This window comes from Salvia splendens, chromosome 5, assembly GCF_004379255.2.
Source record: "Salvia splendens isolate huo1 chromosome 5, SspV2, whole genome shotgun sequence".
NCBI lineage: Eukaryota > Viridiplantae > Streptophyta > Magnoliopsida > Lamiales > Lamiaceae > Salvia > Salvia splendens.
Window position 1 is genome coordinate 34,926,124 of NC_056036.1, and position 70,949 is coordinate 34,997,072.

Below are 70,949 nucleotides of genomic sequence, written 5' to 3' on the forward strand. Positions count from 1 at the left end.
TCAACTATTCGGTGTATGTTTGACCCAGGAGGATTCCTCGACACTCATCGTTGCTTCATGGTGCCCACCTTGAGGACATGGTGGATTTCAACCGTGGGGGAGTTGATACGATGATTATTATTATTATTATTATTTAGTTAGTTAATTAATTATGGATTTGCATATCTTTTCCATATCTTTTGTCTTGCTCATTAAGTTAGTATCCACTATTATAAATAGTGGACATTGTTATTCATATTATTCATTCAAAAAATATCAATTATCCTTCTATTTTATTTACTCTTACTATCTTTCCTTTCAAACGTGCATAACGCACAAAACCCTAATTTTATCGCCGGATTGATCGACGGGCAAAAGCTCCCGCAACGTTCGACGCAAAATCTACGAGTTAAGGAACTTCATCCTTAACAACATCCCTAGCAAAACTTGGTTGAATAACCATTTTTAAATAATATACTGTCTCGACTTTATTACTATCATTTAAGTTAGATATTTTTATTGAATGATCAAATGAGAAAACTATTGCAAGATAATTTATGTGTTAGATTCAAAATAATTATCTTGTACTTAATTCCAAGAACAAATATATTGGCAGTGGAATTAGAGTATACTAATGATGATTAAATAGTTGCAAGATTTATGTGGCAAAGATAAGAATAGAAGCAAACTGAGTTAATGCAATACTAATATAGTAGTGGTAGATATAATACAAATAATGCCGTCTCCGCATTTAATGATATTAAAACAGCACCTATAATATTTATTGCCTCACCTTTATACATTTCATACGAGCAAGTACCATATTATAAGTTCTATAAATGATCACACGTTAAGTAAATGGTTGATTTTTGTCTCATTCGTTATGGACATGTGGTATCACTCTAATACTATGTCTCAACAATTAAGTAATTACTCATTTTATACCGTTTATATAAATTGCTGGATAAATCAACATAAAAAATGAAAAGATTAAATAAAAGGTGTGCTTATTGAAAAATGAATACATATATTAATGGTGGTAAGGAATAAATAAAAATAATAATACGAATGCACTGTTGAAATGCGTGATATCATGTAGGCCCCCTGACTACCTCCATTTGTTGCGTTTGATTGGTAAAGGCGTGCGTTTAATGCACAACATTCCCTACTTTATTTTTCACCACAGTAGAGGATCCACCTCCAAGCAAGCTTCATCTCTCAATTCCTAATTCTTATAAACCTTCCATATTCAAGAGCCAGCAAGGAGACGACTTGTTTCATAGTAGGAGAAAATTGATTTGAGAGAGATTAGAGCTAATTCTTATAAACCTTCCGTATTGCTGGAATTGGGAAAGTTTTGGGGAAATCAATTGTAATTTTGCTCAAAACGAGATCGTTTTCTTAATACTGGCGTTAGTTATATTTAAAGGAGTGCCACATCAATGAAATTTTGTTGGGTTGGGTCGGGTCGGGTCGGGTTTGAAATTTCGCGTGACCTATAAAATTCATGATTTTAAAGACTATATAAAAAAAGAACTAGATTTTGCCCAAAGTTAGTACCGACCAAGGCCGATATAATATGTTAGTACAATGTTATTATGAAAAATATATATAGCCGACCTATTTCTGAGTGACTCCCTTTTTAAGTTAAGATATTCTCTATGTTCCTTATTAACTTTGAGTTATTTTTTTTCAATATGGATAATAAGAAATAGGAGTAGTTATTTAGTTATGTTAAATGAAAGGAGAATAAAGTTAAAGAGATGAATAATGAATAAAGTAAGAAATATAGTAATAAATTGGGGAAAGAGAAATAATTACTTTTTGCTAAAAACATGAATGACTTAATTATCATGGAATTTTTTTAAAATGAAAAAAAATGACTCAACTATCAAGAAATGGAGAAAGTACTTGGTATTTTATAGTACACGCTTTCAACTGTTTCTACCTTCATCCTATTCGTGTTATATACAGGATTTGCAGTGATTTCTATATAGAATAATATTTAACTTTTATTGGCATTAAAAATACATAGTCTTGCTCTAATTTGAATACGATTTTAAGACTTCCTCCATCTCCTAAAAATAGAAATTTTGGGATGAAACACGTTTTAATAAGTGAACTAGGAATAAAAAAGTAACCGAAGTATTGTTATTGAGAAATAAGGTCAGAAAAAGCTTATAAAAATAAAAATGAATTAATTCTATAGTACATGTCAAAATAGAATAAGAAGACTATTGTTTGGAAACAAATAGTAACTTATTGTTATTGTAGTTTAAACATAATTTAGAATTTATAGAAGCACAGATTAAAGCAGACCGAAGGTGGAATTTGCTTACTATCCATTCTTATATCCACTTTTAGAGCATCCACAGTGGGGCGGACGATAGCCCGCCCGCAACTGTAGCCATGCGGACGATGCCCGATGCATCGTCCGCGGACGATGGCGTCGAAACACGCATCGTCCGCGGCATCGTCCTTCCCACTGCGGGTCACGCGGATGATACCGAGGACGATGCAACGTGTTTTCCTCTTTTTTTCGAAATTTTTATCTATTTAAACCCTTATTTCTCTTTCATTTCCCACACCAATAATTCTCTCTCATCTCTCACTTTCCCCACACACCAATATTTCACTCCCAATCTTTCTCACTGAAAAAAATGAGACCCGACGACGACTGGAGTACCTCGGAGGGCATTACTCGGGCCTTGACTCGGGCCTTATTCGATTGCGTTCATGAGCCTGCGGCGGAATGCTTGGCCGAAATGGAGCGCGAAGCGGCGGAGCAGGCCCAGGTGGTGCGGATCCCACGTCCGATTCGATGTCGGACGTTTGTCCGCCGCGAGCACGACGTAGCTCACCAACGTCTGTTCGCAGACTATTTTGACGAGCAACCACGGTGGGGCCCGGCGGTTTTTCACCGCCGTTTTAGAATGCGGCGAGATCTTTTTCTCAACATTGTCCAAACGTTGTAGGCACGTGATGAATACTTCCAGTATTGGGAAGATGGCATCGGTAGACCCGGACTTACGTCGTTGCAGAAGTGCACGGTTGCGCTCCGGCAGTTGGCCTATGGCACCACGGCGGACATGTTCGACAAGTACCTTCACGTCGGGGAGACAACTGGCTGCGAGTGCCTGAAGAATTTTTGTAGGGGAGTTGTGGAGGCTTATAGCAACACCTATTTGCGAAAGCCGACTGCTGAGGATTGTCATGCCCTGATAAAGATGCACGAGACGGCGCACGACTTTCCTGGAATGCTAGGGAGCATCAATTGTATGCACTGGGAGTGGAAGAATTGCCCGACGACGTGGAGAGGCCAATTTACCAGTGGATACAAGGGCAGCCATCCGACGATGATCCTCGAAGCCGTCGCTGACCATCGGCTCTGGATCTGGCATGCTTACTTTGGTATAGCGGGGTCGAACAACGACATCAACGTCCTCAACTCATCCAACCTCTTCGCCGAGCAATGCAATGGCAACGGCCCGGCCATCGACTTCACTGCCAACGGACGTCAATATCATATGGGGTACTACTTGGCCGATGGCATACACCCGAGGTGGCCTGTTTTTTTTAAGACGATCAGCTGCCCAATGGGTGAGAAGAGAGTTTTATTCGCACAAAAGCAGGAGACTGCGAGGAAGGATGTGGAGCGGGCATTTGGTGTGCTCCAAGCGCGGTGGGCAATAGTGAAGGGTCCGACGCGGTTGTGGTACAAGGATGTCATCGCTGATATCATGTATGCATGCATTATCTTGCATAACATGATAGTCGAACACGAAGGTGGAAGAGTCACCGATTGAGGCGATGATGAAGGTGGATCTAGCTCCAGCACGGCGGCCCCGCCCCACTTTCGAGGATTACCGATGGGCTTCAATGAGTATCTATCTAGACATGCCTTAATGAGCAACCAACAAGACCATGCTCAGCTCATGAACGACATGATTGAAGAAGTTTGAGACCGTAACCGCCGTTGAAAATTTATAGTTTTTTTTATTTCGTAGTGTAATGTTTGAATTTTAATTAAATGAAGTTTTTTTTTTCAATTTTTTTAGTGTTTTAAATATTTAAATAAATAAAATGCTTAGGGCGAACTATAGGGCGGCCTATATGACATCCCGTTGCAGGTGGAATCGCAGGAGGATGAAATGCTGATGTGGCAGAGCATAGGGCGGACTATAGGGCGCCTCATTGTGGATGCCCTTACGGAGTATATACAGTACTGTATATTTTGACTTCTCTAAATTTTAAAAAATTGTCCCACACCTTCAATAGGAAATAGCTAACATGCTTATGTTCTTTGACCTTTTAAACTAAAATCCAAGTAATCTGCCCTTCTCTCCCCACTGCATCTTGTTTATTTTCATCTTTTGATTAATTTTATCATGCCACCAATATTTTGACTTTTCTAAATGTTAAAAAATTGTCCCATTTTCAATAGGAAATAGCTAACATGCTTATGTTCTTTGACCTTTTAAACTAAAATCCAAGTAATCTGTCCTTCTCTCCCCACTGCATGTTGTTTATTTTCATCTTTGATTAATTTTATCATGCCACCAAATAAGTGGCATGGCACATGGAATTTTGTCTCCTAACTCCAATATATAGGAGTTCATGTTCTTGAGATACAATCTTTAAGTCTCAATGGTAGATTGCTTCATGATAGATTATGTATTTCATATTCTTGTTAATTTCATTTTGTTACCGGCCTTTGTCACTTTTATTAAAAAAAAGAAAAAGAATATTACTAGTATGTCATAATACTCCTTATCATTACTAATATTTGAGCTAATCACGCCATGAATTGATGAATACGAGTGGGAATGCTCAAGTATCCACTTGCACACAAAATTAGTGTCATTAATATATGGAATTTTGTAGTACTCCTATGTGCTTACATGTACCCAAATATGAGAGCCTAATTAAGACCATCTGGTAAAGTGACAGGTGGATTACCATTGAACATATCAATGCAACATAGGATGCTCCATCTCCAACCAACCAACCAACCAACATAGGATGCTCTCTCTCATAAGATTTGATAGAATGTACTATAATTACTCTTGAGAGATTTTTGAGAAGCAAGAACAGATCCATGAAAAAGGTTAAGGTAATTTGATTGTAGAAGGAGGGGGCTATACAATTTGAAGAAAAAGTCCCCAGTTTTTTGCTTGCTTGCTGCAGGTTAGCACAAATGTTTGGGATATGGCCTTCTCTCAGTCAGTCATATCTAAATAGAGCTTTATCTACACTTACACTACTACTAGACACCATTACTAACACATGTACATTCCAACAAATCGCAACGTTGTTAGGGTTGTGGTCAGCTCTCCGAAACATGATCACTTGCAAACTTTCTTCAGTCTCTTTGCCGCCTGCACAAATCCTGCAATCACTTGAAGCTCGTCCAGTTGCTACACCCAACACACATATTTTCATCAGTAATCGCAACATTTGTTTCGTCTTCAACAAGACCTTGTGCAAGTAATAACAAACCTGTGAAACAAAATGCCTCTGGACAACATCAATTAGTTGATCCTTGGAAGGGTTAGGATTTGTATCCACCTGAAACCGGACAGATTAGGTTAATGCTCTGTATATAACTGAATTGTAAAGCAAAGAGTATCTTTCTTAGCCGTGGAAGCCACTCACAAGGTTAAAATGCAGCGCATATCTCCAGAGCGCGGCCATCTCAAGTTTGCTGAGGTCGACCTGAGGTATTTAGCAATGATCAATTGTAGTAGATGATTTGCGAGGATGAGATAAAGGCATCAAAAGTTGCTTCAGCCTTTTATTCTAGAATAATGGAAAAGGGAAAGCCTTTCTCACCGAGGACCCTTTTGCTGTAGAAATAGAATCCTTCAGCTGTGATTCAGAGGAGAGAGAGCGACGGAGAGTCTTGTTAGATGAACGGTGAATGCAATGCCTCGACCTATGGGACTTATGAGCATCGTCAAATGCTACAAAATTGCAATACAGCATATAATTAGATCACTTTAATGGATGAATACAAGGTTATACAAAAATGGGGGACAGTATTATTAGAAAAAGTGGTAAACAAAATGTAAGGAATCCTATGTAAATTGACAGCAGGCGTGACTTTCACAATCACTTTTGCACATCTTCAAACATAAAGCAATATTATTGCTTGAACAGGAAATATTTTTATCATAGAACAAGATCAGTTTTCAGCTTCAAAGTTTTTCATTTGATTTTGCAGAAAGAGGACCTCATATAGTCACAGGAGCCAAAATAAAAAAAAAATTCAAAAACCTACCTACAAGGCTTACCAATATCCGAGCTATTCCAATGCTCGTGTTCACTTTCAGGGTAGTCATCTTCTTCGTTCCCAGTAGGAGGTTCAAGAACACTTAAAGCATTTCTTTGCAGCTTCACCTCAATTCCATTAGTGAGAACCTGCACATCCATCAAAAAACTAATTCCACTAAATAATCATCCAATTTCAATGTATCTTTCTCAAGCATCTCCAATCTTTTTTTGAAAAAATTACAAATTTCATGATATAGATCATTCAATTATACAATGATCAACAATCCTAACTTTACTCCAAGAACAGTTTCTGTTGAGTAATTGAGTTGGGAACTCTTAAAAATCTACAGCTCAGATAATACAGAAATACTCATCAATACTTGCAAAACCAACAATGCTGTGTCTAATCAGTCACGGGAAGCACTGAACATCTTAAGTTAATTTGCAATATTCGTTAATTTCATTTAAAATGCCAAAAAAATGAAATCAATGTCAGAATTGCCATGATAAGCTAGTTTGCAATAACAAAACATAGCGAAAGTGATCTTAAGGAAGAAGCATCAAAAAGGGAAACTAAACAAAAAATTTAATCAATTGGTAAAAATAGAAGTCAAATAGCGCCCACATTATGAAAACAACAGTAATTATATCAGATCTAGCACAAAAATCCCACATGCAAATAAATGAATCCATTATCACCAAAGCTCAAACAATACTCGGATGATAAATTTCAATGTCACTTCTGTATAAGTTAAATTCTTTAATTACACAAGTTTAAGCTTAAAAAGGAAATAAAAGCATTAAAATCTTGGCAAAAATGTAATTTTTTAGTCCCAAAATCAAAGCAGAATGATTCCAACTAAAACAAAAAACACATTGCTCCAATAAGCAAATTGAAAATTACAAAACTGACAGAAAAAACGAAAGAAGAAAAGGCGAATTTTGTACTGAAATCATACCAGCCAATGCCATCCACCGAGGCCAACAGCTTTTTTGACGACGCCCTGAAGCCCCACCAGCACCGACTTTGTGCGGTTGTTTCCGGTGACAACAACCTTGGTGTGGCGGGGCAAAACAGATAGCTCCTCCTCGGAGCTGTCGCCGCAGCTGTGGAGATGCGATGAGTGCGATGAGAATCCGACATTGCTCACCACTGCTGCAGCTTCCAGCATTTTTCAATTTCCCACGCAAAAATTGAAGAAAAAATGGAAATCAGTTCCCGAGCTTTAGGTATTGAAATGAGGAAGACAATTCATTGGCTAGCGTAGCTTGTAACTGCCTCTGGATGAAGAGTGCTGGCAATTCAGCAAGAATTTGGGTGTTTTTTGGAGAGAGAAAACACAGTGCGACTGTAGAATTGAAGAAAGATGGGAGAGAGAGTGTGTGTTTGTGTTTGTGTTTTCTTGCTGCTTTTTGTTTAACTTTAATTATTCTGTGAGGAGCTGTGAATCCCGATGGTCTGTAATGGTCCAATCATAGTTCACCACGTACCCACACTGGCTAGCCAATCATGCACTCGAGTTGACTGTTTGACTTCGTGGGGTAGCTACTTGACCAAATTGCCCTTTCATATAAACTTTGCTTTTATTTGTTGTGTTTGTATGCTTTTATTTTTATTTTATGACATACTACTAATATTTGAGATAACACAAATACTGAATCTTGGAAGGTTCGATGTTGGTTGTATATTCTTAATTTATAATTAAAGTATGAATGTGCACAGTTACAACAAGAAGAGTTTGTATTAATATGAAATTGCTAAAGCTAACTTTTACCTGTACGGAAATAGTAAACTATATGAACATTATCCTATTATTCCATTTTATATCCATTGATCAGATTATACCAGGTAGATAAATATGGAGTAGTATAATATAGTTGTTCTTATGTTTATTTGTTGGAATATAATTATTTTACAAGTTACAAAATCTAAAAGCCTCCCTTCTTCCACTCAAAAATCAAAACATGTAAAATAAGAAAAATATATGTGAATTTACTTAATAATAGAGTGATTAATGTTCGAGGCTAATGATCTCAAGTTTGATAGTAATGCGGCATTGAAATTTTTGTCAATTTTGCATATAAAAAAAAAGAGAATAAGTGATTGACAAACCATTGCAGTTTGGTTCAATATCAGATTTAAATTGCTAAGTAGTTATAAATAACATGAAATGTGATTAAGATATATCATCATTATTATTATTATTATTATTATTGTTATCCAGCACATGCCTACTCAACTAACAATGAGAAAAACAGCAATTATTTTTGTATGTTTATGCGACGGTACTGTCACCATTATTCTATTATCACTCCTAAAAATTATTTACTATCCTTGATATTGACATAAGTGTACAAAGGACAATATATTAATTCACAATTCATCTACTATTAAATTATTTTTTGGGAATGAATTCACTGTGTGTGAATTACTTACCGCACCTAACAAGAATTGATCCATATCTTTCTCTTTTGGACAGTTACATGTCCCCAACTAACAATAATTCAAAAATATTCAAGGAATGAAAAAAAAAAGCAAAAATATCAGAAATTATTGACCCAAACTTTGGTCTAAAAAACGACATGTCACGCCAATGCAATAGTCGAGGCAGATGAGATATTCTAGTAATGAGAAAAAGATGAATCATAACATATCGATTTTTCGAGATTAGAAAATATATTTTGTGACAGTTTGCCACAATATTTATATGGCAGTACTTAAATTATTAGTACGGAGTACATTTTAAACATTATATTTACACGTTTCGCACTATCCATTTAAACTTGAAAATCCACTTAATATCACTAGAAGAGTGTGATCATATTTTTATTCACATATATTTTCGTCAAATCAATTCATTCAGTTCAAAAGTGCTTCTAGGATGGATTTTTTTTGCAATAAACTCGAAATCCATTTAATATCGTTAATACCATGATTAAATCTCTATTTATCTCATTATATATTAAGTTTAGCAAACATACAAACAAAGCACTTTTGTTTGCAAAATTGATGTGGAAAGAAGCATAATATTTGAACGAAAGAATATAGGATGAAAAAGGTGAGAAATAGGAAGTAAATGTTTATTTAAGTGAAAAGAAATTTCTCTGATTTGAAGTTTAAACCTGAGGAATTTCTAAGCGCACTTATAGTTATTATTCACATGTTACATCAAGCTATGACTCGAACATCTATAATTTATATGACCAAATTAGATCAAACTACAAAAATCTTAAATAAGAAAAAAATTAAAATTAAAAGAAAAAGGAACCTAATTTCACAATTTTCATATGAATGATGTTTGGCGACTCACAAATTGACCGATACCAAGCATGCGTTCTGTTGGGTATCGGTGGTGCACACCCGAACTCCACATTAGTATGATATTGTCCGCTTTGGGCAAAGCCCTCACGGTTTTACTCTTGGGGTACTCCCCAAAAGGCCTCATACTAATGGAGTTGGGATAGCCCATTTATATGCTTGCAACTCTTGTCTATTCTCCGATGTGGGATATGGTTTGCTTCACCACAATCCTCCCCTCAAACCAAGACCACCAGACCAAGACCACATGTCGGTGCCCCCATGTTACAGGTCACCAGGTCACCACAAGTCTTGGTCGAGCTCACGGAGAGACATCGGAGAACTTGCAAGCGCAACCCACCGAACCCTGAGCCACACAGGCCCAGCCCCTGAACCAGGGCTCTGATACCACTGTAGGGATCAGACTTAGATCGGATTCACTAATTACCAAGACCTCTTTGTTCTTTATAAGGGAGCTCAGTCAAACTCCAACCAAGCGACTGATATTACAAGGAATTGAATATCGAAATACAGAATAGGAGTCTAACTATTACACAAGATAAGAATCCAGTTCAAGCTCCAGTGTCTTCCACCTGTACACTCAACAACCGAGTCAGTAACACAAGAAACCGATCCTCACGGATCTAACAAGGTTACACAAGTAAACACAACAGAACACAAAGCAAACACACTGAAACACAATGCTTCGGCTCAGACACTCGCCAATAGCACCAGCCTATTCTCAAGAACACAGATCTAAGGGAGCACAACTGAATCCTTGGGTGATTAACCTCACACTCCAGATTCCAGCACCAACAGGCTCCACAACACCAGATCTATCACCTCTGAGAACGATCTCAGCAGAAAAACCTCACACATGAAACCCTAATTCGCCCAACACATCAGCAACCGAAGTGGTTGCCTCCTCAGTTACTGTAGCTAGATCCTTTGCACTTTCAACCGTGCAAGATCACCAAAAGAACCAACGGAAAGCCGTCGGAGAAGAAAGCAGAAGGAGAGAGCGAGAGCAAGAGAAGTGAGAGAGAGTGTGTGTAAGTGAATAATGAAACTGAAGGGTCTAACCTCTCACATAACAAGCACACATCGCCATCCAACGGCTTAGAGCCTTGATCCGGGTGAGAGTACACATGGCGGCATCTGGAGTATGAGGAGTAAGTATTGGGCCAAGCCTAATTCAATCATCACATGGGCCAAGGAAATAGACAAGCCCAAATGAAGGTCCACCAATTATTCAACATACTCCACCTTGGACTTCATTCTGAGAAACCAGCAAGTGCTACAAGCTAAAGTGAAACTCATCACAGCCAATAAGACAATCCCCCTCAGCCTCAAAGAACACAACTACCAGCAACAAATATCCCAAGCCTATAAATGGCACTACAACAGAAAAGAAATACCAGCAGGTTTCAGCCAATTTACCATAGTGAATCCCCTCTCGAAGGAGGATTCCACTTGCCCACCTCCTTATGCGACTTGGCGTGCCGATCTAGTCCCCCCGTGGCTCTGATACCACTGTTGGGTATCGGTGGTGCACACCCGAACTCCACATTAGTATGATATTGTCCGCTTTGGGCAAAGCCCTCACGGTTTTGCTCTTGGGGTACTCCCCAAAAGGCCTCATACTAATGGAGTTGGGATAGCCCATTTATATGCTTGCAACTCTTGTCTATTCTCCGATGTGGGATATAGTTTGCTTCACCACACGTTCTACACCACTTTTTTCAGTCCATGCACGCTGCATCATTCGTAGCCTATACCTGCCTCGCTCCCCGCGATGGACAATCTTGCTCGAATCTCATGTCTGACCAAATATTGTCAATAGCGGTGAGTGCTAAAAGTAAATAATTATCAGTAAATTATGTATCGTATGAAGTTGAAATGATATCAATAATTATAACATATACTATTAATGAGAAAATCGTACGATCGATTATAAATAATTAAGGCAACATAGTTGTTTTGTGTCATCTAGCGGCAAATTCACGTATCAAATAAGGTGGAAAGGGAAAGCAAATAAATTGATGGTGAATGGTGATCGCAAAAATTAAAACATTAGCATAAATATCAGGTCCCCCTTTTTCTCACGTAGCCCCCTTTTTCTCACGTAGCCCGCACGGGCTTAACTCAGTTGGTTCCTGGGTGGTAGATTATCCCTAAGCAGACAGGATCGAATGCTGGCAGCCGCAGTGTGGGAGTTTCACCACTGTGATGGCTCCTTGTGTGCTGGTTACCAGTGTAAGTTCCTCCCACCTAATGGGCCGCTGAGGTACCGTGTTTGAACCCCTCCATAGCGATGTCGGGCCGGGTTATGGTGGCGCCTGGGGTGAGCGAATCACCTTTTGTCCCTAAGAGAGAAAGTATGAAGTGCAAAGGGTAGATATGTAATTTCAACGAAAAAGCAAGGCGGGAAATAGGAAACCAATGCATTCCTTCACTGGGTCCCACTTGTACCAACCATGCCTGTCTTTATCAACCATCACTGTTGTCGTATTCAATATCGGACTACGTGTTCCCGCCAACTATGTAAATACAATATGGAGGATTATATCTATTTTCTATTCCCAATAATTAAAATGAATACGAGTAGTAGTTTATTTAGCTTTATTAATTATAAATTCAAGAATATTTTCATAATAACTAAACTCAATTTTAAATATTTTTTTCATAATGTTTCAACTTTTCTGTACTGTTAGCCAATGTGTTCCTCATAAATTTCTCCAAAATCTATCAAATCAACCGTGAATATTAATATGAGTGATGCTAAATGACCATAATATGGTCAGCCATAAACTTAAAATATTAATAAAAATTTGTGTGATTAATGCTAATTCAACAAAATCGATGCACCTCAAAAAGAGTAAACATGTTGAGACTATTGTGACATTTACTTAAAATATACAACTCCTAATATCTTTTATGCAAATATAAGTATAACCCATGTAGTTGAATAATTTTTTTTATATTTTTAATTTATTATACTGCGTAGTTCGTAAATGCATTGGTTTCATTTTCTTTTTTTGTTAAATTTTAATTATTAACCACATTATAGTTTGATTCCATAAAAAAAATATTATTTTTTTATTATTGCATCATAGTAATTTAGTTTCAATTAATCATAGTTCAGTTTCAATTTTGATCACTAATTTAATTACTATTTCAATGATTATAATTTATAAGTTATTTATTAATTGGTTAATTCAAATTTTAGTTGATCTTATATTTTATGAAGAATTTTAATTAATCACAGATTTATTAAAATAATGGAGAGTTTAAACATTTCACAAAATATTAAATAGTACTAATATATGCGTATGCAATACTAGTAATTAATTAGTATATACGTATCACTAGTATACAAATAAATATACTGACTTTGAAGCTATAATACTATATATTTCAATGAAGAAATATAAATAACGGATTACTACCGCAATCAAGTAAAAGGGTAATAGTGTAAACATTGTTTAAGCATTAAATAAGGTAATTAAATGATTTCTATTCATAGTATTTATATTTACTAAAATGTCATTTTATGGCTAGCCACATTATGGCCTCATAGCATTTTCCTATTAATATTGAATGAAAAACAAATAAAAAGTCAATACTACTATTATACTACCACGTCCCCCAAATATTGTCCCACTTTTAGGGCTGACAAAATGGATATCGGGTATTGGATACCCGATACCCAAACCCGAAAAAATCGGGTAATTGGATACCTCATACCAGAAAAATTGGGTTTTGGATCGGGATCGGGTATTGGGTTATTGGAATTTTCGTGTATCGGGTAATACCTGAAAATCCGAAAAAATATATAATTTTAATAATGATTTATTTAATTTACAATTTATTATTTACTTATTGACTTTGACTAAGTTAATCAATTTGAATTTAGGGAATTAGGGATCTACACATTACACATTTTACACTCCCTCCCGCTCCCAGCTCCCTTCCTGACTCTCACTCTGTCTCCCTCTTGGCTACGGGCTGCCTCTCACCCACGACCCACTGACGAGCACCGCCGCCTGCACCGACGAGCTTGTCGTCTTCTCCTCGGCTCCTCCCTCTCCCTCACGCAGACGCAATTCGCCAAGCCCTCTCTGGCTCTCCCTCTCGACCCGCACCGCCCAAGTAGTGCCCGCCTCGCCTGCACCGACGAGCTTGAATGTTGTGTTGTTATTAGGATTAGGAACTTATAGAATTTGGAATTTGTAAGTATTTAACAAGTTGGAACTTAGGAAAAAATATGAAAAAAACAAAGATTTTTTTTTAAATCGGGATCGGGTACCCGATTTTTCGGGAATGGATACTCGAAATCATTTTCGGATCGGGTATCAGGTAGCAAATTATGGTTTTTTCGGGATCGGGTAGCCGAATATTTCCGGTCGGGTACCCGCGGGTACCCGATTTGACAGCCCTGCCCACTTTGATCCGGCACGGGTTTTAAGAAATGTAATGAAAATTGAGTTGAAAAAGTTAGTGGATTGTGGGTCATACTTTTATATATTAGTTTTATAATAAAATGTGAGTAGAAATGAGTTAGTGGAATATGAGGTCAACTATAAAAAATGATAAAAAGTGAAATGAGACAAACTTTGAGGGACGGATGAAAATGAAAAAATTGGACAAACTTTCAGGGACGGAGTTAGTAGTAATATTATTCCAACATTTTGAAAATATCGTTTCTTTTGCAAAAAATATCACTCTTTTTTTTTGGTAAAAAAAGAGGGCAGAGCCCGAAAAAAATATCACTCTTTTATCTCATTAATAATGTATCAGTAGGCTCGGAGCACACAAAAATTAAGGAAGGTAGTTTTTGTTATTATAAATTTAAAACATTTATCTTGTAAATATCTGTTAAGTTTTTAATATTATAAATGGAACAATAAAAAACTAATTTCAGGACATTAAATGGAGCATATAATTTGAAGGAACTCTATTTATTTGGTGGTCCATTGTCTCCATTCCCTTCGAAGAAAAACACATTTCCGACATAATATGCTAAAATTAGTTCAAAGTTTTATCCAACCAGAAATAATGGCGAGATTATCATTCTTCAATTACTCCACTATTTTAAAAATTAGAAAGATACTAGTAGTACTATTTAGATATGTCTCCTTCACATTCTTAATCTTATTCAGAGCATCCGCATCGGTGATCTCCGGGACGGACGGCGTCCCTCCCGCTGGCACGGCTACGCGTAGTCCGCCGCTGCGCTCTTACCGCTGGCACGGCGCTACTCGATGCATCGAGTACGTCCGTGCCGTTGGCATTTTCAATTTTCTTTTTTTAAAAAATTGAATTTAATTTAAAAAAAAAATTTAAATAAAAAAATATATTTTCCCACTTCCCAATAAATTTTATCCGTTTTCTCCCCACTTTTAATTTAATTTTCAATTTTTTCCCCCAAAATTCACATTTTCATCTATAAATATCCTCATTTCCACACAAAAAATTTCTCACCACACTACACAATTCTCATCTAAATTCCCTCATCAATTCTCATTCTTTCACTCTCACAAAAATATCAGCGGGGAGTGGCAGGAGCGAGCTCGACATCATCAGTGCCGCCTTGGCGACCTACCAATCCCAACATTACAAACCATTCAAGTATCTCAAAGCATGGAAGGAGGTGCGTGTGGTAGGTGTATCATCCTCCTCCTGCAAACGGTCGAGGTTCGTATCCCTATCCGACGCCGGCGAGGATGAGGTGGCTAGCCAGCTTGCCGGAGCTAACTTGGGTAGCCCCGACGCTGGCCCGAGCAGTTCCCAACGCCGGCCGCAAGGAAGGAAGAAGGCGACGGCCAACCGCCGTTGCGCCGCGTCTCCATCCGCCCCCCTCCCGCTCCCTTTGTGCCACCTCAACCCCCCACCAACTCGTTGTGGACCCTTTTGGCTCAACTCAATTTGGCCGAAAGGATTCGGATGACTCCCGAGCAACTTGATTCACATTTGGCAATGATACGGGTCTCCGAAAAACATTGGAGATTGGGCCAGAGGACTAGTCTTCCACGGGGGTATTTTAATTATGTAATTTTTAATTTGTAGGATTTTAATTATTTAATTTTTATTTTTTAGGATTTTAAGTATGTAATTTTTATTTTTTAGGATTTAAGTATGGAATTTTTATATTTTTTAAATTTGTAATAGTAGTTTGAGTGTTTTTAATGTATTTTTATATTGTAGAAGTGTTTTTAGTAATTGAAGCATTTAAATTAAAAAATGGAATGGTGGGACCCTTGAGCATGTCTTTGCGGAAGAGCACAAATGTGAGTGTTGTACGGAAAGAGCAGAGAGTAAAAAATGAATAAAAGTGGGCCTGACCCACTTCCATGCTCTTTGCTCTTGCCAAAAAAGCATGGATGAGGATGCTTTCATTTCATTCGTTCTAGTTCTAGTTCTAGTTCTAAGTTCTAGTTCCACTATCTTTAACTATTCTAGTAGTAGTAGTACTACTGCTATTTATTTTACATAAACATTATCTTCGGTTATATTTTTGCTTTGACTATTGAGCGGGCCACACAGGGAGGAAAGTTGTATGAGATTAACACACAATAAGAACTGATATTGTAAGTCATGAGTAATAGTAGTACATTAAAACTAAAGGTCGTATATATATTTCGCATTTTACGAACAGACTATTTAATTGTTAAAATATAATTTTAGTGATGTTGTGTACTAGTAGTACAAACTATTGCAGGAGAGCATAGGTTTAACCAATGTGCACTAATAAAAAAGGTTGAGTATGGTTAGTTGTAGATGAAGGAAGTTATTGTGATAGTGATGCGTAGAATGATTTCGGCGCTGTGTGAACAGTCATAGCATGCATAGAAAAAAAAACACACACAGTAATGTTGACATAGCATAGCATGTGCAATGATCATAAGTGTGGAAATTCAGTTTGGTGTGTGTTCTTTAATGCACAACATTAGATTACACAAAGGTGGTCCTACATTTGCTGAACAAGATAATACTACTAAAATGCTCCCATATAAATTCGTGGTGACTTTTTATATCATTAAAGAGTATTTGATTGACTAGATTATTTACTAGACTAAGAGTATGTAAACTTATGTTTTTGTCTTCCAATTCCTAAACAGATGGAATTTGAGAACAAACATTTTGACTTATGTTTGCCATCTGTGAAGAATATCCAATACCATTTGTAACAAACATAAATACGGCCCAATAATCGATATCCTTTTTCCTAACTTGTCTCAACCCAAAGTTTGTTTCGTCCAAATTTAATAAGTTCTAGAACGACCTTGATTGTAATCAAGAAACACCATATGTATGTGCTACTACAGTCATAACAATTATTCAAATTAGGTTATACATATTTTACACTATCACAAAAACTATAAATCACAGCTCCAATCAGATATTACTACATAACAAGGTTTTCAGTTTTCTACTCCCCTGTCCTCATAGGCTTTTTTTCCCTCATATACTGAATTTAGCATATCGAATGACAACCTCATTTTCTTCCAGTTTTCTACCTTGTTTTCCCTAAGAATGTTGGGATTTAGAATGCTGCAAAACAGAAATAGGTCTTGATCTTGTTGATTCTGCTTGAACCGCCATTCTTCTTCTCTTCTCTTGCCGCACCATTCGATGTCGAAGCTCCTCCAGCTTTCGACTGCACTTTTTTATCTTTTGAAGTTTCGTCTGCGCCTGGACTGGTGCTTGGAGTCTCAGCGACATCACCTCTTACAGAATCGTACACTACAGAAGAACCTATAAGACACAATTCGACACAAAAAATGATCAAGCCATCAGTATTTACGTGATAGGAAAACGTAACCAAAGATTTCGAGTGCAAATGACTTACCGGGAAGTGCAGGCTGCAAGACCACGTCGTTTTGCACAATTTGTGCGCTAAATCTGTGACATGAACGTGAAAATTGCTCTTCTCTGCAACTCTTCTCCACTTCTTCCTCGAGATCCCACAGAAAATCAGCAGAACCAAAATGATCAGAACCAAAATATTCTTCTGATAACTTGCTTGGACAGCTCGAGTTCTGTGAGCTCGAAGAATGTGATCCAGGATCTTGTAAATCATTCAATTCCAAGAAGTCGCCTCTAGAGAAGCATTCTCCTTCGGAAAAGTCTTCTGGAGGAGAGCTTGGTTTCACATCAGATGCCATAGCAAGTGTTCTGACATCACTTTCTCTATTCGCCTACAAATGATTTAACCACGTTCAAGCAAAAAATGGAATAGGGAGGTCAAAACAAGACCTCTGCCTCCATCTTCATGTCACACTATATTGGAATGCTTCTTTCACAAGAAGAAAGGTAACATCATATATGACACCAGAAGTTTCTATATGATAAAAGTTTAACAACTCATTTTTCTTCTCATTTTGGTACATGCACGGCAATAGAGTAATGATTACTGTATTGCTAATACATGCTTGCAATTACATGTGACAAAAGCTATGGATAAATTCATGAACATATCCTATGCTATAATATATCAATCCAGCTAAGGATAACTTCGTATCTTAGACGAACAGGTGAACTGATACTGTGCCTAGAAAGAAGATCTTAAAGAAATTAACAGAAAAGATCCAACAAATTTGTAATGGAAGAGTAATGATCTGTACTATTTAGTAGCTTTCAAGATTCAGGACTGCACAGAAGGATTAACAGGATATGAAGCATAAAAGCTAGAAATCAAGCCACTGCATAGAGATGTGAACCTACCTGAGGTTCATGCTCCGTGTCCTGGTCAGATGTTACATTAGCTTCAGGTTTGATCGACTTCACTGGATTGAGATTCTTTGACTCAATGATGTTTTTGCAGTTTTGGGATACCATCTTGCTCCTGGAAATGTCGTCACCACAGAGGAAGACTCTGCATAGCGATCTGGAAGCCTGCACAAACTCCAACCAAACCGGCAAATTTACTGGTAGGTTGGCTGTAATGTGAACAAAAGAACAAAAGAACAAAATCATAGATAAATCGTTCCTTTGCGTACCTTTGGACTACATTTGTCACTTAATTCATCAGGTGAAATCTTGTACTCTTGCATAAGCCAATTAGTTAACTGTTCATCGGGAGCTAAGCCTTCAAAGTATTCAAGAGTGGTTCTCCAACCATTTATCCCATTGTTTGAGTAAACCTTACAAGGTTCTCCTTTGGCTTTCCAGAACCCATCATTAGTAAACCCTTTTTTCACATTCGAGTGGACCAAGAACCACATTCCATCTGGAGGACATGTTTAAGATTGGGAGCAAGCTTTCAAAGCTCTGCGGCTACACATGGTTTTATATTATCCTACCTATTTTGTTAACCCAAATTACCTCAACGCAACTATATATATATATATATATATATCAATTCTCAAGATATCATAGTACTTTAAAATTGGCTATTGACATCTGTATCATATATTTGAGTACTGGAAGAAGGCCTATGCCATTATATCTGGATCTTTAAATATAAGTTGTCTGCATGAACACATCAACTAAATGGATTAAGTAAACTATCAACAAAAAAAGTAAAATGACCATAATATCAATACAAACTATAAGGAAACAGACCATAATAAGACATGTTCGACCAGAAAATGCCAACAACTCTTTCCGGGGGGCTAGATTGTTGTATTACACTCCCTCCGTCCACGAAAAATGTGTCATTATGGACGGCAAGCACAAATTTAGATAAAATAGTTGGTTGTGTGGTGGACATTGTGACTTGAGTAGACGCACTTTACATGTGTGGTGTATATCGTGAGTTGTGTGTACAGTACTACTCTAAATAGAAGGAGATGAAAATTTCGTGGACGGACCGAAAAGGAAATAAGAGCAAATTTTTTCGTGGAGTAGTAGTTAAAAGCTATGACTAGATAGATATCAATTCAATTATTTACGATTGCAAATTGTAATCAAACAAGAATGACACTCATGATAACATAATCGACACCGTGTGAAGATGCTTGACCGGATTGCCAATGTTGATTGAGCCGTGAACTTGTTCTACAAGACTTGTGATTTGTTAAAAAAGATCTATAACCCAAACTGAAAACTAACCATGATTCTTTTTTTCCACCAAATCAAGAACTCAAATTAATCTTTTATCTAGAGAATTATACCTAGATATCAGGTTCTATAAGTCATTGACAGCAAGAATGAAACGACTAACCAGGTAAATTACTGGGATGGGACTGGAAAGGGTTTGAATCATCTAGCACGTTATCTGGGATACGGGACCCTGGTGAGTTATTTGCAAGTAACAAAATAATTTGCTCATCGCTCCAGTAAAATCCAATCTGGCATGGAGGGGGCTGTGCCGGGGGACACATCTCAACCCAAGTGAACGAAGAGCCGCAAAAACAGGGTGCTTTATCTGATTGAGTTAGAGAGAAAGATGAATGGAAGCACGAGAAAGTTCATCTAGATTAACAAAATGCATATGCGGGGAGAGGAAAGGAAAGGAAATGAATCTAAAATGATGCTAATAAACATTAACCATTAACCAATAGCCACAACCCATTTTCAAGTAGAACAACAAACTATAGGGATGCATCCTGATACACTGCAGAAGTGTAGTGTTTTATATGCTGTTGCAATATTCAAGTTATAATGCAGAAAGCCTTGAGCACAAGTAATCCCCTTTTGCATAAATTAACCAAATCTAACCAAAAAATGTGGAAAATATAAACGAAAAGGTAAATTAAAACAAGAAATCTAATACACAAATAAATGCAATTAAATGTGTGTAGCAAGAATTAGTTTTAAGCAGAAAGCATAAAGTTAAACTAATGATTTGTTGCCTTAAATGATTCGAGCCATTGAATCCTACAATCACACAGTTGCCTGAGTCAAAAGTCAACAACAGGGGATCGATGAAAAGTAGTTATAGCAAACCAAATGTATGTAAACCCAAAACGGGTGCGGAACAGTTTTAATTTAAACATGATCGGGCACACGATCACATGAAATTAGCACTCGTGAAAATCAGGAACATACATTACAGCATGAACGATAAAAACTCAGCGAAACACAAAAAGAAGCAACCCACAAAACCCAAATAAAAACTGCAATCACAAACAGGCAAGGAATAAAAATAGCAATCAGACCAAGAAGCAAATAATCAGACTGCAATACACAAGAAATCCAGTGCAAAAGAAGGTAAATTGATGGAGGTTTGAGAAGTGCAAGATTGTACCTTGAGGTATCTGCGTCTTCGTCACTTAAGCAAGTGAAAGCCCCCAAATTAAGAATGAAATATGATTAGCGTAGTTGGTGGTATTTTTATAGAGGGTATGGGGGCTAGCTTACCGCCGTTGGATTATTACACTACAAGACCTCAGTGTGGTTGTGGTTGCTTAGCAAGAGACGCCAGTGACGTGGCGGCGCAGCAGTGGCGGAGTAACGCGAGTGGGCCCCAGATCACACGGTGGCTCTTCTCCACAGCCTCTTTCGAGGAAGATTCATTCATCTCATTTTTATCCAAAAAGCATTTTGGTATTTTGGCGGTCGACGCTGACTCTATCTCCCCCTTGGACGATGACGTCACAACCACCATCCCCATTTAAGTTATGATGATGACATAATGATTTAAGTTCAAACAGAGAGAAAATAAAAATTTTATTTATCTCTATATTTTATAATTAAAACAAAGTATACAAATTTTAAAAACATTATGAAATTAACCTTTAATCAAAAAATTACTCCGCATAACTACTCTCGACTTAAGAGCATGCGTAACGCAAGGGGCCGGGCCGCATCTCGCGAGTCCCGGCCCGTCCCGAGCGTTGCACGGAGGAGAGTCACGGCCCAGGCCGCTCCCGGGGCCGCGTTCCCGGCCTGGCTAGCGTCCCGCATCCCGGCCCGGGACGGCGTTGCACGGTGACGGGCCGCAAGGCGCGAGTCCCGGCCCAGCGTTGCACGGTGACGGGCCGGGCCGCAAATCCATTTTTTTAATTCGATGTCTATAAATACGAGCCTTTGTTGTGCATAAATCTTACGTGCATTCAATTTCAATCCTACGTTACATTTCAATCCTCTATTAACTCGAACAATTATACCCTTTGTGTCGGTGTAAATGGATTGGTTCAACAGCGATCAACGTGAGATGGAGGAGTTCGTTAACTCAAACAATTGGTACATACCGGTGTCGCCACCATCGCAACCGACGCCTAGTCCGGGAGTCGGTAGCAACGTCGACGGAACATCGCCGGTCACCACCGAAGAGTTCGAGGTCAGTGAGATGGAGCCCGCTCAAGAGCGGGGCAAGGGGAAGGTGGGCGAGGAGGATGGGCCGAAGAAGTACAGTCCGCAAGAGACAATGTGGCTTGCGAGGAACTACATCGACATCGCCGAGGATCCTATCATCGGCAACCAGCAAACCAACAAGGTTTTTTGGGAGCGGATTGCTGAGAAGTATAACGCTGGCCGTCCTAAAGGGTCGATCGAGCGTAGCTACGTGAAGCTGCGCAAGCATTGGGGCCGGGTCCAGGCGGATATGAGCAAATGGAACGGAAAGTGGGTCAACGTAGTCCGGATGTGGCCGAGCGGGCACAGCGAGGCGGACCTCGTCCAGATGGCGAAGGATGCGTTCTTCGCTGACGGGAAGAAGGCCTTCAAGTACATCGACGTTTGGAAGCTCGTCGAGAAGAGCCCGAAGTACACCAACGGTGCCGAGCCGGCGGCAACTGGGGCGGCGAAGAGAACCAAAGTTTCCGCCTCCGGAAACTACTCTTCGAGCGAAGGAGGTCCGGCGATCGACCTCAACGTGACGGACGACGACGTCTTCGGCTCCTCTCCTAGCATTCAGAGCCGGCCGATGGGAACAAAGGCGGCCAAGAGGAAAGCAATGGGGAAGGCAACTGCGAGCAACTCCGCTATGGTGCCACCACCGACCAATCCGTCTCTGGATAAGATGTCCGACACTTTGTCGGAGATGAATATTACATGGCGGATGAGCCAGCTGACGGAGTTGACAGCGAGGGATACATCGAAGATGTCGGACGAGGAGCTCGAGTTGCTCCGTGAGATGATCGCCTACCTTCGCGCCCAAATGAAGAAGTAGTAGTCGTGGCCCGGGTTTCTTGTATTTTAAATTTGCTTCGTCTAGTAATGTAATGTTAATTTCAAATGAACAATGCATTTTTCCGGTTTCAATTGTTCAACGAATTGCGTTTTCGAGTTAAATAGGTTGGAGTTGTGAATATTGTCATTTATTAGTTGCGGCCCGAGTTGCGGCCTGCAGGGTTACAACAGTTGGGACCTTGGCCGCAACTGTAGAGGAATGATGACGTGGAGGGGACTTGGGGCCGGAAATGGGGACGGGGTTACTGATGCCTAAAAGGCTAGTACATGACGAAAAAGGTTCGTAATCCAAATTAGAAAAAACACAAAACTGAATGATGTAACATTCTCAACCATAACAAAGTACTTTAACATAAAACTACATAATTACAAAATTTTAAACAATCTCGAAGAGTTTGGATACTTGAGTGGAATAAATATGTTGAGAACATCAGCTGGAAAAATGCTGTCAAAAGATTATGATTAGAATTTAAGGAAATAACGAAAGAGAGGAATACAAATATTTTTGGTGGACATACCTCATTTGTGAACTGAAGTGGCATATTTGGTTTTGTGTGGGCCCAACCGTTGAATTTTAACGCTATATGCCATCAGTCCACTAATGTATTTATTTGGACATCATAAGATTTACTTTATGTAATGACGTATATATCGAGACAAAAAAACATCAAACGCACATAGCTCTTTTTATCTGCATATTCCATGCTACGTTTGAATATTGCTAAAATATAGTATATGGTCGCAAACTCCTAAGAACCACTCTTAGAATAAAAGCTACTAATGACATTCATTTATGTCACATGCCAGTCAATTAATATTCGTTTCTAGTTATTTTAATGCAACGATAGTATACCTGTTCATTAAAGTTTATATAATGATGGGAGTCTATCTTAAGGTGCCATGAAATTCATCAAACCAAGAAAGTCACCGATTTGTTTGATAATTGTGTTTAGTATATCATTTTTATTAAGGAAATGACACTTATACCCTTAATTTAATTTAGCATTTTCAGTTTATGCCTCCAAGAAATCTAATAGGGCGGATGATTTGGAAAAAAAATAGTTTGCCGCAACACAACATTTATTTTCTAGCGATGAAGCTTTGCTATTTTTTCCGAATTAAATTTCGCAACTAATAATTACAAAATTAGAGATTAAGTTAAATTTTAAACTTTCTAATTACTTACTGCACAAAGTATCTGTAAACTTTCTAATTACTTACTAACCGAGGCCTTTTGGGAGTGACCCAAAAACAAATCCGTGCGGGCTTGACCCAAAGCGGACAATATCAAACTAATGTTGCAGTCGACGATCCTAACAAGTGGTATCAGAGCCCAGGTGGCTATGGGTTGTGCCTGGATGAGCCCCGGTTAGGGTCGGGCCCTGAAGGACTCGGGTTAGAGTCGGGCCCAGGATGACCCAGGGGCCAGGGCTGGAACGACCCATGTTCGTGTCGACTGCGTTCCCGATGTGGTCTCGGTTTGAGGGGAGGTTTGTTGGGTTACAAACCCATCCCACATCGGGAAAGGGAGGGAAGTTGGAAGGTGTATATAATTCCTGTCTAACCCTAATTAGTTTGAGGCCTTTTGGGAGTGACCCAAAAATAAATCCGTGCGGGCTTGACCCAAAGCGGACAATATCAAACTAATGTTGCAGTCGACGATCCTAACAAGTGGTATCAAAGCCCAGGTTGCTATGGGTTGTGCCTGGATGAGCCCCGGTTAGGGTCGGGCCCTGAAGGACTCGGGTTAGAGTCGGGCCCAGGATGACCCAGGGGCCAGGGCTGAAACGACCCATGTTCGTGTCAACTGCGTTCCCGATGTGGTCTCGGTTTGAGGGGAGGTTTGTTGGGGTACAAACCCATCCCACATCGGATGAGTAGGGGAAGTTGGAAGGTGTATATAATTCCTGTCCAACCCCAATTAGTTTGAGGCCTTTTGGGAGTGACCCAAAAATAAATCCGTGCGGGCTTGACCCAAAGCGGACAATATCAAACTAATGTTGCAGTCGACGATTCTAACAAGTGGTATCAGAGCCCAGGTGGCTATGGGTTGTGCCTGGATGAGCCCCGGTTAGGGTCGGGCAATGAAGGACTCGGGTTAGAGTCTGGCCCAGGATGACCCAGGGGCCAGGGCTCGAACGACCCATGTTCGTGTCGACTGCGTTCCTGATGTGGTCTCGGTTTGAGGGGAGGTTTGTTGGGTTACAAACCCATCCCACATCGGGAAAGGGAGGGAAGTTGGAAGGTGTATATAATTCCTGTCTAACCCCAATTATTTTGAGGCCTTTTGGGAGTGACCCAAAAACAAATCCGTGCGGGCTTGACCCAAAGCGGACAATATCAAACTAATGTTGCAGTCGACGATTCTAACAAACTTACAATTAATTTGCATAAGAGGAATAGTAGAAAATTGGAAGAATAAATTGGACGTGGCGATCCACTGGTATATTACGGCTAGAATTCGCAAGATATTTTGCAGAGAAACAAAAGAGAAAGGGTAGATCCATGCCCAAATTAAAAATCACCGAATCCAAATGAAAAAAAATCCAAAGCAAGAATCAAAGATGCAACGGTTGGAAATGTGTAAAATTAGGGAAGATTTCCATGTAGCCAAACTTTTGGCCTTTCATTTAGTGTAATAGCAAGACGTGAGATGCAACGGTTGGAAATGTGTAAAATTAGGGAAGATTTCCATGTAGCCAAACTTTTGGCCTTTCATTTAGTGTAATAGCAAGACCATGAGGTCTCCCCTATCCTATAAATAGGTGGGTTTAAGAGATGAGAAAGACAAAAAAAATTCTCTCTTTCTCTCAAGCTCTCTCAACATTGTAGTCTATATTTTAAGAGCATTGCATTGCTTCGTTCTCGCCTCCAAATTAAGTTCGCTGGTGCCTACAAATTTGAGGTGGTTATACTCGATAGAAGAAAAGTCGTTTCATTTTTAGGGACGTTGCCCCAATCCGTGAAGAGAGGGATACCTCGACTCGAAGAAGACAATAGTTTGCATCTTGTTATTTTCGTTGTATTTATGTTGTTATGTTTATCTTCTAGTTTTTTGGTTATTGTGTAATAGAAAGAGTTTGCTCGTGTAAATGCTACAGTATTTCCAACATTCGCAAAAATGAGATATTGTACTCTTGCCGAAACCATATCGACCAAAGTTGGATGGAATAGAAACAACACCGTTGGATCGTCTTCTATTGCCGCTAACAACTCAATGTTGTTGGCACCTGTTTCGACCTCAATGGTCATGACTCAAGCTGAGAAGCTCGAAAATTTAAGGGCTTGGAATTCAAACGTTAGCAATAAAAGATGTTGTTCTACGTAACTATGTTGGGTGGTTGCTAACTTTCTCAAGGAGAATGCTCCAACCGTACCTGAGGGGGAGACATACTATGTCCGGACTCCCTATGATGTTTGGCATCAAGGAGATTTCTTATCCAAGAACTATATCTTAAACGGGTTAGTGGATAGTCTTTATTCTATCTTTGCCGTGACCAAACCTCCAAAGTTTTGTGGGATGCTCTTGACAAGAAGTATTGTGTCGAGGACGCTAAATGCTACCCCCGTCCACAAAAAATAGACTAATTTTACCATTTTTTGCCGTCTATAAAAAACTTTTAAATAAATACTAACCCTACACTTCATTCTAAAGGGGGACCCACATCTCATTAACACTATTTACAGGGCTTTGACTTGGGGATTAGGCCTTGGATAACTTGGGCCATACAACAACATTGGGCCAAATTATCTCACAGCAATAATGGGCCTTGGGTGTGCAGTAAACTTATCTAAATTCTCCTAACTGAAACTGCAACTCACCGTCGCCGGTAATGGCTGCCTCCGAACCGGACGGTCGGTTAGCTGCCTTCCTGAAATCGGGCATCTATAGGCTTGATGAGGCCAACGCATTCTTCATCGATCCTGTTCGGGTCCTGAACCGATCATACACCCGATTTAGGGTTTCTCCGTCCGCCTACTACTCCCGTTTCTTCCCCTATTCGAATCCTTCAATCTGCAATCCCGATGTTTCGCCCAAAAATCCCAAAAAGCGCAAATGCCGCGGCAAGGACAAGAAGATATCTCAGGCGCTCAACTCGCGGGAGAAATTGGCCGAACGACGGCATCAGGTGATTATCCAAACAAGCGCGGGGATTTGTTTGCTTTATTCATGCCTTTCTAAAAAATGATTGTGTTGTAGTTTCGGTTGTAGGTGGTGAGAGTGGGTTTATTGAAGGCGCATGAAGCTTTGCTTGGTGATAGTGAGCTGCTGGGAGTTTTGAGGAATCTGAGGGGTGATGGAGACGCAAATTGCGGAGAATTGACTTCTGCGGAGCATGACCTAAATTTTGTGGAGTTAGGGAGCGTTTGGCAAGCTCCATTTTACGAGATTGTTCTTAAGGTTGGAGATGGCTGCAGTGCGGTTGAAAATACAGGTCAGGGTTTATCATATTACGATCGTCTTCTTCCTTTACAGAAATTGTAGGCTTTTGGTTTAGGTAAAATCAACGTTGAGCTGGATTATGGAATAGTTTGATTTTAATAGCTGATTGAGATAGATGAAAATGATATTTGGATGCATTGTGTTGATTTTGCTGCCCACGGGCATGAATTTCCCTTCAAATCTTCAGGTATTGGGCCCTCATATCAAAAAGAGGTTCCAGTCTTTGACAACTTAATCGCCAATGAGTCGAGTCATGACATAGAGGCTGAACTATTGGACCACAAATTTATATTTCCGAAGAAAAGTTGTGTCTATATGGTATGTGTTCAAACTATTTCCAAGAGTTGGCTTGTATTGATGCTCAATTGTTTAACATACAGATACAATTTATTTGCTTAATGATTATGCCATGGATCATGTTGGTGGCATTTTTTTCTGGGAAGTTGATTTTGTCTAAATGTGACTACTGTATTCAAACTAACTTTTTAAATGCTGTGTTTTCCTTGTCAACAAGGAAGTCTGATCTGAGGCAGATTCACAAACTGATTCCCGGTAAGGAACTTAGTTGCTTGTTGATATTAAAATGTGTCGTTTCACATGTCTGATCTTAGTGTATTTGGTGGATAAAGTTATTCATTACAACACCAATTTGTAGTGCACTATTATTGGCTTTGTTTCTGCCCAGTCTTATTATAAGTTAGCTTATATGCTTTGCATGATTCTGGGACTTACCACTCTATGCTTTGTTACAAACTGAACTAAAGTTTCATGTTGATCTCTGGCAGTGGAATCTGATTGTGGCTTCAATCTAATAGTGATTGATCCTCCGTGGGAGAATAGCAGTGCGCATCAGAAACAAAAGTATACTCAGGAAGTTCTTTGTTTTTTTTACTAACACTGATGCCGAATAAAGTTAATATTACATGCTCTTAAAGTTCATTTACTTTGCCAATTCTTTGGTTTTCCACCTGCAGGTACCAGACCTTGCCTAATAAGTACTTTTTATCTCTTCCTGTAAAGCAACTCACGCATAGTGGTGGAGCTTTGGTAGCCTTATGGGTAACCAATCGGGAGAAATTGCGAACCTTTGTGGAGAATGAACTTTTTCCCAAATGGGGAGTCAAGTCTGCTGCTACATTTTACTGGCTGAAGGTATCATTGCATTCTCGCACTATTAAAAAGCATAGCAGGGCGCTCTGTTTATTTATAAATCCAGTGGTAGGTGAAGGCGGACGGCTCCTTGATTGGTGAATTGGATCTCTTCCATCACAGACCATACGAATGTCTTCTCCTGGGTTTCATTGATGGAAAGGTGAGGCTGAGTAGTCAAGTTTTCAGTCTGCTGTCATTCTGTTCCCAATGTTGATGATCCAGTCCATGCAGGGGATGGATTCTGAAGAGTTGCAGAGACCAATAGCGATTCCGGACAACCAAGTGTTCATCACTGTTCCTGGAGATCATTCAAGGAAACCCCCAGTTGGAGGTATTCTTGCAGCGATCTTTTCATCTATTGTTGTGTGCTGTTGCTTTGATCCTTATTTATTTTCTCTGATCAGAGTTGCTACTGGACTACATCCCGGGACCCAAACCTGCACGTTGCATAGAACTGTTTGCTAGAGAGATGATCCATGGGTGGACTTCATGGGGTAATGATCCACTGCATTTTCAAGATTCGAGGTACTTCCTTCCTTCTAGAGATAAGTAAATTCACAATTTGTTATAATCATAAGGTGTTGAGTAAAAGATTCTTACTTTTGAGGATTCCATCTAAAGGTTAGGAGAGATTATGTGATATTTTCTCAAAAAGAACCGCAGAGATGAATGAATTATCACTGTACTGTTGTTATTAGTCAATTTTGTACCACAATCATAAAATTTTGAGTCCGAAAATGAGGATTCTTATTTATTACTACTACTAACCAATTCAAATATTTTGATGACAATTGCATAATTGACTGGAAATGTGTAATATTCATTGATTCAGTTACTGTACTGTCTATTTCGGCTGTGCTTTAAAAACAAAAATTCATTGAACTTATAGACATTTGACGTAATGCTGGTTCCTGCTCCGATGTTTCAATTTGGATTATTTTTCTTATATAGTATATAAATCGTTTTCTATGACTGTGGATTAACTTTCTTACATATATTAATCGTTTCTAGTGGCTGCGGATTATTTTTCTTACATATATTATAGTCGCTACGGTCATGCCACGGAAACTAGAGGTTGATTTCGAAACTAACATGACTTGGAGATGTATCTCATTACAATGTGACTAGAAAAAAGTGGTTGAACATGAGTTTTTTTTTTAAAAATGAGTTTCATAATAGAACGCTAGTGAAATGAATTTATAAAATATGAGATCTATATATCAAACATTGCTAAAGTGAATGAGATATTTAGTATTTTTGGGCAATATGAGATATTTTTATTGTGGATGATGAAGTATATTACTATCGAAGTAGTTATTTGTTTGAGAATTTTGTTGACTCCATTGTTGAGGTTAAGGAAAATATGAGGTGACTCTTCAACTAATGTGAGTGTATGCGAATCGTAATTATATAATGTACTCTTAGTTATGGAGGACTAATAAAATCAAGTAAGGGAGATAGAGGGAAAAAAATGATTGAATTGTTATTAGTGGAAAATGATGCTCTTATTAAAGAGACAAAACAGAATTTGTTTGGTGGCCCAAAATGTAAAACTATGGATTTTTTGTGAATGAAGTAGTACTACTATTTTTTGGTTACATTATCGTCTTATAACTTGCATGTAAGATATCTATTCTTTTGGAGTTTATGTTGGTCTTCTCTTATTCCTATATTATGATCTTACATGCTTACTTTTTGGATTTTTATGCTATATTTACAAGTTACAACCTAGATCAAATGTAAATAAATCTGATTTAAAGATTTCATTTTGCATAGAATTCTTTAGAAAAATGACCAATGATCCTAGATCTAAATATTCATTTTGTCGGACACCTAATTGTAATTATACAAGTATCTTAAACTAAACAATGCCAAATTTGATTTCTCAGAATTACCTTTTATAGATAGTAAAATAAAAAATGCTCTTTGAATGTAAAAACCAAAATAGATCATTAATCACCATATAATTTACCGCTATCATTTAAATATCATACTACAATAATGAATTACTTATATATATATATATATATATATATAATTTTTTTTTATCGATTTTGCATCTACTAGAAAGATTATTGATGTTGATTAAACCATTCACATTTTACCATAAAAAACGACACAAATATTTCTGGTTAACTCAATTTTATTAGAGCATCTCCAGTGGGCGGATGTCTCACTCGGACATCCATTAGGACATCCCGAAAACACCTCCCGCCACGTCACTAGGACTTCCCATCCCACTGCCACGTCACTAGGACATCCCCTTCACAATCCGCCATTCCCATCGCCCTTCCCACTAGGACTTCCCGCAATGGTGGACGTCCGCCCGCCCGTCGCGCCGACGTCCGACCCGGACGTCCGACCCACGCCACAATGGCGGACGTCCGCCCGCCCGTCGCGCTGACGTCCGAGGACACCCGACGTCCTCACGGGACGTCCGTATCCGACCTCCCCTGCCACAATGGCGGACGTCCCGGTCGCCCGTCGCGCACGTCCGACTAGACGTCCGCCATTGGAGATGCTCTAAATAGATTCCAAACACCATTCCTACATGACTATATCACTGGTTGTGTAGGTTCATTTTTGTCCCTCCTCATCCAAAACCCTATCTTTTCTCTTCCACTCTCTTTCTCACGCGGACTCAGACAGTCACTATATATACATGTGTGCGCAATTGTGGACGACTTTAATTAAACTCCACCAACTGACTTTCTGAGGCTCTCAATCTGAATATTCAATTCATTGAAAAATAATGAGGTCCATGAATCTGGTGGATGCCTGGGTCCAAAACCTCTCAATCTTAAAGCACCCTTACCCCTCCAAATCTCTGCTCGGATCCATCAGATTCCAACCGCTTTTCCTCAAATCGTCGAGGCCCATTGCTATCTCCGCCGTGCTCACCGGCGAGGAGGCCAGGATCTCCACGCCCTTCAATTTCAACGCCTACGTCCTCGACAAGGCCAATCATGTCAACAGGGCGCTCGACGACGCCGTGGCGGTCAGGAATCCGCCGATGATCCACGAGGCCATGCGCTACTCGCTCCTCGCCGGCGGCAAGCGCGTCCGCCCCATGCTCTGCATCGCCGCCTGCGAGATCGTCGGCGGCCCCCAGTCCGCCGCCATCCCCGCCGCCTGCGCCGTCGAGATGATCCACACGATGTCGCTCATCCACGACGATCTGCCGTGTATGGACGATGACGATCTCCGCCGCGGCAAGCCAACCAATCACAAGGTCTTCGGCGAGGACGTCGCCGTGCTCGCAGGTGATGCTTATGACTAATCTACCCCTAAATTCTTCGCTTCAGATTTACTTTGATTAATTGTCAACCAATGCATAAATTCTATTGACTTTTCAATTTATTAGCGAAATTAATGCCCTCACTTTTTCAATTTATTAGCGAAAGGGATTAGTATTTAGTATTTACAGTAAATAAATTAGTTAGCAATTAACCTTTTTTTTGGTTTTGTTGATTGAAATTTGTAGTAAGAATTCGTAGCTAAATCATGAATGATATCTCTGTTATTATAGGGGATGCTTTGTTGGCATTTGCTTTTGAATTCATGGCGACGGCCACAGTGGGGGTGGCGCCGGAGAGGATACTGGCGGCGGTGGGGGAGCTGGCAAAGGCGATCGGGACGGAGGGGCTGGTGGCGGGGCAGGTGGTGGACCTCAACTGCACCGGCGAAGCAAATGTAGGATTAGACACATTGGAATTCATACACATTCACAAAACTGCCGCATTGCTAGAGGCCTCTGTAGTTTTGGGGGCTATCTTGGGAGGTGGAAGCAACGATCAAGTCGAGAAATTAAGTACTTTTGCTAGGAAAATCGGTCTGCTCTTCCAAGTTGTGGATGACATTTTGGATGTGACAAAGTCGTCGGAGGAGTTGGGAAAGACGGCCGGGAAGGACTTGGCCGTCGACAAGACTACATATCCGAAGCTGCTGGGGCTCGACAAGGCGGTCGAGTTTGCCGAGAAGCTCAACGAGGAGGCCAAGGCGCAGCTGTCTGACTTCGATCCGCTCAAGGCGGCCCCGCTCGCTGCACTGGCGGATTACATTGTTCATAGGCAGAATTAGTAAAAAAAACCTTCGAGTCTGTTGTAGAAAAATTGAAGAGATGTTTTGCTATGCCATGAAATAGCATAGCAAAACTTTTGGATTTCAACTTATATGGTTTATTATAATCTTACTTCTTGTTGTCTACTAATTTGTTTTTTTTATATACTCCATATTATTATACAGATTCTGTACATTGTAAGATTGAATGTAATAATGGTAAAAGTGTAGTAATAGCGTTGGTTATGCTGAGTTCATATGAATGTGGAAAGCCTCTTGGTGATATTCAGCAATTTTCTTTGGTGTGGTTGATCAGATTTTCGAGGTTTAGATTTATTGTACCATTTTATTTTGTTTGAAAATTATATGACTAGTTTAATTATACGAATCCGATTGGAAGAAGGTAGGATCGTGCTATTAATCACTTTCTAGTTAAGAGTGTGAAGAGACAATTATACTGTAGTTTGCATATGTTAGTACTCCACTATTTATAAACGCACATCAAAGATTATTTAAGAACAAAATTTAAGCTCAAATTTAAGTCCCTGTCAATCCAAATAATAAATATTATCCCGAGTGACTAAATTTTGTTTGGTATGGATAGCATCAGCATGGAATTAACGGCATTACTATGACATCCTCTCCATCTTAAATATTTGGTCCATTTTGACTTATTAACGAAATTAGACCATATATTCTAATTGAATGGAATAACTAACTTGGTATATTTTAATGAGATTTGGTACCTAGTAGTGGAGTATTAACTTTTCAGATAATGCAGGACAAAATTTTTTATTAAATCTATTGTAAGAGTTTGATAAGAAAGAGCAAAGTTGGTAAGGGCACTTCGCAGTAGCACTCATAAACTTGCTCTATGCGATTGGCAGGTTTTCAGCGATATTGAGATATCAATCTGGTCAGCCTAGGAGGCTGGAGATAATTATTCAACACTAACTCTAAAGATTCGGGTTTTGAGTTAGCCCAGTAGGATAATCGGGCTGTTACCGATAAAATTAACATGTGATTAGTCTAATACATAATGATGACAATTAGTCATATTTATAGGATAGTAAAACATTTAACTATGATAATTTTGAAATATGTGTTTAACATCGAATACAATTACATACGAATTTAAAATTTATATAAATAAAAAAATTAAACATATTTGAAAATATTTTAAAGCATATTTAGAATTAGAATACTCTTATTAGTAATATAAAATTTTAAATTTATTTATCTATTATTATATTCATAAAAATCTAACATATATTGAAGGGTTTTTTAACATATTTATATTATAAAAATAATTTATAAAATTTTGAATTATGTGTCATACATGAATTTTTTTTTAAATAGTTACATTTTTAAATAAAAGAAATTAAATAATAGAATCAATGAATAGTTAGGAGTAGAGATGATTATGAGATGAAGGGTTGCAGATGTTGTCGCTTGAATAACAGATGAAGGGTTCCAGGTGGTGTGAGACCCATGAATAGTGTAGGTAAGAGAAGGATAACATAAAGTGTTGTTAATAGTCTTATCCTCGCTACTATGTTTTTTTGATCCATAATTTGATTGTGTTTAACTAATTCCTTTAGGTTTATCTATTAAATTTACATTTTTGAACTATTGTTATTCATTTGATGGTATAACTGAAATATGATATTATTGTATTCAGAGCATCCGCAATGGGCGGACGATGGCGCGCATCGTCCGCGCCATCCATGGCGCGGACGATAGTCGCGCCCTATACTTCGGTCGCGGAGGATAGCGCGGACGATGACCATCGTCCGCGCCATCGTCCGCCCCACTGCGGCTGTCGCGGACGATGGCACGCGGTTTTGATTTTCTATTTAAATCTCGTTTCTCATTCAGTTGTGCATACGAACATATCGACTAGCTCTTCCAGCACATCGACCGACACACCCGATAGAGGGTTACCGTTAGGCTTCGAAGATGTTCTATCTAGACAGGCCTCAATGCGCAACCAACAGGAGCATGCGCAGCTCATGAGCGACATGATTGAAGAAGTGTGGGCTCGTAACCGCCGTCGCTGAGTTTGCGTTTTTTTTAATTCGCATTGTAATGTATTAATTTTTATTAAATGAAATGAAGTTTTTGAAATTCGTATTTTAATGTATTATTTTTTTTAAATTCGTATGGAATTTGTAAATATTAAAAAAATGATGATGTGGCGCACCATAGGGCGCGCCTTAGGGCGCCCCACTGCAGGTGGGGAGGTAGGAGGATAAAACTGTTGACGTGGCGCGCCTTAGGGCGCCCCATTGCTAATGCCCTCAGATTGTAAAACTAAGAAATGAATCTGCAAGATACTCAGTAGGATTACTAACAGAATAAGTGTTGTTGATAATTACCAACGGATGCCCTGATTACACAGTCGTTTTCCATTGGAGATGCCATCGAAAAAATTGAAGATGGATATATTCCATTGGTAACACTTTTCACAGACAAAAAATAGGAATTACCAATATTGTCAGTTAAATTGCTATTTTTTGTAGTGTAATTCGTGGATACTACCTCAGATCTAATTTCAACACAGACCGATATGAGTCATCATTGGTTTGATTAGTGTTTTAAAATTTTACTAGAACCGGCAAGTTGTTCGGTTCAATTCAAACATCAAAATCGTCGAATAATTGAGACATCTTGAACTAAAAAAAAATTCAATTGATTAACAGCGTCAGCATGCGAGACAGTGATTAAGATTGTCCACAGTGGTGGCACCGCGACGGACCACTGTTGGATGGGTACAGCCGGGGGGGTTATTTAAATTTAAATTTAAATGACCCGGTGGAATCCGATGACCTTCGCTGCGCCGCCAACGGTCATTTAAATTTATTTATTTTTTATTTTCTTACTTTTTTCTCTTAGCACCCAATTCTCTCATTTTTATTCCAATCCAATTAAAATATACCAACAATTAATTAAATAATGTGATTTGTGGTTGTGACGTGACTCTTATTGGACTAGACAAGTTTTTGTGGCCGTGAAAATGTTTTTGTGGCTGTGGACAAGTTTTTATGGCCGCACTACTGTGGACACTCTAAGTTGTTTTTTCGCCTCTCAAGAATAATTTTTATTTGTGGCTAATAGGATTTAATCCCTTTAGCAACAAATAAGGTATGTCATTTATTTTAAGGTTATAGTGTGACATTTTGGAAGGTAAATAATTGTGGCTATGATCACACTCACACCTATTAATTCCACTGGCTCATTTATGAGGGCCGAAACTGAATAGTTATCGAATAAGTCCGTTTGAAAATCTCACTTAGTCATATTAGTTGAAGCAAATAGTTACTCTCATCCTTAAATAAAGATAAATTTAGTACTATTGTATTTAATTTCCCATCGTCAAAAAGAGAGAAAACGAATATTAATTTATTAATAAATGCATATATGCTAATCAGCTTTCTTGCCAATTTTGTACACTAGAAGTCAAAAGTCTAATGAGAGAAAAGTAAAATATTAGGCTCCAGATGACGTGGCAGTAAATGATTGGTTTGTTGACCAATTCGATAATCGAGGAGTGAGAATTTTGGCCAAAAACTTCTTTTTTGAGCACCAAGATTTCTCTTTTGCCTTTCCCCCTCATTAAAAGAATATATACATAAATAAGTGTTTAACAAATTAATAAAATGACAGTAAATATATTTTTCGTTATCCCTCGACCTACCAAATTATTATTCACATATTTAATAGTTCAATTTTATGTTTAATAAAGCAACATTAAGTATATAGTCATGAGAAAACAAAAAAAGATACTAGTTCAATTTTATGTTTAATAAAGCAACATTAAGTGGATACAATTTTAATACAGTGCATCTTCTTCTTATATAAATATTAAATCCATAATTTAACATAAAATGGCTTGAAAATTTTTGATAGGGACTTAATAAAATTCCAAATATAACTTTATAAGAACATGGAATATTTCGTCTGTATTTTCACTTTAATGGTAAAAGAAGTTCAAAGAATTACTTTTCTGAATAAATTTTCACAAATTTTGATTCGATTTTAATTTTTGACATTTAATAAACTGTTACAAATAATAATAACAGTTTTTTATGTCATAAAAATAACTTGGCATAATGTTTATCACGGATCATTGATGAAAATGAATATCGAAGTATTTTACCATAAATTTAAAAAAAATTCTTAAAATATATAATCAAATTTGGGTAAAAGTGGATAAAATCTCATAGGAGTAGCAGTTTACCCTGGTAAAATTACTTCAATTATTGCTTTATTTCTGTAAATAAAAGAAAAACATGCACATTAATATCATGATATGAACACACTCACACACACTGTGATTCTTCTACACTTGGCAAGGCTAATTCCTCTGCACCGTTGCTCCCCTCAGCCCTATAAACTCCTCTTCCATCACTCCCTAAATCACACAGATCTAGAGAGTGTGTGTGTAGCGAAAATGATGTGGGAAGCTGGAGGATCAACAGCGTCGTCCTCAGGTGCTGCCGGTGCTGCCGGAGCTGGAAGCGGCGACGGTTCAGGGAGGAGGAAGCCTTCGTGGAGAGAGAGAGAGAACAACAGGAGGAGAGAGAGGAGGAGGAGGGCGATTGCAGCTAAGATTTATACAGGGTTGAGGGCGCAGGGGAATTACAATCTGCCAAAGCACTGCGACAACAATGAAGTTCTCAAAGCTCTCTGCAATGAGGCTGGTTGGGTTGTTGAGCCTGATGGCACTACCTATCGCAAGGTGAATTGATGATTTCCCCCCTTATCTATTAGTTTTAGCTTGATTTTGCTCTGGATTTTATAGGGTTTTCCTTGATTTTATTTGGATCTGTTAATTGGGATCTTTGTTTCTGTGTTTTTAAATGATGATTAATTTTTTTCATCTAGGAAAAGGTTTTTAAAGAGAGTTTTCTATTCCATTGCTTCCTAGCTACTTTTTTGCTCCTAATTAGAATATAGAGGTGAAATTGTTATGGATCTAGCACTTGGATTAAATGTTTGCATGCCATAGATGAGTACTCGAATCTGTTCTTTTCAATTTCTAGAATTTGGTAGTAAATTTTGCTTATTTAGAAGTTTAGAAGTACTACAAATTTTAGCAGTTTCTGGTTTATTGAGGCTCGCTGTCTAATTTTTTACACTGATGTGATGGTGAATATTTACAATCTCTTATTTTGAGAATTACCTATTAATCTGGCTATTTCCATATTTGTCATATGATTTAGAGGTAATGTGTGAGATTGTATGGGTGTTAAGTTTAATGTTTGAATTGGATATAGGGATGCAAGCCAATCCCAATGGAAATAGGAGGTACTTCAACCAACATTACTCCAAGTTCTTCAAGAAATCCAAGCCCACCATCTTCCTATTTTGCAAGTCCCATTCCTTCCTACCAGCCAAGTCCGTCATCCTCGTCCTTCCCCAGTCCATCCCGTCTAGATGGAAATGCTTCGTCACACCCATTCGCCTTCCTCCTTAACTCGTTCCCTTCGTCGTCTCTGCCTCCTCTTCGAATATCCAACAGTGCCCCTGTTACCCCACCCCTCTCCTCCCCTACAAGACTTCCCAAGCAAACTTTTAACTTGGAGAACCTTGCAAAAGAATCCATGTCTGCGTTGAATATACCCTTCTACGCTGCTTCCGCCCCTGCCAGCCCAACCCGTGTCCAGCGCTTCACTCCAACCACCATTCCCGAGTGCGATGAGTCTGACACCTCCACCATTGATTCTGGCCGTTGGATGAACTTCCAAGCCTATACGAATGCTGCCAACATGGTCCCAACTTCTCCTACCTTCAATCTTGTGAAACCCGTGGCTCAACCTGTTCCTTCCAAAGGTGCCATGTTGGATAAGGGTAAGGGTGTAGAGTTCGACTTTGAGCACATGGCAGTGAAGCCATGGGAAGGTGAGAGGATCCATGAGGTGGGAATGGACGATCTTGAGCTCACCCTAGGAAATGGCAACACTCGTGTTCGAGGCACTGATCCAAATGCTTCATAGATTTGAGGTTAGTTGGTAGCGTTCCTTGCTCTTGCTGCGGCCTTAAGATGTTCATGCCTCAAGTTTTAGTTTTCATGGAAGACGAACGTTGGCCCATAAAGACCGAATCAGTTTGTCTTTAGGTTGGATTCTCCATTCATGTTGTTTCTGTCTGGCCTTTTATTTGATCTTTTTACTGTTTTAGCTATTATTATTGGCCCCAGTTTAAGTTGCTTGGGGTTTATTACATGTAGATATTTTTTCTCTCATTTTTTCGATTGTGATCAAGATTATTATAGACTAGTAAGGATATTCCTCCATGTCTGAACTATTTGATGTTTCTTCTTAATCAAAGATTAGTTTTCTTTAACAGAGCTGTTTCCTTCTTGCAGTCTACAAACATGTGATGCAAGATTTAGTTATATTTCTTGAATCTTTGCAGCACCAGAGGCGATTCGATTGCTTATTATATGAAGCATGATTTATTAGAGATGACTAAGATTAGATTGAAATATATGTGGTTAATAGTGACTTGGTAGTCGCAATAATAAGTTAGTTATTAAATGAAATAAACAAATTTAAGAATTCAAAGATTGGATTATCAAGTCATATTTTTGTTGGGGCGGTGTATATTTGGGTGGTGGTGTTATTAGAGTGTAATGTGTGGGGTTTTGTTGTCACATGTAAGTGGTTGATGAATGATAATGGTGTTGGTCTACTTGTCTCAAAAAGATATGGATGGCATTATTATCTCATGCTCATGTGTTTATGTCTTTGGTCAACCATTCATAAGTAACCACATTTATCCGCACAAAACGGACTAAAAAAATGATTAAATGTGATCGTGGTTGGGATTATGGATTTATGGTCATCTAAAGGGTGATGATGATGTGTGGATTGATATTGATTTTGGTGGTCAATTAATATTACTTGAGACATGACTCATAATGTAATTTTTGCTTTTTTTACCTTACACCTATTGGGTTTGTAAAAAGATGATGAAATTTGAAGTTGGGACTGGTCTGGACCACTGATCCCAGAAATAATTCACTGCAGCGCTGGGGCACAGTACAGTATTCTTATCCTTCTTCCATATGTTTATAAAGTTATTTCTCTTATTATCAATTATTATTTGTTTATAAAACCAATCAAAGGAAGTTGGTACTAATAAGAACAAGAAGGAAAAAACAAAAAAAGTGTAATTGTGATGGGTATGCCTGGTTTTATTTTCCAGCTCGGATGCTAAATTTGCTCCATCATAGTATACATTGTATCTCCCCATTTTTAGTGAGTATCATTTATTGAAATAAACCCCAGTACACAACAATGTCCATCATAAAGCATTTTGCAATTATAAAATAGTACTATACACTTAAATGTACATATCATTAAAAAGCAAATTTCAATCTTCTGGATCTTGCTACAAATTATACTATCTACTTAATATTTTTGCAAGATTGATTGATTGATTGAATTCAAAGGCAAGGAGTGTGGTTGGAAAGAAGTTCTACTTTGATACGATGCATTGCTGCAGCAGAAAATTAATCTCACAGATATATATCTATAGGTAGTGTTAAACTCCTTTTCTCCCCTTAGATTTAAGTTCCTTCTCAATTTGGAGCGTTGGATTTGGACGATGGACGATTCGGATTACATTCCTAGATAATCATCTCGTAATTCATTATTTAGTGTGTTTCGTGCATTATGAGGGTGAATTAGTAATTTTATCTACTCAAAACTGACGAAAACGTATTGGGCGAAATTTAAGCGGGATATACCCACTACTTTCCATCTACTCAACACCTCATTCATCATCAAACGAATTAACTCCAATTCTCTCTCCCGCTTCTCTCTCCAGATTCGTCTACTCAATTTCCAACCCTTTCAAAACCCTAGCCGCCACCTCTAAAGAGCTCGCCGTTTTCTCGGAAATTCAACCGGTGTTTCCTTCGATTTCCAATTATCCTTCCAGTTTTGAACCAGATTTCACTGCGTTCTAAGAAGAGGTAGGGTTTTCCGAATGGTATTTTATTGGTTTACGTTACGAGTTCCCACAAGCGGTTCCCAACTTTCGCCCTTAACACATCACCCACACAACGGTACTCCCGATTACCATCAACCGCGAGTATTTGGTAATACAATCTTATAGGGTTTTGTTTGATTGGTGTTCTGCGCAGTTGTCAAAATGACGAAAAGAGGACGATCATCAAATTCACAACAATCCCAGAAAGACGGTGAGTTTCTGTTTATAGTTGCATTTCGAATACCTGGACTGCTGCTCTGATTCTGTGCTTGATGTATTTGAATTTTAATCCCACATGTTTTAATCGAGTTTGTACATTATTTTCATCATTGTGCGATTTAATTTAACTTATGTATCCATTATCCGTATGCTGGTGGACATTATTTTATAAAATAATTCAATGGTAGTGTGTTCTTTAATGTACTGGATCTGCACATTTTAGGCCTATATAAATACATTGTATTCAACTGTATAACATTCAAGAAACTGTCGTTGGTCATTGTTGAAATAGCGGATGCAGAAGTTTTATGCTCATTAAGTAAATGATTTTGTTCATTAATTTGTATATTTGTATTCATTATATGACATGTATCATGCGTCATGTCACTGTTGTTTTTATATTGTCAAAGAGTTGATCGAATATTTGTTAGTTCATTACTAGGTATAAGCTCTTCATTATTAGCCGATGTGCTTACATTATTTGCCTATGTGCATGCATTATGTTCATTTCTGTTTTTAATTGTCAACAACCAAATGGAATATTTGTTTATTCATTACCTCATATAATCTCTGCATTACGTTCATATGTTAATGAATTATTTTCCTATATGCATGAATTGCCGTTGGTCATTGTTGATATAGCGGAGACAGAAGTTTTATGCTCATTAAGTAAATGATTTTGTTCATTATTTTGTATATTTGTATTCATTATATCTCATGTATCATGCATCATGTCACTTTTTTTTATATTGTCAAGGAGTTGATCGAATATTTGTTTGTTCATTACTTGGTATAAGCTGTTCATTATTAGGCGATGTGCTTACATTATTTGCCTATGTGCATGCATTATGTTCATTTCTGTTTTTAATTGTCAACAACCAAATGGAATATTTGTTTATTCATTACCTCATATAATCTTTGCATTACGTTCATATGTTAATGAATTATTTTCCTATATGCATGAATTGTTTTTTCTTTTGTTTTATATAGTCAAAGTGTAAAGGTATCAATTGTTACATTGTTTGTATTATAACTATATATAACTGCATTATTTACCTGCATTGTTCATTGTATTCATCAATTGTTACATTGTTCATGTTACTGCTGCTGGACAGGGACAAAACAACTTAGGATAGACATAGAAGATGTAGTAGATGATGTACTGCCTGTTGGAATAGCCCAAAAATTCCGCGAAAGATTAACGGAAGCAACAAGTAGTGCACAAACTGAGGTTGATGACAAAAAGAATAAAGGCAGAAATGATGACTATTTGTACTGTCGGCGTACACCTGCCGAGTTCTTGTCATGCTTAAAAAGTGTAACGCCGCATCAAAAGGAAGTCTATTTGTACTGGATCTGCACATTTTAGGCCTATATAAATACATTGTATTCAACGGTATAACATTGAAGAAACTGCCGTTGGTCATTGTTGAAATAGCGGAGGAAGAAGTTTTATGCTCATTAAGTAAATGATTTTGTTCATTAATTTGTATATTTGTATTTATTATATGACATGTATCATGCATCATGTCACTGTTGTTTTTATATTGCCAAGGAGTTGATCGAATATTTGTTTGTTCATTACTAGGTATAAGCTCTTCATTATTAGCCGATGTGCTTACATTATTTGCCTATGTGCATGCATTATGTTCATTTCTGTTTTTAATTGTCAACAGCCAAATGGAATATTTGTTTATTCATTACCTCAATAATCTCTGCATTACGTTCATATGTTAATGAATTATTTTCCTATATGCATGAATTGCCGTTGGTCATTGTTGAAATAGCGGAGGCAGAAGTTTTATGCTCATTAAGTAAATGATATTGTTCATTATTTTGAATATTTGTATTCATTATATCTCATGTATCATGCATCATGTCACTTTTTTTTATATTGTCAAGGAGTTGATCGAATATTTGTTTGTTCATTACTTGGTATAAGCTGTTCATTATTAGGCGATGTGATTACATTATTTGCCTATGTGCATGCAATATGTTCATTTCTTTTTTTAATTGCAACAGTCAAATGGAATATTTGTTTATTCATTACCTCATATAATCTCTGCATTACGTTCATATGTTAATGAATTATTTTCCTATATGCATGAATTGCCGTTGGTCATTGTTGAAATAGCGGAGGCAGAAGTTTTATGCTCATTAAGTAAATGATTTTGTTCATTAATTTATATATTTGTATTCATTATATGTTATGTATCATGTATCATGTCAAAGTTTTTTTATATTGTCAACGAGTTGATCGAATATTTATTTGTTCATTACTTGGTATAAGCTCTTCATTATTAGCCGATGTGCTTACATTATTTGCCTATGTGCATGCATTATGTTCATTTCTGTTTTTAATTGTCAACAGCCAAATTTAATATTTGTTTATTCATTACCTCATATAATCTCTGCATTACGTTCATATGTTAATGAATTATTTTCCTATATGCATGAATTGTTTTTTCTTTTGTTTTATATAGTCAAAGTGTAAAGGTATCAATTGTTACATTGTTTGTATTATAACTATATATAACTGCATTATATGAAGTATACTATACATTACCAAACACAAAGAATGCATTATATAATCATCCTTACACATTACATTTATAATTTCGTCCAACTATTAATTCAATATTAAACCAGACACTATACGAATGGCTCCAATTCTCGGACATACATACATGTTTTGAATCTCATAGTATACGACACTCCTAGGCCCAGAAATCGGGAACCCTATGGGAAGGATTGAACGCCTATTTCGATAACAAACCTAGAAGGATGGACGCACCGTACCCATCACATAACTATAAAACGTCAATCATATTTCGATAAAACAGTAAAGAGGCACACCAAAATTAAACACGAATTTCATGATCTACACGGATTGGGTTATGCGACTGAATTACAAATAAAAATTGACAGCATCCAAATCAATTAACATGGGCGTCAATTGCTGTATTACCTTCTTCCATTGATAATCGAAATACCGTGGAAAAACCGTATGCGTTCGATTTAGATTCTATAAAGCTGTTAACCACCAATTAATCGGCGTGTTGCAGAATGCTGATAAAATGCGGAAAGAAGGAGAAAGAATTAAACTAAATCTGGAACAAATTTTGATGAGAAACTGCAAAAATCCTCCACGGAGCAAATCATGGAGCATTCCATAACTAACTAGAATAGAGATTCTCTATTTTACCCTTCTCACGTTAAACAATCATGAAATCTGATAATTCCATCCAAATATTTAGTCCATTGGATCAGCCTAAATACACAATGGAGATTAAGAAGGAGATTGGATTAATAAGGGCAAAAGGATTTGAATACAATCCTATATATATATATATATATATATATATATATATATATATATATATATATATATATATAGGGGAACGTTATTCTCCTTTTCACATCTTAGATCATTTTTCCTTCTTAATATTACGCGTTAGATCTAATGCATCAACGGATCAGATTGATTCTATAAAACTGGTTCCGTGTTGCATTATAGAAGGTGGTTGTATGCATTACAGGGTTATTATTGACATTTGACGGAAAAGTAACTGTCACATTTTGGTATCTGCGAATAATGCACCACATGGTCACGAGTAATGCATATAATTGACTATATAATGCACAATATGTGAACTGCAATGCATACGAATAAGATGTACCATGTTATGATGTTTGGACACACGTTTCTTGTTTCCCCTAAGGGTTTAATAAGCTTAGGGGCTAGGGTATAGTACGTAGACACGTATGTAATCTTCACATGGTAACGAGTAATGGATATAATTGACTATATAATGCACAATTTGTGAACTGCAATGCATACGAACAAGATGTGTTGTGTTATGATGTTTGACACACGTTTCTTGTTTCCCCTAAGGGTTTAATAAGCTTAGGGCTAGGGTATAGTACGTACGCATTAATAACAAATTATAAAACGATACGAATAATTCACCAAATTGTCACGAGTAATGGATGTTATTAACTATATAATGCACAATATGTGAACTGCAATGCATACGAATAAGATGTACCATGTTATGATGTTTGACACACGTTTCTTGTTTCCCCTAAGGGTTTAATAAGCTTAGGGGCTAGGGTATAGTACGTAGACATTACTAACAAATTGTTGTTATTGGAATATACGTATGTGCATTATTTGGTTTAGGTAGTACATTATGTAACTGTTAATTGTCATTATCTCAGTATATTATGCATTATTAGAGGTATTGTGTATATGGGTTAATCAACGGATTGAAGACATACGTGCATTTAGTAATGTCTACGTACTATACCCTAACCCCTAAGCTTATTAAACCCTTAGGGGAAACAAGAAACGTGTGTCAAACATCATAACATGGTACATCTTATTCGTATGCATTGCAGTTCACATATTGTGCATTATATAGTTAATAAGATCCATTACTCGTGACAATTTGGTGAATTATTCGTATCGTTTTATAATTTGTTATTAATGCGTACGTACTATACCCTAGCCCCTAAGCTTATTAAACCCTTAGGGGAAACAAGAAACGTGTGTCACACATCATAACACATCACATCTTGTTCGTATGCATTGCAGTTCACAAATTGTGCATTATATAGTCAATTATATCCATTACTCGTTACCATGTGAAGATTACATACGTGTCTACGTACTATACCCTAGCCCCTAATCTTATTAAACCCTTAGGGGAAACAAGAAACGTGTGTCAAACATCATAACACAGCACATCTTGTTCGTATGCATTGCAGTTCACATATTGTGCATTATATAGGCAATTACATGCATTACTCGTGACCATGTGGTGCATTATTCGTAGCGGTTTCCAGCCATTATTAGATTACTATTGTACCCTCATAATGCACAAAATAGGACAAATAATGCAACACGGGATTAATTACCCAATGTTGATCTTGACCGTCCATTTCTCTAATCTAATGGCTGATATTAAGAAGGAAAAAGGAGGAAATATAGGAAAAGGAAATGAATACATCCCTATATATATATATATATATATATATATATATATATATATATATATATAGGGGAGCGTTATTCTCCTTTTCACATCATAGATCATTTTTCCTTCTTAATATTACGCGTTAGATCTAAGGCATCAACGGATTAGATTGATTCTATAAAACTGGTTCCGTGTTGCATTATAGAAGGTGGTTGTATGCATTACAGGGTTATTATTGACATTTGACGGAAAAGTAACTGCCACATTTTGGTATCTGCGAATAATGCACCACATGGTCACGAGTAATGCATATAATTGACTATATAATGCACAATATGTGAACTGCAATGCATACGAATAAGATGTACCATGTTATGATGTTTGGACACACGTTTCTTGTTTCCCCTAAGGGTTTAATAAGCTTAGGGGCTAGGGTATAGTACGTAGACACGTATGTAATCTTCACATGATAACGAGTAATGGATATAATTGACTATATAATGCACAATTTGTGAACTGCAATGCATACGAACAAGATGTGCTGTGTTATGATGTTTGACACACGTTTCTTGTTTCCCCTAAGGGTTTAATAAGCTTAGGGGCTAGGGTATAGTACGTACGCATTAATAACAAATTATAAAACGATACGAATAATTCACCAAATTGTCACGAGTAATGGATGTTATTAACTATATAATGCACAATATGTGAACTGCAATGCATACGAATAAGATGTACCATGTTATGATGTTTGACACACGTTTCTTATTTCCCTTAAGGGTTTAATAAGCTTAGGGGCTAGGGTATAGTACGTAGACATTACTAACAAATTGTTGTTATTGGAATATACGTATATGCATTATTTGGTTTAGGTAGTGCATTATGTAGCTGTTAATTGTCATTATCTCAGTATATTATGCATTATTAGAGGTATTGTGTATATGGGTTAATCAACGGATTGAAGATTACATACGTGCATTTAGTAATGTCTACGTACTATATCCTAGCCCCTAAGCTTATTAAACCCTTAGGGGAAACAAGAAACGTGTGTCAAACATCATAACATGGTACATCTTATTCGTATGCATTGCAGTTCACATATTGTGCATTATATAGTTAATAACATCCATTACTCGTGACAATTTGGTGAATTATTGGTATCGTTTTATAATTTGTTATTAATGCATACGTACTATACCCTAGCCCCTAAGCTTATTAAACCCTTAGGGGAAACAAGAAACGTGTGTCAAACATCATAACACAGCACATCTTGTTTGTATGCATTGCAGTTCACAAATTGTGCATTATATAGTCAATTATATCCATTACTCGTTACCATGTGAAGATTACATACGTGTCTACGTACTATACCCTAGCCCCTAAGCTTATTAAACCCTTAGGGGAAACAAGAAACGTGTGTCCAAACATCATAACATGGTACATCTTATTCGTATGCATTGCAGTTAACATATTGTGCATTATATAGTCAATTATATGCATTACTCGTGACCATGTGGTGCATTATTCGTAGCGGTTTCCAGCCATTATTAGATTACTATTGTACCCTCATAATGCACAAAATAGGACAAATAATGCAACACGGGATTAATTACCCAATGTTGATCTTGACCGTCCATTTCTCTAATCTAATGGCTGATATTAAGAAGGAAAAAGGAGGAAATATAGGAAAAGGAAATGAATACATCCCTATATGTATATATATATATATATATAGGGTAGTGATCAAAGTATAACTAATATTAAGTGTATAACTAGAGAACAGATCTCAGCCACACATTTTGTTAGTCTAATTTAATCTTATAAGTTAAACAAATTTTCAGATTTTTGTTAAAAATAATAGCTCAAGGGCATTTTCGGAATTGAGGGGTATGTTGAAGAACATCCCCCCAGAAAACGAGCTCAGCTTCATCCTCTCTCTTTTCCTCCATTTTGACGAAACCAGCCAACGCCATCTCCGCCTTGGTCTCCACCATTCGAGTGCCGGAATCAGTGCACACGTTCTCCAAATCAGCGTCGCACCAGCGCAGCTTGCCGACGAGCAAGGGGTAGTCATGCAGGACTCTTCCGAGAGACTCTTTAATCTGCCCGGCAACCAGCCATCCAGAGTCCTCGGAGGAGCCCTTGTTGTAGCAGAGGAGCAGGTGGAAGCGCCGCTGCAGCACCGCCGCCGATCCCGCATTCTGTGAAACCGTGATTCTGCGCGATTGTCGTGGATCTGTTGGCTTTGTTGGAACCACTGTTTGAATTGCTTCCACGCGCACTTTGCCCACCGGAGTTGCCATTTTTTTTTTGTTTTCAAGATGTTGTGGATGAATTTCAGTGGCAATAGCTTTAGTGTTGAATAATTATAAATTTGACAATACACATTAGTGTAACCAAATAAGGAGTTACTGCTTAGATGGTGATCGGAGGACATTTTATTCTTGGTTAAAATAAACAAGAGTATTAAATAAGTGTTTGCTTGACTGTGTTACTAAGTCTCATTTCATTCTTTGTCAAAGCAACTCCCAATTCATTCGATGATTTTATTTACTTAACTCTTGTTAACAAAACACATCACTCTTATTCTGATTTTACTTCACTCTTGTTAACAAAACACATCACTCTTATTCTGATTTTACTTCACTCTTGTTAACAAAACACATCACTCTTATTCTGATTTTACTTCACTCTTGTTTACAAAACACATCACTCTTATTCTGATTTTACTTCACTCTTGTTTACAAAACACATCACTCTTAATGTGATTTTACTTCACTCTTTTTTAACAAAACACATCACTCTTTTTCTGATTTTACTTCACTCTTGTTAACAAAACACATCACTCTTATTCTGATTTTACTTCACTCTTGTTAACAAAACACATCACTCTTATTCTGATTTTACTTCACTCTTGTTTACAAAACACATCACTCTTATTCTGATTTTACTTCACTCTTGTTTACAAAACACATCACTCTTAATGTGATTTTACTTCACTCTTTTTTAACAAAACACATCACTCTTTTTCTGATTTTACTTCACTCTTGTTAACAAAACACATCACTCTTATTCTGATTTTACTTCACTCTTGTTAACAAAACACATCACTCTTATTCTGATTTTACTTCACTCTTGTTTACAAAACACATCACTCTTATTCTGATTTTACTTCACTCTTGTTTACAAAACACATCACTCTTAATGTGATTTTACTTCACTCTTTTTTAACAAAACACATCACTCTTTTTCTGATTTTACTTCACTCTTGTTAACAAAACACATCACTCTTATTCTGATTTTACTTCACTCTTGTTAACAAAACACATCACTCTTATTCTGATTTTACTTCACTCTTGTTAACAAAACACATCACCCTTATTCTGATTTTACTTCACTCTTATTTACAAAACACATCACTCTTATTCTAATTTTACTTCACTCTTGTTTACAAAACATATCACTCTTAATGTGATTTTACTTCACTCTTGTTAACAAAACACATCACTCTTTTTCTGATTTTACTTCACTCTTGTTAACAAAACACATCACTCTTATTCTGATTTTACTTCACTCTTGTTTACAAAACACATCACTCATATTCTGATTTTACTTCACTCATGTTTACAAAACACATCACTCTTATTATGATTTTACTTCATTGTTGTTTATAAAAACATCTCTCTTATTACCGAGCAGCGCCGCGCAACTGGAACTCGCTTCTGCGGAACTCCATCAACATGATGACCCCCTCTACTTTATATTTTAGTCTACTCAAAAAGCCTGGATTTGAATCTACAATCTTATCAACAATTTAAAATACACAAAAAAGATTTCTTTATGATAAACAAAGGATACCAAAATTAATTAAATTTTTAATTAGAAAACACGAATTCATCCAAGAAACTGCAGCATCACCTTCTTAACAAAATCAAGGAAATTTGAATGCTACAACATCGAATTCGACATCTATATCACACATATTAAGAAGATGAAAAAGAGGAATGAATCATCGATTTCTTGCAATGAGCGATAGCTACTTTAATGGAAACCTCAATCTCCGCGGCGCTGCTGCTCCGCCGGAGAAACTGCAGCTCATGCAGACCGCTCAAACTGAACGAGGACGACGCCGTCGATGACGAAGATGAGCAATCCTCTTCATCATCGCGCTGATCCCGTAACTCTCCTCAAGCACCGACACCACCGTCGCCACGTCGCCCAACAGCGTGCTCCCCTCCACCTCCTCCGGCGAGTGGCCAGAGATCTCCTCCGACCTTCACCTGGAGCTGAAACATGTCTTCGAGATTGTTATTATGGCTATGCAATGACCATTATACCCCCGCCTTGTTATTATGGAGTAAATTTATGATTGAGGGAACTAATTTCTCCTTAAATTCAAAAATTAATACTAGCCCTTGATTTTTTTGATCTTGTAGCTATGATTTGTTCTCTAGTTATTTGGTTAAGGGGTGTTTGCCATAGATCATGACCCTATATATATATATATATATATATATATATATATATATATATATAAAAGATCCATTCAGATTAGCCACATTTTTAACAAATAAATGTAGAATTACTGAAGCGAACCATCATTCTGTGTGTTAAATAGTTACAGATCTTAACATAATCCTAACAAATTCTGGCTCCAGCAGCCTAAATTTTGTTTATAAGCAAATCAATGGGCTAGCTAAACATTCACAGCAAGACGATGAATTTATCAATTGTCTTTCTGATGCAAAACAGGAGGCATACTCATATTACCATTAAGAACAGCATGACAAACTTGTTTCTCTGCTATCCAACATCGGAAAGAATAAGATTGTCCTGCAACACAAAATTGTTTTCGGATAAATGAACGGCGTCCACATTATAACAAAAACTGAGCCTCAATTCTCAGCTTTCTACAGCTTGAAGTTTAAAGCTCTGCTTGTTACGTAATAGAATTTTGGATCATACATGATGTACGTAATTCATAGATTACTAAAGTAACTAAACATCATGTTATTTGGAAGCCCGAATCATCAATGCAAGACAAGAGTGAACTCTAGAAACACACAAGCAACTATTGATACTAATTTTGACATTCATATTTGTAGCTAACAGAGACATTCAGAAAATATGTACCTCATTAGCCATCAGCCGTCTCACATTTTCTGCAAAAAGCTTGGGATCTTCCTTTTCTTGTTCTGAAGTGTGATAAACTGGTAATTTCTTCACTTCAATGTAATTCACAAACTGGCATAGAAGAAGAATCACATGATGCACCTGCGAAAGATGAAAACTTTGTCACCATTTGTGGTTATGCCTTCTGTTAAAAGACAAGAGACTGGTTAGACAAACTAGAGACTCTCCTGTAAGTAGAACATTTAAGGTGATGAAATCTGATTATGCTGCCTAAAAGCATCATTGTATATTATCTTCACCTCATAAATAAAAGGTAGTCTTTTGGCAATGTTTATATATCAATCCCTCAATGATTGCACTGAAATTTTGTGTATGGTTGGTAGGAGATGATGTTACATGTTATTCAGAAGAAAAAAATGACATAAACAACAGTGGTGTCTAATCCTTAAATTATATCATGAATTATGATCCTCTTCTATCCCACAAACAGGATACCTATTCAGTAATGTTGCCGAGTTCTTGTTAATTGACTGTCGTCGGACCACAAAGAGATTTCCAGCAAACCTGGAACATTATGCAAGGCAGGGAAGGGATCTCTTTGTTTAATTTCGAGCAAACTAATTCCTGTCTCAGAAATTGCATTGGCTTCTGTAGTACTTCTCGAATGCTGAAACAAAACTTAGACATTCTTATTAGATTTTCTAGCCACAGGAGAGGGTTAACTAAGACATGCTATATCTATAGCTAATGCCATTACACACTCATCTCATTCACCAATTCGTTATGCTTAGAGTTAGCGTGTCGTTTCACAATCGCATAGATCCAACTATACCTCTACCCACAAATCCTACGTGAATCAGGCAAACACAACCAATTGCACACTCCCTTTTGCACTCTCAGATGCACCAAAACACTTCAACCAAAATTCACCAAAACAAATATTTTAATGCTAATTTATTCTAGCTTTGCAATCAAACAAAATAAATCCATTAAACAGCAGAAAAAAAGAAAAATAAAAAAGTAGTAGCTCAGAGCATCTCCAATGGTTTTAGGCTAGCCACAAACTTCTCATGCCATATCATCAGGACTAAAACTCCTCCTGCCAGATCATTAGGATAAGCAACTGGACAAGCAATAGGCTAGCCACAATAAACAAAATTATAAAAAATAAATAATTAACAATCACACAAAATACGGAATTAAATTTACAACACAGATACGGAAAAATTCAATAATAATATTTAAATTAAAAAAAATACATTAATTAAAAAAAATAAATTAATTAAAAAAACCTCTCTTCCACACACGAGCCCCGCCTCCGCCTCACTCCTCGTGGTCGTCGCCGTCGCCGTCGTCGCTGCCGTTGTCGCCGCTATCCGGGACCCCCAAATCTGCGTCATCTGAGCCCGCGTCTGAGCCCCCCAACTGTGCCGAGGCGGCATCCAAATCGACCCGCATACTCTCGAGCATTGAGTGAAGACACCTCTTCTCCACGGGGTCAGTTGCCCCCCTCCATTCAGCTAAGATCTTGTGCATCTGAGCTTGCGTTTGTTGACGCGCGAAGAAGGCGAGCTCGGTTGGCGACGTGCCAACAAGGGGGATGCCGACTGGACCTCCTGGACCCTGGGCGACACCCCTCGCTACCCGTTGCGCCCGCCTTTCACCAACCTGGCGAGTGCAGCGAGTAAACGATGGAGGGAAAGGGAACTCCTGAACATCCTCGGGGAGGTCGTGGGAACCCCCGCTGCTGCCGCTGTAATCACCGGCATAGTTCAGTCGCTGCTTCTTCGGCCAGCCAGCATCGACACCTGCCCGAAATTTCTCGGAGTCCATCAGCACCTCATAGCAGTTCCAGTAGGTGAACTCCTTATAAAGCCCGGGCACGGGGAAGGCTTTCTCCGCTATCCTCCTGCAGTCCTCGTCAGTTTGGCCACTGGTCTGCATGCGGAGAGCGTTGGTGTACAAGCCCGAAATCTGGAGACCGCAGCCCTGATTCCGTCCCACCCCTTCCGGCACTCCTCCTCGCTGTGTGGCCTCCCCTCCGGGCAAAATGCCTTGTAGGCTGCTGATATTTTAGCCCACAAGTTGACGATCCTCTGATTGTTCGAATGGAGGGGATCATCGCAAACACTCACCCAAGCCTTGGACAGCGCGACGTTCTCTGCATCCGTCCACTTCCTCCGTGCCGGGCTGTCGTCATCAGCCGGCTGCGACGACTCGCCGACCACCCTTTTGCCCTTCCCTTTGCCCTTCTTCTTCTTTGGTGCGCCCCAACCCCGCCCTACTCCCCCGTTTGAACGGGAGTGTCCACATCCTCGAGATCTATCCCCAACTCCTCTAAGGAGAAAGTATCACACCCAGTGAAACTGCGTCTCCGATGGGGTCGATGTGTGCGAAGAAACAGTAAAAAAATCAAGACTGAGGCGATAGACATTGTCCCCCCGGCGTCCCCTGCATCCCGGGCTGCCACCCCGACATCATCTGCATCCCGGGTTGCATCCCCGGTGCCCCCTGCCCGCCCTGCATCCCCTGCCATCCCGGCATACTATCCCCGGCTGCCATCCCGAGCATCATCTGCTGCCAATGGTACATGTTGTAGTACCCGGCCATCGGACCCCATCCACATCGCATGGGTATCGTGGGAGTTTGAGACCCGCTGGTCACTGGAGTAGACTCGTTGTTGTTCTCCATTTTGCTTTATTGCTCTTGTACAGAAATTAAGTTAGAGAGAAAACCCATTAAAACAAGCGGTGCGAATGAAAATAACGTTCAAATCGCGTATATATAGTATTTCAAAAAAAAAAATTGAGCTGGCCGATCGGGAGCCTGCAATGGCAGCCAGCCGACGGGCGAGCGGATCGGCCAGCGCCCGAAAATCGGCGTCGGATCGCTAATTTTTTTGCCGAAATGGCGCTCGCCAGTTCCAATGGTTCGGCGAGCGGACCGGCCAGCACCGGAAATCGGCTAGCCTGTCTGTTCGCCGCGGAGATGCTCTTAGTGGTCACCTCTCCATCACGCATGTATGAAACACGCCTGTCACTCTCGCATGTCTTCGGAAAACTCATTTGCTCTTGCGTCACTATAAGAGCATCTCCAATGCCGGCGTCAAAATCGGCGTGGCCATGCCGATTTGCGCGATGAAGCTGGTTCCGACGCCGATCCTCACGGCGCCATTGTGGGTCCCGGATCGGCGTCAAACCGGCGTCAGATTTTATTTTTTTATTTTTTTTTCTTTTGAAAACACTATATATACGCGCTTTGAACGTCATTTTCATTCGCACCACTTGTTTTAACGAGTACTCTCTCTACCTTACTTTCTGTACAAGATCAATTTAAGAAATGAGTAATGCCGGTGGTAGTGGTGGGGATGCGGATGAGTACGAGCGTATGATGAACGAAGAGCTAGATGCCTATACGAGCCGTGAGGTTGATCGATGGATGCAGAGTTATATGCAGCCGGCGGCACCTCGCCCACGACCAGTTGTCCACCGTCGACAAGTGGTTGATCGTGATCATGAAGCTGCACATCAGCGCCTGTTCACAGATTACTTCGCAGAGGAGCCGCGTTTTAACGCCAACCATTTCAGGCGTCGTTTTAGGATGAGGCGGGACTTGTTTATGCGTATTGTTAACGCTTTGGAGCAGCGATATCTGTATTTCCGCTTCAGGCACGATGCGGCTGGCAGACCCGGCCACACCCCTATTCAAAAGTGCACTGCGGCAATCAGGCAGTTGGCCTACGGCACCGCGGCAGACATGTGGGACGAATACCTCCACATCGGTGAGACGACTGCCATCGAATGTATGAAGTATTTCTGTCAGGGCGTGATCGAAGTATTCGGTGATCAGTATCTCCGAAAGCCTACCCCCGAAGATTGCCGGAATCTGCTGCGGATGCACGGGGATCAGCATGGGTTCCCGGGAATGTTAGGCAGCATAGATTGTATGCATTGGGAGTGGAAGAACTGTCCCGCTGCCTGGAAGGGCTTTTACACGACCGGCTACAAGGGAAAAAATCCCACAATGATCCTCGAGGCCGTAGCTGATTACCGGTTGTGGATTTGGCATGCGTATTTTGGGATAGCTGGTTCGAACAACGACCTAAACGTCCTCAACTCGTCGCCCCTTTTCAACGAGCAGTGCCAGGGCGTCGGTCCGGCCATCAGTTTTGTCGCCAACGGCAACCAGCATGATATGGGCTACTACTTGGCGGATGGGATATACCCTAGGTGGCCCGTCTTTGTGAAGAAGATCCGGTGCGCATCAGATGCGAAGAAGGCCTACTTTGCGACGCGGCAGGAGTCGGCGCGAAAGGACGTGGAGCGCGCATTTGGTGTGCTTCAGGCTCGATGGGCTGCAGTTAAGGGACCAACGCGTTTGTGGAATGTCGACTGCATTGCTGATATAATGTACGCCTGTATTATCATGCACAACATGATTGTCGAAGATGAAGGTATACAACTGACTGATTGGGCCAACGACGATAATGAGGCCGGTCCAAGCCACGGCGTCGCCACCGCCAACGTACGAGGTGGGGTACCTCACGATGAAGAAGCCCTCCTCCAAGCACATGCCGACATGCGTCAGACGGAGGCTCATATTCGACTCCAAAAGGATTTAGTTGAAGAGTTGTGGGCGCGGAGGATTGCAAGGCGTTAGTTTTTATGTAAATTTATGTAATTTTTTTAAATGTAATTTTTTTAAATGTATTTTTTTTTAAATTATTGTACTTTTTGAAATTTTAATAGTATTATTCAATTTAAATGTATTTGTCTCGTAAATTAAATTTCGTATGTTGATACGAGTGTAAATTAAATTATATAATTGTTATTAGTGACGTGGATAGGTAGTGTGAAGGCTATGTGAGGGCTATTTGATGTCCAGTTGATGTGGCAAGCTGATGTGGCAGGAGAATTGTAGTGCTGATGATGTGGCAGTGTGAAGGCTATGTGAGAGCTATTTGACGTCCAGTCTTACTGGAGATGCTCTAAAGCTCTCGCGTGTCTTTTCAAATACAGAAACACCCCTTCCCCTGCATCATATTTGTAAACAGATTTTGGGAGTGATATGGTTGAGGCCGTGTTGATTATGATTTCTTGAATCATGTTAAACGAGCTCCTCGTATATGTCCATGCTTTAGTATTTCAATTACATATGCATTAATGGATGTTAGCATTTTTGACATGGTACTATAGCCATAGAGACAGAGACAAATTATCTTTGTTTTTACTTTGAAATAACTATTTACTGATCTTATGTCGACAAATTCCTTCAGAATTAGGAAATAATAACAAATATGTCATGCATTTTTTTTTCAATGTTTTGCTGTTGATTGCAGGAGAGCATAAGCACTTTAGATTCAGAAGATAGCTTAATTAGGACATAAAGGATAGTATTTCTTTTGTCTAATAATATGAAAGTGTTTTCTTTATTAGGGATTCTATTTATTTGTTATATAATGAGGATGAATATTGGTGCATTATCATCAACGATGGCTGTAAGTATCGTTTTATATAATTGTTTTATCATTGCATTTATTTATGTCATTAACTATTCACGTTCTTTGTCACAGTTTGAGACATTAGCCCGTGTATATCACTTGACGAACGGTGTTGACCAGGAAAATGCCCCCAAAGTACTACAAGATATTAGGAGGCTTGTTTTTTACTGCCTTGTCAAATGCGGCAAGAGTGAATATACGATCTTACCTTCTACACCACGCACTGATGTGGATATGTCCAGGCAGCTGGATAGTTGTGTAAATGACCCCTCGCGTCCACCATATATAAGCTCAATAGTTTTTCTGCGAGCATTTCATGCTTTCTTGTAGCTGCATTTCACGTAAAATTTATCCTTCATATATGTAGAGACTTGAATTCAACATCGTTTTCTATTTGATTCCGAATACAGTGAACAATCTTGGAAGATGTAAGATTAACATGTTCTCTTGAATTGTGATCTCCCATACAACAATGGCGATCAACCTATGAGTTGATTGACCATTTACCATCGCGCTTCTTTTGTGATGCTTTAACCTGCCAATTACATAGGCTTAGTTGGTCGTGGCTCCGACCAATATTATCCTTTCAGGATGGACTCCTATAGACTGCATGCCATCTTTTTGCTTTGCTTTGCTTTCCACAACGATATATATTCGACCTGGTCCCACACGTTGCAATGTTACAGCAGTTTTCAACTGCAATTTGCTATTAAATTTTGTTCCCAAACCCATATGTCTCAGATTATCCTCATCCCATAACCACGAGGTTTCTTTATCCACTCCATGATTTTCTAAAATCTAACCTCGACCTTCACACGGTAAAGTTCGAAAAAATGGTAACCATGTATGTAGGTAGGAGTGGGCAAAAAAAACTGAAAATTGAATATCCGAACTGAACCAAACCCAAATTTTGAATTCGGTTCGGTTTTAAAATTGCAAAATTTCAATTTTTTTATTTTTCTGTTCGTACGAAAAAAATCCCGAATTATATTTAATATAAATATATTAAAATATTATATTTAATATTATATCGCCCCAGTTTTGATTTTTTGACTGCTTCTTCGCACACATCGACCCCATCGGAGACGCAGTTCACTGGGTGTGATACTTTCTCCTTAGAGGAGTTGGGGATAGATCTCGGGGATGCGGACACTCCCGTTCAAACGTGGGGAGTAGGGTGTGGTCGGGGCGCGCCAAAGAAGAAGAAGGGCAGGGGCAAGAGGGTGGTCGGCGAGTCATCGCAGCCGGCTGATGACGAAAGCCCGACACGGAGGAAGTGGACGGATGTAGAGAACGTCGCGCTGTCCAAGGTGTGGGTGAGTGTTTGCGATGATCCCCTCACCTTGAACAATCAGAGGATCGTCAACTTGTGGGCTAAAATAGCAGCAGCCTACAAGACATTTTGCCCAGAGGGGAGGCCACGCAGCGGGGAGGACTGCCGGAAGGAGTGGGACCGAATCAGGGCTGCGGTCTCCCGATTTTCTGGCTTGTACATCAACGCCCTCCGCATTCAGACCAGTGGCCAAACTGACGAGGACTACAGGAGGATAGCGGAGAAAGCCTTCCCTATGCCCAGGCTTTATAAGGAGTTCACCTACTAGAACTACTATGAGGTGCTGATGGACTCCGAAAAGTTTCGGGCAGGTGTCGATGCTAGCTGGCCGAAGAAGCAGAGACTGAACTATACCGGTGATTACAGCGGCAGCAGCAGCGATGGTTCCCACGACCTCCCCGAGGATGTTCAGGAGTTCCCGTCCCCTCCCGCGTTTACTCGCCGCACTCGCCCGGTTCGTCAAAGGCGGGCGCAACGGGCTCACCAGGGGTCCCAGGAGGTCCAGTCGGCATCCCCTTGTTGGTAGGTCGACAGCCGAGCTCGCCTTCTTCGTGCGTCAACAAACGCTGACTCAGATGTACAAGATCTTAGCTGACTGGAAGACGGCAACTGACCCCGAGGAGAAGAGTTTTCTTCACTCAATGCTCGTGAGTATGCGAGCCAATTTGAATGCCGCCGCGACACAGTTGGGGGGCTCAGACGCGGGCTCAGATGCCGCATATTTGGGGGTCCCGGATAGCGGCGACAATGGCGGCGGCGACGGTGACGACGGCGAGGAGTGAGGCGGAGAAGGGGGGCTCGTGTGTGGAGGAGGAGTTTTTTTTAAATTAATATATTTTTTTAATTAATGTACTTTTTAAAATTTTAATATTATTATTGAAATTTCCCGTATCTGTGTCGTAAATTTAATTCCGTATTTTGTGTGATTGTTAATTATTTGTCTTTTATAATTTTGTTTATTGTGGCTAGGCTATGGCTATTGCTTGTCCCGATGATGTGGCAGGAGGAGTTTTTAGTGTTGATGATGTGGCAGGTAGAGTTTGTGGCTAGGCTATGGCTGACCTATGGCTGAGCTATCTCTATTGGAGATGCTCTAAAAGAATTCTGCCTCTCCGCCTCCTTTCTCAATTCTCAATCTCTCCGCTTGCATTCTCAATTCCGGTTTCCACTCTAAATCTCTAACCCTAAAGGCTAAATCTCACGAACTCTAAGCTTCCAACCCGTCGCCTATCTTTGTTCCAGCCCATCGCCTCCAGCCATCCACGCCGCCTTCGGCCGTGCTCCATCCTCATCGTCTTCAAGAGAAGGTAAAAACTCAAACTTATCTATTTTCTTCACAACTCCGTTCAAAATTAAAATACTTCGTTCTTGTGTTTAGGCATTAATGTGTTCTTCAGATGATAAGTATTTGGATCTATTCTTTTAGGAACCATAAATAATTGAAGAATCCACAAACATATGCTGATAAAAGAAGATAAGACACATAAACTTTGAAATTTAAAAATGATTATTGCAAGTATTGAAGTTGAATTCATATGCTTAAATTAAGTGTTATGATATTTAAAAATTGGATGCCCCTAATCATCCAGATTTGTTGCTCCAGATTTAATTTTTTTTGTTATTCTAATTTTCTCAACATCTCTACTGTTCAGTACCATTTGTTTATACATTCATATATTCTCTGCTTCATTGTTAATGACTTATTCAAAGCTTATGATAAAAACTATGGCCAAAGCTCATCCCGTGGAACATAGATGATTGAAGACTTGGGAATGGATTTACATTGTTAATTTGTTATAATTTGTTGTATATTAATTAGATATCATGAAACTCTATTTTTTATGTTTTGGCCTAAATATTTATTTTTGTTGGTTGATGGATATTATTTATGTTATGATTTTTTGTGTTATTTTTCGGTTTTAAGGTTTTAAGCTTTTTAAAATTGCAAAAATTTTGGTTTTTTTGTTTAGTTCGGTTTTTAAAGTTCGGTGCTTTGATTAGATGCTTTGATTTTTATCAAAAAAGGAAATAATTAAACTTAGTTGGGATATCTCAAAAAGAAATATGACTCAACTTAGTTGGGATGGAGAAAGTGTTAAAATTGATAAGTTAAAAATATAGAGATAAGATTGCAAAAAGTTAAAATACGAGTACTTGATAAATTTCAAAATTTATGATATAATCAATAAAATCACTACTGAAGTTCAGTCCGATACACTCCATTTATGTGTTCTGCAATATCCAAATAGCACAATATTGAGCATCCCTTGTTTCAATATTTTATTGAAAACACCACAAGAGTTGCATCACATTACCTAAAAAATAGGTGTAATAGTAATAAATAGGAGCATGATATTTATAGAGGGATTTGTTTTGTGGATCCACTGACTTGTTAAAAACATTTTTCTGTATCATTCACTCAAAGCTCACAAATTCAACAACCCTAATGATCCAAGCATGCTATCAAACTACTTCTCAACAATGCAGTCTCTGTGAACCTCTCTATCTCCCTCTCCCCTCAGAGAACACGCACAAAGGCATACAAAACAAACAACACCCCACAATAAGCAAATGCATTGCAGAGACAACCCCATTTGCACCAACAACCACTTTATATCAATGGAGTCCAACAAAATGGGGCAGGTACAGGAAAAGTGGAAATCTGGTCCGTTGAAAATGAAGCTGGTGGCAGAGATACTTACCGGAAATCTCTTCTACGTTGAGGTGGGAGAGAATGCCACTGTAGGTGACCTCAAGAAAGCAATTGGGAAACAAGAAAACCTACCTGGGGATCGCCTCATTCTGCTGCTCGATGCTTAGGAGCGTTACTCGTTGGATAAAGACGAAGCTTCCCTCAAAGATTGCGGGGTTGAAGATAGCTCCCATATTTACATCTTCTTTCGACCCCAGGACAAAATTGCTGCTTCTCCTTCAACTCCAAAGGACTCTTCTGCCCCCGGTGAACCTTCACAGTCCAGTGGACTTACAAATGGGGATAATACAGATGAGGTCAATGAAGACGAAGCTCCACACCAAGAGAATGCTTCAAATGAGGCAAATGAGCCTTCGGCCTCAGTTCATCCAGAGGAATGAATGTTCAATTTTGGACAGAATATAATTTTAATAACTAGGAGTCGACTCTATCACACGTTTTTCACAGCTCGTGAAGCTTAATAGTAGCTCCCACAAAATCTACCACTTTACAGGTTAAGTGATACTGATTTAAATTTTAGTCTAAATATGTGTTTGCTGTTCTTATAATAATCTAACCCTAAGTAAAGAATAATGCGACAAATCAAGAGTGTGTACACTAAACAAGAAAACTATGATATATAGAAATTCATATATTCAAAAAACTACATTACATGAAACTAAGAGCTGAAAATGGAGAAAGGTTGAACTGATGTACCATAAGAAAACAGAGTTTGGAAGGAAAATGAGATGTTCCAAATGACATTTCGCAAAACACACTGCTCCAAGAGGACATACTCTGCCGAGACGATCTGTGTACACTAAAATAAATAAGCACCAGAGAGCGGCTTATCATGACTTCAACTCTTCACTGAGATCCATCAGGAAATGGGTCCAGAGCATCTTGTTTGCCATTCAAGTAGAAATCTATAACAGCTTGCATTCTTGGATATTTATCAGGATGGTAATTAACGTGAACGATAACAGGCTTGATTTTTTTCAGAGCAGCATCTTTCCTCACGGTTTTGAAAAGGACCTTACTGTTCATAAAAAGATAGAAATCCATAGTTCTCTTGGAAGCATGAAGCCCAATATAACCAGGATGAGAAGGGAAGAAGAGCTCTTCGTTGAAAACAGCTTGATCCCAAGCATTTTCCCGAGCAAGCCTGCCAGCCACGCGATCTAGCAGCTCAATAGAAGGAACAGTGGGCCTTATATAGAAGAAACCGGAATTATAGACCCATATCCTCATTGTGTGAGCATATCGAGCCCAACCCATAGCAGGCTCATCAAAAACATCATCGAACCCATAAGCAGTCATATTATTGTGACCATCTGACATAGACTCCACATCAGAATCTCTATGCAAATGATCGAACGGATTCTGCATGAATATTATATCTACATCTGAAAGAAGAACACTATAGCCCAGCTGCAGAAATTCCCTCAGTATTCGAAATTTCAGACCTGATACAGCATGATTACCACCACCCTTTCCAATAGCATCCACAGATTCATCTCGATCCCTCTGATACACAGGGACGTCATTTGCCTTGCAGAACTCTAGAATCTCATCATCTAATGCTACCACTAGGTAATTAGGAATCCCGGCTTTCTTAATATTTGTAAACCAAAGTTCAAGCATTGCTTTGACATTTGAATTGGCAAGAGCAACTATAATCTCTTTCCTAACAGCAATCTCAGCCAAGATCTTTGCAAGTCTAGGGTTGACAGTTTCATCAGGAACAACAGTTGGATTTGTCCTTAGACTCTTAACAGTACCAAAGGGCCCAGCCTTATGTGGTTTACTAAGGCCCACAACTTGCTCGTGCGCGTGCTGGTTCCCCTGCTCAGCCAACCGCATCTTTTCATTCAGCTCCCTCACTTGCCTCTTCAACTCGGCATTCTTATCGGATAACCTCCTAATATCTGACTTGAGAAGATCTATTTTTTCGGACGATTCACAAGATGCCGCATCAACCTATGCACCAATCCACACCATAAACAGAATTTTGATAAATTTGTATAAGACATAAGAAGATCAATCTATCATTCACTACAGCCTTCTAATATCTGGCTATATCACAATTCACTGCCCTCTACATTCATAAATTTGGTCCAATTCAACAAAAGAGATGCTAGCATACAGAGAAATTAAACAACAAACCCTCAATTTGATCTATTAAAACAAGCAAATGCAGAGAAAGTCAACTTCTCCCAGTCATAAAAACATGATGAATAAGTAGCCAACAAAACCAAAATCGAGCTCATGACCGCATGAGCGGATCCAAGAATTCAATTCAGAAGGGGCAAAAATATATATACAAAGAAATTTTTAGAGTTTGAGGGAGGGCATCTATGAAGGAAATTGAAAACTTTGCAAAAAACTGAAGAAGAAAATAGTTGAGTAAAAAAAATATTTTGAGGGGGCATTTGCACCCTACCCTCCTCAAGTGGCTCCGCCGTCCGCATCCAAACATGCATTTCGAGAAGTCACGAATAGAAAAACTTGTTTAAGCACATTCGCATGTAAGCTGAAAGTCCACAGTAAGGCAAATCAATGGCGATAAACGAATAGAATTGAAAAAAAATAATAGCAAAAAAAGGTTGTGCACCTCCGAATTAGAATCGGAAACACGGCGGACTTGAATGGGCTGATTTGTGGAGAAGAATCCATGGGGGAACAAAAACGCGAACACGCATCCGACGGCTACTCCAATTCCAATCGCTGCCATAATCCGTGATCCACGCATTGATGACTGCAAATTCTTGTCTCGCCGCCCCAACGCCATTTCGAACTATCTCAATTTCCAGAAGATTTCAAAACAGCATACGGAATTCGACTCATCCTTTAAACAAAAAGCAGAATTAATGATGTCACCCCAACATGATATTTCTCCACATTGCCTTAATAATTACTGAAGATCTAGATTTGGGATTTGGCGTGAGCATTTAACTTTACTCACTGCTTGCTACAATTTCCTTTTTTTTTTCTCCTTCTTTTAGCATTGTACAGTGGTTTTAGAGATTTGTAGAGAGAATAGTTGTGTGTTTCGCATTCCGTCCGTTCGAAACACTATATATACACGATTTGCACCTCATTTTCATTCGCACTACTTATTTTAACGAGTTTTCTTTCTATCTTAATTTCTGTACAAGATCAACAACGCGAAATGAGTAACGCGGGTGGTAGTAGTGGTGGTAGTGGTGGGGATGCTGAGGAGTACGAACGGCAAATGAACGAAGAGTTGGAAGCCTATACGTCCAGTAAGATAAACAGGCTTATACAAAGGGCCTTGCAGCCGGCGGTACCTCGACCTCGGCCCGTTGTCCACCGTCGAGCAGTGATTGAACGGGATCACGTAGCTGCACATCAGCGGCTATATGAAGACTACTTCGCACAGGAGCCGCGGTTTAACGCCAACCTTTTTAGGCGGTGTTTTAGGATGAGCAGGGCCCTGTTTATGCGTATTGTTGACGCTTTGGAGCATCGATATTTGTGTTTCCGCTTCAGGCACGATGCGGCTGGCAGACCCGACCACACACCTATTCAAAAGTGCACTGCAGCAATCAGACAGTTGGCCTACGGAGGCGCGGCAGACATGTGGGTCGAGTACCTCCACATCGGTGAGACGACTGCCCTTGAATGTATGAAGTATTTCTGTCAGGGCGTGGTTGAAATATTCCGTGATCAGTACCTTCGAAGCCCTACCCCCGAAGACTGCCAGGAGCTGATGCTGATGCACGGGGAGAAACATGGGTTCCCGGGTATGTTAGGCAGCATAGATTGTATGCATTGGGAGTGGAAGAACTGTCCCGCTGCCTGGAAGGGGTTCTACACGACCGACTACAAGGGAAAGAATCCCACGATGATCCTCGAGGCCGTAGCTGATTACCGGCTGTGGATTTGGCATGCATATTTTGGGGTAGCCGGGTCGAACAACGACCTCAACGTCCTCAACTCGTCGCCCCTTTTCAACGAGCAGTGTCAAGGCGTCGGTCCGGCCATCAGTTTTGTCGCCAACGGCAACCGGCATGATATGGGCTACTACTTGGCGGATGAGATATACCCTAGGTGGCCCGTCTTTGTGAAGACGATCAGATGCGCATCAGATGAAATGAAGGCCTACTTTGCGGAACGACAGGAGTCGGTGCGCAAGGACGTGGAACGCGCATTTGGTGTGCTCCAGTCTCGATGGGCGGCAATTAGGGGTCCAACGCGTTTGTGGCATGTCGACTGCATTGCTAATATAATGTACGCCTATATTATCATGCACAACATGATTGTCGAAGATGAAGGTGTACAATTGACTAGTTGGGCCAACGACGATAATGAAGCCGGTCCAAGCCACTGCGTGGCCGCCCCCAACGTACGAAGCGGGGTACCTCACGATGAAGCCGACCGCCTCCAAGCACATGCCGACATGCTGCAAGTGGATGCTCATATTCGACTAAAAAAGGATTTAATTGAAGAGTTGTGGGCGCGGAGGACTGCAAGACATTAGTTTTTTTTAATTATGTAATTTTTTTTAATCTATCTTTTTTTTAATTATGTAATTTTTTTAATTAATGTACTTTTTTAAAATTAAATATTATTATTGAATTTTCCCGTATTTGTGTCGTAAATTTAATTCCGTATTTTGTGTGAGTGTTAATTATTTGTTTTTTATAATTTGTTTATTGTGGCTAGCCTATTGCTTGTCCAGTTTTTAGTGCTGATGATGTGGCAGGAAGAGTTTTTAGTGCTGATGATGTGGCAGGAGGAGTTTGTGGCTAGGCTATGGCTGGCCTATTGCTATTGGAGATGCTCTAATGTTATTGGTTGACACTCACACGCTAAAATCTAAAATTAAATAGGCAATTAGCTTACTCCAAAATCAATCCCATTTTAAATTTTTGAGTAAAAAATACCTATTTTTAAATTTGCACTAACCCTAAACAAAATTTATTTCAAATTGTATGAGTAAAAAAAACATAATATAGAGAATATTCTTTTAAGTTTGAATTTAGTATAAATAATTAGAGTAAAATCATATATAATAAGACATTTACACTAAAACAAATTTGAATTTAATATAAATAGTTGGAGATGCTCTCAATTTAATCACACGGTCACTTGCTCCACTTCTCAAATTCCCACGACATATTTTTATACCTCTGCACAAGTAATATAATGTCATATCTTGTTATATGATACTTTCTCCGCCTCCCAAAAATTGAAAAAGTTGCATATGATACGAGTTTTAATGTGTAACTAATAGAGTAAGAGATAGATATGAAAAAGTAAGAGAGGGAAAGGGGAAATAGTAGTGGAAATAGTGTTACTGAACTGTGGGGTCCACATTATTAGTAGGGTATATTGTCTGTAAAGTCATTAGCTGGACTGAGATCGAAAGCGATTTTTCGGATTGGATCAAGTTATATGGAGGATAACTGAACCGAATGGATCAGTTAGCAAATGTCGTTGCCACTTGATCAAGGCGTTCACGCTCTCGCTCGCTACCAATGTAAATTTATAACTCCCAAACTTGCACAACTTTAACAGTAAAACGGCAAGAACGGGGTCGATCCCACAGAGAAACCGGTGTATCAAGTGTGTGAATAGTGAACAGGGTTTGGTTGCTGCCACGCTTTAGTTTGGGAGTTTCTAAGCTACTGGATTTACGCTAGGCAGAATGTAAACTATCTATTTGATCAAGGCGCTGTTAACTACTGGATCAAGTAAACGACAGGCTGAAATAAGAACTCAACTACCTAGGCATGCTAAAAAAACATAAACATGTTGCTTTTCATCACGATTAAACACTGGATAAAGACTAAAAAGCGAAACTGAGCTGGAACAGTAAACAAGAAGGTGAAAACAAAACAACTACGATTTTTATATTCAAGCTCAAAACAGTATTGTAAAGATGTGGAATACAAAAATATCATTTCTTTAACTACGAAATTAAACTAAACTAACAACTTCAGAAAATAAGAAAGCGAGTAAAGCCGAGAAGGTTCTCGTTTGAAAACTTGGGATAACGCCGAACAGATATTGAGTATTCTGTCGCGCTCCCTTTCGGTCGCTCTCCCCATCTCTCTCTCTAACAGACCATTCTAACTGCGCTAACTGAAGGAAACGAAAACTAAACTGAAAAGACGATCTCCAGAGAGAAAGCTTTTTAATTATGGTGATACATCCTCTATTTATAAGCTCGCTGTGACGACCTCCAGCTGGATTATGATCTCGGAAGAGGATATTCGCTCACGCTGTGATCGAGCGTCTCATCGATTGATACGTGCCTTCCTTCTAGAATGACGTCGCTCCTCAATAACAGAATGATGACTCAGCTCCGTCCTTGCGTCTTGCGTATCAGCACGTGTCCCCTTCTAGAACGTTGTCCTTGATAACATAATGATGCTCGCCATCCAGCTCATTAGTCTCACGTGTCCTCCTTCTAGAGACCAGTGGTCCCCGCCTAATTGCTTGATCACCCCCTTTGATTAGTTTACCCAATTTTTGTCTTTTTCACCCTTTGTACCAGCTTGATCAGCTTGGCCTTGTTGCCTTGGTCAAGCGGCATTCCTGCACTTTTAACACTTGCTTTGCGCGATAAACTGATCAAGTAGCATACATTTTATCCCTAAACCAATGCATGAAATAGGCCTTAACAGTCATGAACTTTTAAAATAGTTTAGTTTTCCTGTGAACTTTAAATGTTGCATGAAAAATCATGAACTTTATCGGACTGTGTAAATTTCCCATATGACCCGACCGATAGATTTCCGACACAATTACTTATCTTACGGGCGCGCTGGAGGCGTACCTTGGCAAAACTTCACTAATTTTGATTATTTCTTTTCTATCTTTGCAATCTCTGACCCTAGACTTATCACAAAATACAAGTAGAACAAATGAAAACATACAAATTGAATTCGGCATAAAAATCGACATAAATATACAAATCGAATTCCACAAATCGAATTTAACATAAAAGTAGCATTAATTCTACAATTCGAATTGAACCCTAAATTTGTGATTTTCCAAGTCACGTCTCATGCGCGTCACGTAGGATAAGTTTGTGTCAGAAATCTATCGGGTCGGGTCGAATGAGAAATTTACACAATTCGGTAAAGTTCTTGACTTTTCATGCAATATTTAAAGTTCACGGGAAGACCCAAATTATGTTGAAAGTTCATGACTTTACATGCAATTTACCCTTATTAGTACTAGTTCAAAACTTTCATTATTTAGACTATGTCTAATTTTAGGAGAAGACCTAAAATGAAAATACTAGTTTATTTTTTGGGACGGATGGAGTATATTGTAGTATAATTTGAAATAAAAATACAACACAAAATAAGTAGAATCTATCAAGTTTTAAGTGATCCTCAATGATAGTGTTATCCGCCATACTTCTTCAATTGGCTCACCAGCCAGTATTTCAAATTTTCAACTATATATGCGTTTTATGTGCTATTTATAATCTGAACCTAGGTAAAAAATGTTAATTATAATTCAAAAGGCATGATTTGCGTAAAGTTTATGTATGATTTGTTGAGAGTATAACTGAAATTGTGGTGGCTAGATAGTACTCCCTCCTTCCAATGCTACTCACACTTATATTTCGGTTCCTCCCAAATGAAGATTTGCTGAGAGTATAACTGAAATTGTGGTAGCTAAATAGTACTCCCTCCTTCCAATGCTACTCACACTTATATTTCGGTTGCTCCCAAACTACTTGCATTATGTCTATTTGAAGTAAGAATTAGAGTATTTAATTAAGATATTAGATCGAATTAAGTGTTTCATTATTACATTTAAAATACTAATTTAATTACATTAATTATTCAATCATTAACTTACGACCTAAAAAGAAAAATACGAGTAGCATGAAATGTATAGAGTATTCTCTGTATTGTGTTATGTTATTTGGTTCCCTCTGTACAGATTAATTTTATAGGATCATAGGAAATTATATGTATTCATACTTTATAACGATGTAATCATAAACCATTTGATATATAATATATTTCTTTGTAACATTCCCGCTCAAACTAAGTGACATGATTACTAGTGGTACATTTATATAAAGTATAAACCTTTGGTAGTCCATTGGAAACTCACTTGAATGGTCTACCATGAATAATGATAGGAATGGACACTTAAAATATGTTCTTAACGATGGTAATCGAGAGAGGTAGAGAATGATACACTTGTTCTCTTATTTTAGTGTGTTTTAATTGTGTACAATTCCTCCCTCTTATATAGGAGAGGAGGATCACTAATTAAGGGAGGAGATCAATCACCAATCATTCTATTCTAGGGACTTTATTGCACAATATATTCTAGAGTGAACTACATTAATAGTCCCTGATGTTGTCGAAAAATGCACCAATGGTCCCTTAAAAAAATTTATATCATTTTTGGTACGATAAGACTAAAGTAATGCTAGGCACCACTAGTGTGAATATTTAAAGTTCTGGTGCATTTTGGACCTTTCTACTATCCTTTTAATTTTTTTTTCATTTTTTCTTCAAAAATTTAAATAAGAAACCAAAGGTTTTAATTATGCTTTATTTATTTTTAAAATTAAATATTATTTATTATACAACTTAATCTGTATGTTTGCAAAGAAAAAATTATACCCTCTCCGTCCCATAAAAATATGTGCACTTTCCATTTTCGTCCGTCCCACAAAAATATGTGCATTCTCTTTTTTGAAAGTTATATCAATTTAATAATGTACATCCCACTATCTATTAACACTACTTTAACTATCATTCTCATCCTCTCTCTTACTTTATGAAAGAGCAGGTTTGCGTAGGTGTCGTTCAAGCAAAGGGTGTATCCTACTGATCAAGATGAAACAATCCCCTGCTAAAACCTGGTATCAATAATTCCTCAACCCTCTTCTACTGGGTAGTATAGTGAAGGTAGGGGTCGAATCCCACAGAGATGGTGACGGTTGGAGTGATTGTGGTGATATTCTGGAGGGTTTTGGTTAGCTACCACGCTTGGGTTGAGTCTCTACCTAGGCAAGAATTTGAAGGTGGTATCATACTGACTAGGAGGTGTGAAAGGATTCTGATATGCAGCTGTGTACGTGGACATGGTGAAACAGAAAATATTCGAAGAGTACTAGGTTTCTATTTTGGGCTAAAAAGAATATCAGAAGGTAGTGGTAGTTAGGTGACTGGGCCTGCAGATCTGAAAAGTAGCAGCTGAAAGGTAAGGACAAAAGTAAAAAGTTGTCAAAAAGCAAAAGTGGTCCCAAACTTGGATGGAGATGTTGTCTTCTTCAACGTGAATCGAATCAGACCAGCAAAACCAGATTCATCACCATAAAAACACAGATTAACAGCTTCAAGAACACAGATCTACAATTAAAACTTTAAATCAACAGATCGAACACTAAAACTGCAATTATGCTTACTGGTCAACATGCAGGGTGGCAGAAAACACGTAAACTGGGTTTTCACACTTAACTAATTCAGATCTAAAATCTAACAGCTATCTAGACTTGCAAACTCAGAGAGATTAACTACAGAAGTTAAAACATGCGATTCCTCACTGGAAATTACCGTAACAGCTAGATCTAAGCTATCTAGGCAGAAAGAAGTGAAAACAAACATGAACCGATGCTGGAAAACAACTTCATAGCATTTAGAAAACGTTTGGATCTCAACCAAGACTTCAAAATAAGCAAAGTACTGGAAATGCGAAAGATCCAACGTAGAGAAAACAAACAAGATTAACTAGAAAGCAAATAAAGATTGTTTTTGCCACTCCGGGGCGATGGAACTGCTAACTACGATCGTGCTGACTGGAACGAAAGAATGGAACTCCGGCGGACTGATGATCTTCAAGTGACCATGACTGTGGCGAGGAACAAGACTCTGGACTGGGCTGAAGGACTGAACTACTGAGAGAATTCTACCTAAGAGTGATGATGATGAATATGAGTTTTTTTCTCTCCATGTGGCTTCCTTTTATAGGGAGGCTTACCCTTGATTTTAGGGTAAAACCTTGTGGTGAGATGACTTCTTTGTCCTTAATTGTGGTTGATCAGTCCCAGCTATCCTTCTTCTCCATCTCGAGCCATTTTTGCATGTATACTGGTCAGTACGTAATCGTCCTGACGCCCTTTTCACCTGAAGTATTGAAGCTTTGCCTACTGGCTAGAACACTCAACCTGCACACTTTGAGCAACTGTTTTGCAGGTATAATCAATTACGCACATCATACTGACCAGTAACCAAGGCCTAGAATACGACTTATCAAACTGCTCACACTTACCACATGCTTGTCCTCAAGCGTGAAGAACAAACAAAAAAGAAGTAAGTCGAATTCTAGCCTGGTTACTCCCCTGACCGACTCTTTCCTACCCTAGACTCTAACTACGACGCAAAGAAAAACACATAACAAAGACAAACACATAAAAGAAAATTAAAACACTTAAAACACATTAACACAGTAATTGGGCTATATTTTCAACCATCCCTCCCCTCGGGATCAGGTGCAATCCGGCCTTAGACAGCCTTGAACTTCCGCCGCCCCCCTTTTCTCTCCCAGTCAGTATATCCGCTTGTCAGGATCTCCCACACCTCTCTGCCAAACACTAGGTTCACTCAGTCACTCATACCTCACCAGGAATGTTAGGACTGCATTTCTCTCAATGTGCTCAACCACGATTGCTTCGGACTTTGATCTCACGGGTAGCTACTGAAGGGCTTAAAGGTTTGTAACGGGGCTATTGGTTTGTAATGTTTTGGGGTGGATGTTCCTAAGGCTCTAGGTTCAAAATTTCTGCTTTATTGAGGTG

At 38.8% G+C, this 70,949-nt stretch overlaps 8 protein-coding genes across 11 annotated transcripts; 4 read left to right on the forward strand and 4 right to left on the reverse strand.

The window, feature by feature from the left end:
* Positions 1 to 5,072: 5,072 nt before the first annotated feature.
* LOC121801875 lies at positions 5,073 to 7,638 on the reverse strand. The gene is made up of 6 exons (XM_042201325.1): positions 7,212 to 7,638; positions 6,273 to 6,399; positions 5,812 to 5,942; positions 5,635 to 5,694; positions 5,479 to 5,547; positions 5,073 to 5,396 (listed from the first exon to the last, which is right to left on the reverse strand). Exons 1-6 carry the CDS (start codon positions 7,422 to 7,424, stop codon positions 5,325 to 5,327), a joined length of 672 nt encoding a protein of 223 aa, XP_042057259.1. The 5' UTR covers positions 7,425 to 7,638; the 3' UTR covers positions 5,073 to 5,324.
* Positions 7,639 to 16,840: 9,202 nt separating this feature from the next.
* LOC121805589 (NAC domain-containing protein 41-like) lies at positions 16,841 to 20,995 on the reverse strand. Of its 3 annotated transcripts, XM_042205504.1 has the most exons (7): positions 20,858 to 20,995; positions 20,745 to 20,768; positions 19,719 to 19,922; positions 18,553 to 18,782; positions 18,278 to 18,448; positions 17,403 to 17,751; positions 16,841 to 17,308 (listed from the first exon to the last, which is right to left on the reverse strand). In XM_042205504.1, the coding sequence occupies exons 3-7, from the start codon at positions 19,876 to 19,878 to the stop codon at positions 17,097 to 17,099; spliced, it is 1,122 nt and encodes a 373-aa protein (XP_042061438.1). In that variant the 5' UTR covers positions 19,879 to 19,922; positions 20,745 to 20,768; positions 20,858 to 20,995; the 3' UTR covers positions 16,841 to 17,096. The 3 variants fall into 3 exon arrangements, with proteins under 3 accessions (XP_042061438.1, XP_042061437.1, XP_042061439.1); XM_042205503.1 differs by having other exon boundaries at positions 20,745 to 20,990; XM_042205505.1 differs by lacking the exons at positions 20,745 to 20,768; positions 20,858 to 20,995 and having other exon boundaries at positions 18,553 to 19,024; positions 19,719 to 19,857.
* A 5,261-nt stretch (positions 20,996 to 26,256) lies between these two features.
* LOC121803459 (methyltransferase-like protein 2) lies at positions 26,257 to 28,997 on the forward strand. Of its 2 annotated transcripts, none has more exons than XM_042203124.1 (9): positions 26,257 to 26,760; positions 26,844 to 27,066; positions 27,262 to 27,392; positions 27,593 to 27,626; positions 27,860 to 27,935; positions 28,049 to 28,226; positions 28,303 to 28,386; positions 28,458 to 28,557; positions 28,631 to 28,997. In XM_042203124.1, exons 1-9 carry the CDS (start codon positions 26,464 to 26,466, stop codon positions 28,777 to 28,779), a joined length of 1,272 nt encoding a protein of 423 aa, XP_042059058.1. In that variant the 5' UTR covers positions 26,257 to 26,463; the 3' UTR covers positions 28,780 to 28,997. The 2 variants fall into 2 exon arrangements, with proteins under 2 accessions (XP_042059058.1, XP_042059057.1); XM_042203123.1 differs by having other exon boundaries at positions 26,260 to 26,760; positions 28,297 to 28,386.
* A 1,810-nt stretch (positions 28,998 to 30,807) lies between these two features.
* Positions 30,808 to 32,595, forward strand: LOC121805069 (geranylgeranyl pyrophosphate synthase, chloroplastic-like). Its single transcript, XM_042204822.1, has 2 exons — positions 30,808 to 31,489; positions 31,756 to 32,595. The coding sequence occupies exons 1-2, from the start codon at positions 30,979 to 30,981 to the stop codon at positions 32,304 to 32,306; spliced, it is 1,062 nt and encodes a 353-aa protein (XP_042060756.1). The 5' UTR covers positions 30,808 to 30,978; the 3' UTR covers positions 32,307 to 32,595.
* Positions 32,596 to 36,599: 4,004 nt separating this feature from the next.
* LOC121805184 (protein BRASSINAZOLE-RESISTANT 1-like) lies at positions 36,600 to 38,633 on the forward strand. Its single transcript, XM_042204973.1, has 2 exons — positions 36,600 to 37,026; positions 37,565 to 38,633. Exons 1-2 carry the CDS (start codon positions 36,739 to 36,741, stop codon positions 38,282 to 38,284), a joined length of 1,008 nt encoding a protein of 335 aa, XP_042060907.1. The 5' UTR covers positions 36,600 to 36,738; the 3' UTR covers positions 38,285 to 38,633.
* Positions 38,634 to 47,346: 8,713 nt separating this feature from the next.
* On the reverse strand, positions 47,347 to 47,787 carry LOC121804181. The gene has a single exon (XM_042203713.1). The coding sequence runs from the start codon at positions 47,785 to 47,787 to the stop codon at positions 47,347 to 47,349; it is 441 nt and encodes a 146-aa protein (XP_042059647.1).
* A 12,282-nt stretch (positions 47,788 to 60,069) lies between these two features.
* Positions 60,070 to 60,543, forward strand: LOC121804182. Its single transcript, XM_042203714.1, has 2 exons — positions 60,070 to 60,192; positions 60,271 to 60,543. The coding sequence occupies exons 1-2, from the start codon at positions 60,070 to 60,072 to the stop codon at positions 60,541 to 60,543; spliced, it is 396 nt and encodes a 131-aa protein (XP_042059648.1).
* A 213-nt stretch (positions 60,544 to 60,756) lies between these two features.
* Positions 60,757 to 63,173, reverse strand: LOC121802482 (arabinosyltransferase RRA3-like). Its single transcript, XM_042202161.1, has 2 exons — positions 62,757 to 63,173; positions 60,757 to 62,122 (listed from the first exon to the last, which is right to left on the reverse strand). Exons 1-2 carry the CDS (start codon positions 62,931 to 62,933, stop codon positions 61,010 to 61,012), a joined length of 1,290 nt encoding a protein of 429 aa, XP_042058095.1. The 5' UTR covers positions 62,934 to 63,173; the 3' UTR covers positions 60,757 to 61,009.
* Between the last annotated feature and the right edge of the window lie 7,776 nt (positions 63,174 to 70,949).

Bases quoted from the DNA above. Each gene is read 5' to 3' on its own strand.
- LOC121801875 (XM_042201325.1), bottom strand. From the start codon at position 7,424: ATGCTGGAAGCTGCAGCAGTGGTGAGCAATGTCGGATTCTCATCGCAC. The intron at 5,695-5,811 runs GTGAGAAAGGCT...TAAATACCTCAG, and splicing joins CTACAGCAAAAGGGTCCTCG to GTCGACCTCAGCAAACTTGA. The intron at 5,397-5,478 runs GTTTGTTATTAC...TGTTGGGTGTAG, and splicing joins AGAGGCATTTTGTTTCACAG to CAACTGGACGAGCTTCAAGT.
- LOC121805589 (XM_042205504.1), bottom strand. From the start codon at position 19,878: ATGTGTCCCCCGGCACAGCCCCCTCCATGCCAGATTGGATTTTACTGG. The intron at 17,752-18,277 runs GTAGGTTCACAT...AATCATTTGTAG, and splicing joins ACACGGAGCATGAACCTCAG to GCGAATAGAGAAAGTGATGT. The intron at 17,309-17,402 runs GTAAGTCATTTG...TGTGTCTTATAG, and splicing joins CTTGCAGCCTGCACTTCCCG to GTTCTTCTGTAGTGTACGAT.
- LOC121803459 (XM_042203123.1), top strand. From the start codon at position 26,464: ATGGCTGCCTCCGAACCGGACGGTCGGTTAGCTGCCTTCCTGAAATCG. The intron at 27,067-27,261 runs GTCAGGGTTTAT...TCAAATCTTCAG, and splicing joins CAGTGCGGTTGAAAATACAG to GTATTGGGCCCTCATATCAA. The intron at 27,393-27,592 runs GTATGTGTTCAA...TCAACAAGGAAG, and splicing joins AGAAAAGTTGTGTCTATATG to TCTGATCTGAGGCAGATTCA.
- LOC121805069 (XM_042204822.1), top strand. From the start codon at position 30,979: ATGAGGTCCATGAATCTGGTGGATGCCTGGGTCCAAAACCTCTCAATC. The intron at 31,490-31,755 runs GTGATGCTTATG...CTGTTATTATAG, and splicing joins GGACGTCGCCGTGCTCGCAG to GGGATGCTTTGTTGGCATTT.
- LOC121805184 (XM_042204973.1), top strand. From the start codon at position 36,739: ATGATGTGGGAAGCTGGAGGATCAACAGCGTCGTCCTCAGGTGCTGCC. The intron at 37,027-37,564 runs GTGAATTGATGA...AATTGGATATAG, and splicing joins ATGGCACTACCTATCGCAAG to GGATGCAAGCCAATCCCAAT.
- LOC121804181 (XM_042203713.1), bottom strand. From the start codon at position 47,787: ATGGCAACTCCGGTGGGCAAAGTGCGCGTGGAAGCAATTCAAACAGTG.
- LOC121804182 (XM_042203714.1), top strand. From the start codon at position 60,070: ATGGAGTCCAACAAAATGGGGCAGGTACAGGAAAAGTGGAAATCTGGT. The intron at 60,193-60,270 runs GTAGGTGACCTC...CTCGATGCTTAG, and splicing joins AGGTGGGAGAGAATGCCACT to GAGCGTTACTCGTTGGATAA.
- LOC121802482 (XM_042202161.1), bottom strand. From the start codon at position 62,933: ATGGCGTTGGGGCGGCGAGACAAGAATTTGCAGTCATCAATGCGTGGA. The intron at 62,123-62,756 runs GTGCACAACCTT...ATTGGTGCATAG, and splicing joins TTTCCGATTCTAATTCGGAG to GTTGATGCGGCATCTTGTGA.